At 38.7% G+C, this 72,089-nt stretch overlaps 1 protein-coding gene across 1 annotated transcript; it reads right to left on the bottom strand.

Moving 5' to 3' along the window:
* Nucleotides 1–30: 30 nt before the first annotated feature.
* On the bottom strand, nucleotides 31–2,088 carry LOC145590753 (uncharacterized). The gene is made up of 3 exons (XM_081647155.1): nucleotides 1,164–2,088; nucleotides 888–1,073; nucleotides 31–767 (listed from the first exon to the last, which is right to left on the bottom strand). Exons 1-3 carry the CDS (start codon nucleotides 1,674–1,676, stop codon nucleotides 480–482), a joined length of 987 nt encoding a protein of 328 aa, XP_081503281.1. The 5' UTR covers nucleotides 1,677–2,088; the 3' UTR covers nucleotides 31–479.
* Between the last annotated feature and the right edge of the window lie 70,001 nt (nucleotides 2,089–72,089).

Raw genomic sequence — 72,089 nt, forward strand, 5'->3', positions numbered from 1 at the left:
AACTAAAATACCAGCTAAGCTAGAACATGGTTCACAACACTATGAATTATTGCCTTTCAGCATTAAATAAATCAATAGTGCAAATTATATTATACATATATAATGAATACACTAGCATTTCCATACATGTGTTACAATACTCCTTTTGAGTAACAGCTAATATTAAAAAAAAATAAAAAATGTTCTCACAGATCCAAAAAAATAAATAAAGATGTGCATTTTCCACTCCCCACCGACACGACTCTTGCCAGTAATTTCCCACTACTTAGCCACCGACCTTAGTTTCATCCCTTTGTAAACCAACTTAACCCATACAGGTAAAATCTAGACACACCCAAGAGTAATTTCTACTCATTTACCCCCATTTTTATTTTTTATCGTACAAATGGATCATTCCAAGTGAGCGAAAACCGGGTGTACCTTGCAAGATACGAGAACCACAGTAGTAACGGAAAAAGAATAAAATTTTAACTGGATGCTTATTGATAGGTGCAAGCTTTCTTGAGGGAAATAGCAAAATTGGGTTTCTTAGGATTATATGCAACTACACAATCAATGGTTTTGTAGAATTTGGGTTTCACCAATCTTCCCAACACATAAGCTCTAGATCGAACAGTGAAGCTTAGCGTCATGTTCACTGTCGCCGTCGGCACGCCTGTCGATGTACCAACCAAGCTTTGCCCGCTTCCATAAAGTGGGATTTTATCCCCTAATATTTGCACATTCACTGTTTTCTGACTCTTTCTTGACTGATAGAATTTCTTGAGCTGCATCAAATAAAATTCAAATTATTCCTTGAATTAATGGTTATTAACTTATTAATAATTATAAATCGAAATTGAAATTATTTGATTGTATAATTCGTATGGATCTAGTTAGATTCTTACATTTCCGGTGCCAACGGTGATTTGTGAGAATGATAGATCTAGTGGAGTAGATGTTACATGAACCCCGAAGAATGTTGCAGTGTTTCGATAAAGAAATTTGAGGGTCGAGTTCACTGATGCCATTTCGGTGGCTACTCCGGTTGCATCTGATCCAGCCGATACTAGAAATCGATCAAACTTTATACTCTGTTGAATCCAACAACAAACAAATTAGTAATCGAGTTAATTTATTTACACACGGCATCATTACAATTTCCGCTTTTCAAAAACAATTACCTTGACAGTGATCTTGGGTTTCTGAGGGCGAGCAGCGCCCCAAAGAATGAGGGAGAAAAAAGAGAAGAGAACGAAGAACCCTAAAATAAAAGCGAGAACATAGCAGCGGCGAGGTAGTGGTTTCTGATTCTCTTCATCTTCAATAAGATTTTCTTCTTCAATAACATCACACTCTTTCCAAGGAGCTTGATTCTTCTTATGCCCACCTTTTCTACCACCACCAGATCCACCGTCATTAGGGGATATCTTGCGAGACCCACTTCCGGGTTTAAGCGAGCCGGAGAATCGAGTCGATGATGATTCACGAGAGTGGCGGCCAACAGAGGAATGAGAGTGCGGGGGAGAGCCAGCAGGGCTCAGCACTGGTGTTGATTGGAATGATGTTGTTGTTTTTTCGCCATCGTGCGAGTCTCGGGATGGACTCTGCACGTAATACACCGGCCGCCGAGGCGGCGATCGGTTTGGGGATGAGGCGGATAGACTAGTGACCTCGGAATCCGTCTTTGCGTGCATCTTGTGGAAAAATGATACAATTGAATACAAAGTGAGCTATTTAGTGGTGAAATTGGGAATTTGAGGAAATTGGTTTTGAGGGTCTTGTACTGTACTAGTGAGATTGTGAGAATGTGAGTTGGGTGTCTTTTTATTTAAGTGGGTTTGGTTGTTGTAAATGGGGTGTTTGATTGTTTTGGTGTTTTTTTTTTAAGTTGGGTTGTGAAAAGAGGAGGAGAATATTTACGCTTGTGGAGGTTTCGGTGGAGTCTGATTTATTATTTAGCTGTATAATTGAAAATACTTTGTGTAGTAATTGTGATTTTAGTTTTTAAATGTAATAAAGAACGACAAAAATAAAGTTGGGAATGTGGTAAAAACGAAGGACTTGAAGTATATTGCTTGGAAGGATCTGAGTACTGACATGTGACAGCTTCGTAAGAGTTGGCATTTTGGCAGGATCTTTCTTGTGTTATGTTACCTAACATTTTACTGTAAAGAGTATTTCCTTTGTTCAAATCAAGGCTTTGTTTGGTTGCATCAATTTTATGTAGGTAATAGAAATTCCTAGAAAATACATTATTAGTGTATTGTTTGATTAACCAAAAAGTGCAAAATGGAGGAAATAGAAATTTCTAAGAATTTCAATTTCTCACATAATGTGGGAATTCACTTACCCACCTTCCCAAGATCATTCAAATTTTCTAGGAATTGTAATTTTCCTAATGCCAACCAAACAAACTAAGCAACTTCCTAGGAATTTGAAGAAGGAAATAATTTCCCATGAATTATAAATTATCATGGGAAGTTAATTCTCATTGCAACCAAACGAGTCCTAATACTCCCTAATGTATGTAAATATAATTCCCATTTTTATTTTTAGTGGTTCTAACTTCTAAAGGCCTATTGTGATTTATTGAACTGAATTTAACTGAATTATTTATGAGAGAAGGAAATTAGAAACTGAACTGAATAGAATGAAATTAAGCTGAACTGAACAAGCCCTAAATATAGTTTCTATTTTCTTTTTTATTATTTAATGTGTGTAGGGTAGTACTAATACCGGTGTCGATATGATAACGGCAGATCCATGTCAAGTTACGTCCCATGGAGTGCTTCCTATAACAAAACCTAAGCCATATCGACATATTACGCATGCACAGATGCCCACGTGGTTGGCTAATCTCCACCACGTGGACACCCGCCATTTACTTGACATGCTAGCAACGTGGTATGATTATCTTCCTATAAATACCTATGATCTACTCATTTACAAAGTAGAATCTCTCTCTCTATCTCTCTCTCTCCCTCTTTTTCTTTCCCTTAAATTCTCTTATCTCCTTTCTTACTCTCATAAACATGAAACTGACTTTATCATCGAAGCGGTTTTTCCCGGAGAAATCCCAGGGTTAGCTGACCCATATTGATTGTGTAGGTCTCTAGCTGGACGATAGGTCTTTACCGATCCTAAACACAAGTTATCGGAGTTTATCCATAACATAATATTCCTTGGAAATCACCCATTTACCCACAATTTTATTTATTTATTTATTTTTTATTTTTGTCTTTATTAGAAGTGCCAACAATACCCTCTAATTTTTCTTATTCTTTGTGCATCATTGCTCCACTTGTTTAATTTAATATTTTTTTCTCATTAAAAAAGTTTTTAAAAAAAGCACCATGTTATCTTTCTTCTTTTTTAGAGCGATTTCCATAGATAATGTTAGAAGAAATAAAATTCCATAAATACACTACATTTCAATAAAATTTCCGGCATATTGTCCACGTCATCTTTTGTAAAGCTGGTTTTTTTTTTTTTTTTTTTTTTTTTTTTAAAAATATAAAGCTTGAAACAACTAATTGCATAGAAACTTCCATGAAATCTCAATGCCAATGAAATTATTATTTCTAGAAATTTTCAAAAATTGTTTGATTGGATGTAGGAATTTCTACTTAATTCCTATAGATAGATCCACTTACTATAGGGGGGATTAGGTAAGTTAATTCCTCTATTTTGTGGGAACTTAACACTAGTAGAAAAACACATTTTGGCACCGAGTTATTGGCACTAGTTCTTAAAAACCGTTGGGAAAAAAATTAAGCGGGATTTAGTATAATAGAAATGACAACGGTTAAAACTAAACCAGTGCCAAATTAGTAAATTGCCACCGGTATGAACCGGTGGGAATTCCCAAAAAAAAGACCCTTTAATTTATCATTTCATATATAAACCAAACCCTAGCCTCTTCCTCTTCTCTCTCCTCTCGTTCTCCTTCTTTGTCCTGATCTCTCACGCAGTCCGTATTTTATATCCTAATCGGGCCTCACTAGTTGCCATTTATAAAACATGTGAGAAAATATACATTCCATTCATCCATTCACTATTTATGAATGACCCATGCATTTTACAACGATAAACAAGTAACAATGCACAAACACGCGTAAACTAGTAACTAACTTAGGTGGTTAATCCAATTAATGCGCCTAATTAAAACTATTCAAAGTTGTTTAACCGATTATGTAATTAAGCGCAATTAAAATTGAAGCTCCCACTAACTTCCGCATCTATCTTAATTAATCCAATTAATTAAGCCGGTAAACCCAAAATTTTGCCAAAATAAATTTTCGCAAGTGTCTCTCAAAACCGAGGCCTGGCCTCTAAAATTTTAATTAAAATTAAGAAACATAAATAAAATAATTAAAATAAATAAAACGGCTAAAAACGCAAAACATAGCCCAACGCTTTCGTGTGCCTAGCACCATGCAACAAGGCTTGGTTTGCTAGGCACCAAGCGTCAGCATGGGCGGGTGCGAGGCTGCTAGTGCTGGCACTAGCCTTGTTGCTGTGCTGGGCTTGTGCTGCCTAGCAGCCACGCCCGCACAGCCCTCGCGCAATGGCCTCCCTGATGCACCAAGCAGTGCACACACACCAAGTAGCATCGCATGCACAGCTGTAGCGTACTGCTGCTGCTGCCTTACTACACACAGCCACGCACTTGAGTGCGGCACGCACCAGGCGCACCCATCCCTTGGCCGAGGGAGATCTAGCCTTGGTTTTCGTGCCATACTCTCGGGATTAATTCTGAATTTTTTTGCATGACTTAATTAATTAATTCCAAATTAATTTTAGAAATAATTTAATGAGCAAAATGAAAAAATAACACGTCCAACTTAATAAATTTATTCAAGTGCACAAAACCAAAATTATTTCCAAGAACTATTCTTTAATAAAATAGGTTCAACTTGATGCAATAAATTGAGTAGGGCTATTCTCAACATTAATTTAACCAACATAAATTAATTATGAGATTTGACAAAATTAAAGAGAGAGTTGGAATTATGAACACAAAATTTAAATAATGATTTCAACTTTAACTTGTGAATCCTTGAAAATTATATCTTCCAATATGAAGATAAATTAAAATTCTATCACAAGATTGAAACTTTATTGATTCCAATCAACTTAATAAATGATTACATCAAAAAATTCAACAAAATTCATGAAATTTAATAACTCAAAGTTCCAACCACTTAAAACAATTAAAGATTGGATATTTAGAACTTAGAAGCCTCAAATAATAAAATTTTCACACTTAATGCAATGGATTTGCAATTATGTGAAAATTTAACCAATCTTTCAAGCACTAATTATTACAAAGTAACCATGCTTAAAGAGGTCCAAAATGCAGAAACATTAAGGAATGAATCAAATACATAAACACCATAAATATGCCATTAAGATTCAAGGTTAAAATATTTAAAAATTTTCGTCAAAAATGAAAAACCCTCGAAAAAAGGCATTTCTATTCGGATTTTGACGTTTTTACAACCCTTAAAGGGTTGAAAACTTTCCGGCCAGAACGCTGTTTCCACCCAAAATTCAATATTTTTGGGCGAAAATCTGGGTTTGGGGCCAAAAATTCTCGTAAAACGGGATTAAAATTAATAAAACCGAGTTACTAATTTAATTAGTAACATAAAACCAGAAAAATAAAGCCATAAAAACACCTTGAAATTTTTTAGTTATAAAAATAAATGAGCAAGGCTCCGATACCGCTGTTGGATTTCGATGAGTCTAACTCACCGCGAAAATAAAACTCGAGCCCAAGGAAAAACTCACCATTGATATAACCAAAAGACATAAATAACAAGATTAGAGAAAACACTAGATTACCCTTGAAACGTGCTTCGCTCGACCAACGGAGCTCTTACTTGAGAAAGCTAAGCCTCACAAGCGCAACGGCCTCCGACGATATCCACCCACAACACGACCCCGACCGGTCTCTTACTTCGAGGTTAGCCACCTTACTCAAGTGAGTTTTCCCAATTCCCAAGTGGGATATTTATAGAGAAACTCAAGTGAGAAATCCATTCTCCTGTCAATGTGGGAGAGTTGGTAAAATCAATTTTCCCTTTTTATTTTTAGATCAAAAATAAAAGAAAATAGCAAACAACTAATTAATCAACAAGTGGCATTCTAAGAGGAGAGCTTAGGTAAAGACCACAAGGGGAAGGGGGGGACCAATACTTGATCCCTAAGGCTCCCAAAAAACTGGCCCTCATCACTCTTAGCTCCAATGAGCGGCTGCCACATGGCAGGCCAAGCCTTGGCACCCAAGCAGCCTTGCTGGCGCTTAGTGCGCGTGGTTAGGCTTGTTGCTGGGCGCATGCTTTGTGCGCCAGTGCTGCTGCCTCGGCCCAGCACGCCACGCATTGCTTGCGGGCTGCTGGCCGAGAGCACTACGCGCCACACTACTAACAGTGTTAGCACGCTAGCACGCTGCTAGCTAGCTAGCACTGCTACTGCCCCGCACATGCTAGCAGTGGTGCGCTAGTGTGCCGCAGCACCAACTAGCCAACCTAGGCTTGGTTTGGTGCGCATGATAGCCACCTTGCTATACCAAGTGCCGCTAGCACTCGGTGTGCTCGGGGCATTTTGATGCTAGGGATATTTTGGTAACTTGATTAATTATTGATTTTACCGTCTCGTCTTTTATTAATTCGACTCGACTTGCGATGCTCGGTGTCGACGCTCCTAGCTTGATTTCCAACGTCTAAATTTATTTTAGTCGAGCGACTCATTACTTTCTTCCGAATTAATTCGTCGTGTCAGATCATTAGTTGCTTGGGTGTGACCCGCAGGGTTCAGTCAAGATTAAGTTGTAATATTAATTATTTATTAATATTACTTATCGGATGCGGCCTCCACCTAAGCATTCCGATCACTTGATCTTACTGAATAATTAGCTTTCTAATAGCTCCGAACCCTCTATCGGAATAATACACTTGTTCGAAGGACACCATTCCTTTCAGAAGTTACCCCCTTGCCCCTAAATCGCTAACCTAGAAAGGAAAAGCTACCCTTTCCACAACGATTTGTGAGAGTTAAGCTTGATGCTCAATTTGGGAAGTTTTTCGATGTCATTAAGAATTTGCATGTTTCCCTTCCTTTTGTTGATGCTATGAAACAAATGCCCCACTACTCTAAATTCTTGAAAGATCTTTTGAGTGGGAGAAGGGAGTGTGAAACTGTTAACCTAACCGCCAATTGTAGTGCCATCCTTTCCAACAAACTTCCTACCATGTTGAAAGATCCGGGTAGTTTCTCCATTCCTTGTTCCAGTAATGGTGTCGAGTTCGACAAAGCATTGTGTGATTTAGGAGAAAGTGTAAGTCTTATGCCCTATTCTGTCTACCAAAAGCTTAGTGTAGGAACCCTCTCACCACAAATGTTACTCTCCAACTAGCGGACCGTTCTACTAAGTTTCCTATGGGTAAAGTTGAGGACATTTCCCTTAAGGTTGGAAAGTTCACATTTCCCGTAGGCTTCTATGTGCTAGAGATGGATGAGGATGAGAGGATTCCTATAATTCTGGGTAGAACATTCCTAGCTACTTCTAGAGCAATCATTGATGTGAAGGAAGGTAAGGTGACCCTAAAAACTGACAAAGACTGAATTGAATTTGATTTGAATAGTGTCATGCAACAACCTTCCTCAAGTGGTGTATATTTTAGAGTTGATGTTCTTGATAATGTGTTCAATGAATTTTCTCACTCCCCTTTGCATTTTGCTAATGATCCCCTTGAAAATGTGTTATTGAATTAATCCAAGATAGGTGCTCACTAGGAAGACATGCAATTCTATAAGGATTTGCTTAAAAAAAGCAAAATAGAGTGCAATGATGTAAGCATGGAGGAAGAGGCTCCTTTCACTCATGACCTCTTTCAAATTGAGAAAAAAGAAGAGAGCTTCAATGGTAAGGGAGCACCAAAGGTAGACTTGAAACCTTAACCTTTAGGATTAAGGTATGCATATCTAGATGCTAATGAGTCTTTTCCCATAATCATCAATTTTAATATAACAGAGGAGCAAAACTCCCTCTTGATCAATGTTTTAAGAAAACAAAAGAAGGATTTGGGTTATACCATTAACGACCTCAAAGGTATAAGTCCATCCTTATGCATGCACAAAATTGATTTAGAGGGAGATGCTAAACCCGTTAGACAAAGGCAAAGGAAGCTCAATCCTCCCATGCAAGAGGTTGTGACGAAGGAAGTTTCTAAGCTTCTTAACGTGGGAATTATCTACCCAATTGTTCATAGCGATTGGGTATCTCCCGTATAAGTTGTGCCAAAGAAGGGTGGCATGACGGTGGTGAAAAATGATCATGATCAACTAGTTCCTACTATGCTTGTTACCGGTTGGCTCATGTGCATTGACTACCGCCAACTCAATACAACTACATGCAAAGATCATTTTCCATTATCGTTCATTGACCAAATGTTGGAAAGGGTTACAAAGCACTCCTTCTATTGTTTCCTTGACGGTTATTCAGGATTCTTTCAAATCCCGATTGACCCCGAGGATCAAGAGAAGACGACTTTTACATGTCCCTATGGTACCTTTGCGTACCGTAGGATGTCTTTTGGGCTTTGTAATGCCCCCGCCACCTTTCAAAGGTGCATGATGTCGATTTTCAGTGATATGATTGAAGATGAAATATAAATTTTTATGGATGATTTCTCTGTTAGAGGAACATCCTATGAACATTTTCTATCCAATCTATCTCGTTGTTTAGAAAGGTGTGAGAGGGCCAATCTCGTGCTAAATTAGGAAAAGTGCCATTTTATGGTAGAGAGTGGGATTTTCCTTGGGCACAAAATCTCCCATAAAGGCATCGAGGTGGATAAGGAAAAGGTAGAGGTCATTGAAAAACTTCCTCCACCCACCAATGTGAGGGAAGTGAGATCCTTTCTTGGCCTGCCGGGTTTTATTGGCGTTTCATATAAGATTTTTCATTGATTGTTAAAACTCTCACATTCCTCTTAAAACAATATAAAGAATTTCTGTTTGATGATGCTTGTCAAGAATCGTTTTGTAGGTTGAAAAAAGCACATTGCAACGCTCCCATAGTCCAAGGACCGGATTGGTCTCTACCATTCGAACTCATGTGTGATGCAAGCGATGAGGCCATTGGCACGGTCCTTGGACAACGAAAGGAAGGAAGAATTCATGTTATACATTACTTGTCCAAGACTCTTAACGATGCGCATCAGAATTATACAACTACTGAGAAGGAATTCTTGGCCGTTATCCACTCATTTGAGAAATTTTGAACCTACCTCATTGGTTCTAGAACAATAGTGTACATCGATCACTCGGCTCTCAAATATTTGATAAGCAAGAATGAGGCTAAACTGAGGTTGTTGAGATGGGTTTTGGTCCTTTAAGATTTTTATTATGAAATGAGAGATAAAAAGGGGGCCGAGAATGTGGTGGCGGATCACCTTTCTAGGATAGGCAGTGCGAGGTTTCATGAAGACGGTATTCTAATAGAAGATGCTTTAAAGGATGATTTCTATACGCTCTTAAGGAGAAGACGGAGCCATATACGGATATAGTGAATTATTTGGCTTGTAGTGTTATACCTCCGGACTTCACCTCCCAACAACGTCGAAGGCTCAAGCATGAAGCCAAGCGATATATATGGGATGACCCCATTTTTTTGAAAGAGGTGTTTATGGGTTATTAAGAAGATACGTCCCCAATGATGAGATTTAAAGTGTCCTCCATATGTGCCACTCTTCTCCTTGTGGTGGGCATATGAGTGGTCAAAAGACCGCCTCTAAAGATGCTTGGCAATTTGTCAAGACTTGTGATAGGTGTCAAAGGACGGGGAACATCTCTAGGAAGGATGAAATGCCTTAAAACCGTATCCTTGAGTTCGAGGTCTTTGATGTATGGGCTATAGATTTTATAAGTCCTTTCATTTCTTCTCAAGGAAACAAGTACATCTTGGTAGCCGTTGGTTATGTCTCTAAATGGGCCGAAGCCGTGGCTTCTCCTACGAATGATTCGAAGGTGGTTGTCAATCTATTCAAGAAGGTGATCTTTCCAAGGTTTGGTGTTCCTAGGGCCATTATCAGTGATGGGGGGTCGCATTTCAAGCATCACATCTTTACTAGACTTCTCGATAAGTATAATGTATCTCACAAGAGAGGGCTTGCTTACCACCCTCAAACGAGTGGTCAAGCGGAGATCACCAATAGGAAGCTCAAGGTCATATTGGAGAAGACGGTGGCTAGAACAAGGAAAGATTGATCTTCTAAGCTCATTAACTCTTTATGGGCATATAGGATCGCTTTGAAGACTCCAATAGGGACTACTCCTTATAAGATTGTTTATGGGAAAAATTGTCATTTACCCGTAGAGATTGAACACCGGACTCATTGGGCTATCAAGCAAATCAACTTTAATCTCCATAGTGTGGGTGAGCAAAGACTCCTAGAGCTTCATGAGTTGGAAGAGTTGCGAATGAACGCCTACGACAGTGCAAGCATGTACAAGTTAAGAACCAAGGCTTGGCATGATGCCCAAATTATCAAGAAAGAGTTCTCCATGGGCCAAAAGGTTCTCTTATTCATCTCCCGCTTGAAGCTTTTCCTGGGGAACCTTAGATCGAGATGGAGTGAGCCATTCATCATCACAAAGGTGTTCCTCTATGGCTCTTACGAGATCTCTAAGGACGAGCATCCCCTGTTCAAGGTTAATGGTTACCGACTCAAGCCCTCTTATGAAGGATATCTCATTGATAAGCCGACGTCTACAACTCTTCTTGATGCGCATCATCCGTTTGAGCCTCCTTGATTTAGCTCAAGGAGTGTCGAGCTAACGACATAAACCAAAAGCGCTTCTGGGAGGCAACCCGTGTTTTTATCTCTTTTTCTACTTCTTTCTACCCTCTTCTATTATTTTAGTCTCATTTTTTTTTTATTTTGATTGATAAGTGATTGGATTATTTGGTTGAGGATTTTTCATGTTCATTTATGAGAGAAAGAATGATTGAAATTCAAGGCATGTTGAAGACCCTGTGCGGGCGTGCAGGACTGTGAGAACCCATGCACAGGGCTTATTTAAGAGAAGAAATTCGAGGCAGGAAGATTTGCGCGCCCCGTGTGCGGGCGCGCATGGTTGTGAGATGACGCGTAGCAATGGATGTCCAAATTCCAGATTGGGGTAGAAACTTTTGCGCGACCAGTGTGTGCCCTTTACGCGGGCACTCATTGCTTGGTTACACGGGACTTAATACCCTCTTTTCCCCCGATTTCCCCTCATTTCTCAATCACAAAATTTATTTCTCCTTCTCTCTCCTTACAAACTCAAACCCTAACTTCTCAAACTCTACAAATCTCATCCATAACTCACAATTTAGCTTGATTGTTCACCAAATCCACCACATTTATTCACTCTTTTCACAAAATTTCTCACTTTCTCTCTCCAAAATACCCATTTCCCTATTTTTGTGGTCAAGAAACTTGGGTGCTCGTGGGTATTCGTGGTTGAGTTAAAGCTTCATCGTTGTGGTATAACTCTTAAATTTGTTACTTTGTTGTTCAATTCTACTTGATTATGCAAAGTTTTTGAGCTATTAAGCATGTTTTAGCTTAACTATGGAATTTGTGTGATTATGTGTAATTTTTGAACATCATTGCTAAGAATTGTTGGGTTTTGGTGTATAATTGTGTTATTTTGGAACATTGTTGTTGGAATTGATTGAATTTGATACAATGTTTATGTGAATTGAGCAATGTTATTGGAATTGTTTGAGTTGAATTCAATTTTCATGTAAATTGGTATTGTTGTTGGTATGACTTGATATAGTGATTAAATTTTGTGATTTTGTCATTGTTGTTGATCTTGCTTGTACTAGGTTCTATAATTGTGAGGTTTGTTGTTGCTACTAACCTCATTTGCAGATTGCTAAGTTGAAGCCAAGTTTTGTTGTTGTTGAGATTCAAATTTGGTTAGTTTAGAAGCTTGTGCTTCCTTCTTGGGTCTTGGTTATTTGTGGTGTTATTTGGGATATTTGTGTGTGCTCAAAATGAGTAAAAGGAAGAGTACAAAGGAGCCCTGGTTGGCAGTTGAAGAGCCTCAAGCTCAAACTCAAAACCAAACACAACCACCTGTTTCTCGTCTCGCCTTAAAATTCGTCAACAAAAACCATTCACCCTTCCACAAAGACCTAAAAAAGTGCAAGCTAAACCCCACACGGCATTATTGTCGGTGGGCTATGGAAAAGTTGGGAATAAATGAGGACCTTAGGTCGCTCCTACGCAACCTAGGGATGAGTGAATTCATCAATCACCACCACTGAACTTATAAAGAGCCCACCTATGAATTCCTCGCCTTCTCCGAAAAAGAACCTTGTGGGAACAATGATTTTCGAATTTCCTTCCAATTCTTTAATGCTCGCCACACCATGAGGCTTTGAGACTTCAATGCCTTGTTAGACTTCCACCCCGATGCAGATCTTCTTGCTCCACTAACAAGTCTCTTCTCTGAGTACCACGTATTCAATTGGTGGCACATAATTTCAAATATTCAGGAGTTTAGTACTCGGTATTTGGTAGCAAATCAGATCATTCAGCTAGTGCTCCGCATTCTCCACCGCCTTTTGGGGTATTCGGTATTCAGTAAGCAAGATTTGAGCAAGCTCTCAAGGGAAGAGTTATTCACCCTTTAGATCGCAACTAAGGAGGAGTTGAGAGGGAGGCTCAACATGGGTTCTTGGTTTGCGCTATGTTGCGAGGCGATCAAAACCGGTAAAAAAAACGAGTGAGATAGCTCTTGGTGGAATGATAACAAGGATTGCCAAGAACCTTGGTATGAGCGCTTCTTTTCCGCTTGCACTCAAGTTGGGAGCGACAATGATCTCTTCCTCGACATCGTCCAAATGAGGAGGTTGGGTTTCATTCGACCAACTGACGATGTCGTTAACTTTCATGATTGGCATGTTGAGAGGAACCGCCATTGCATCTTATCATATCCCAGTCGAACTTCTTTGGGGCGGGATGCTGGAATGTATGGAAGATCCCCAAAGATAATGGTGTGTTGCCTACTGCCTTGGGAGGAGCAAGAAACATGATAGTTGGCGAGGAAGCAAAAGAAGAAGAAGAAGAAGAAGAAGAAGAGCAACAACAACAACAACATCAACAAAAACAACAACACCAACGATGACAACAACAACAACATCATCATCATCAACAACATCAACATCACCAAGGCATGAGTAGCCTTGAACAACAAATGATGAGCATGCAACTTGGCATGCAAAGAATGCTTGAGAACCAATAAGGTATGTTCATGCAAACTCAAGCTCTTTATGGTGCGGCCGTGGGTAGAGGTGAGGTCACCCCCTTGGTCAATTATCCTTATTGGCCATCCCAACAAAGCCCGATCCCTCAATAGAGTGGATCAAACCCTACTTGGCCTTATTGGCAAGGGCCTTCCTCCCTTGATGTTCCTCGGGTACACTACCCAACGGAGACCGGGTATGATTACACTACCCCGGGTGGGAGTGATTTTAGGGATAACCCCAACTACCCATATATTGATCCTTCTCACCTTGACCCTCTTTAGCAGCCCCCGCCCTTTGACCCGTGCCTCAATGGCGACAAGACCACTTTCGAGGACACTACCGTTGGCCCCCCGGTTTCACCGGTGGTTGGGACCCTCATGGTGTCGCCCCAAACAGGTTTTTATATGATTCAATGGGGGGTGGGGATGATGATGGAGCGGACCCTAGTGGCCACTAGCTCCCCCCTCTTGATTGCTTTATTTTCCCTTTTGCCCCCCCTTTTCCATGGTTTTTGTGTGTCACACCGAGTACGGTGCTTTATTTTAGTGTGGGGGGATGTCAGTGGCAAAGGGATGTTCTTGTGTGGTGTGGGGGTGACGTGGGAAAATTAGGTCATTGGACTAATCCTCCTAAGCCAAACAAAATTTATAAACACTCAACAAACCTAAATACAAGTATAGAGGTAAGTCAAGGGTCGAACCCAAAGGAACGGTAATGTCTAAGTGCTTCCAATTATGTGCCTAAGCTAGGTTGAAGACAAAGGGGTAAAAGAGGACACTAACAACTACTAAGACAAAGAAACCAAACAAATAAAATGCTAGGGATTAGGATTCACTTATAATAGCAATGAACAATGCAAATTGGTTTAGGAAGTTGACTAAGTCAAGCAATGTGAGGGAAGATCAATTATGTAACCAAAAGAGCATATCAAGCTATTCTCCTAGAGGTCTAACTAGCGTCAACTACGATAAACTCTAGCTAGGAAACATCACAAGACACCTCAATCGTGTAAATGCAAGACACAAATCAATGGTCCGTATCAATGTGAACTTACAATGCAATCTAGTGTGAATAACTAGGGTGATCAAGCCTAAATCAAACACACACATGCACATAATCAATTAACCAATTTAATCACATCATCAACTCCATCAAAATCCCCAATATACATCAATCCATTACATAATATAAGCTTCACCAAATCCCTAACCAAACAACTACTCTAGCAACATTATCAATTCAACCAACAACTAAAGAAATCAACAATCAACAATCAAGAATCAACAATCAAAGAAGAACAATTACTCTAATCAAACATCAATCATCAAATCATCAAAATCCAATCAAAATCAACAATCTAAACATGAGTACTAAACAAAACAATAAATGAGATAGAGTTTAGAAATGCTCATTGATAATAGAGTAGATCTCCAATACAATTGTCACCATTGGATCTTCAATCTCTCAATCACCATTGAAATTCTTCACTTTCTCTCTCTAAAATCTACTCCTAAAACTAACCCCTAAATCAAGAGAGAGAAGCTCTCAACTAAGCTAAGAATATGATCTAATTCTATTATGAAACTTCTTACCACAAAAATAGAAGGAAATAACTATATATACAAAGGAGAAGGTCGGTTTTGACGCCCAAGAATAGACCCACGCAGGTGCGGGCGCTCGGAGGAGAGAGAGAAGTGCGCACGGGACACACCCAGAAAGGTGCGCCCGCACACACTCCATGTGCGGCCGCACACGACATATGTGCGGCCGCACACTCCCCGTGTGCGCCCGCACAAAACTGCAGCCTCATTTCTTCTTCTTCGTCCTAGCTCATGAGGTGCACATATCCTAGATGATGGTGATGGAGGACAAGGTAGGCAGTAACTTTCTTGAAATTCTTGAAGGATATAGGCCATAGAAAGAGCATATGCAAGGCCTTGAAGCATGCTCCTTGGATCCCCCTTTGACTTGAAACTCTTTGCACAAGCATTAGGCATGAAAAACAATGAAAGATCACCATGGAGAGGAAGCTCGGGATTTCTTGGACAATCAATCACAACCTACAAACAAAGGAGAAAAAGCAAATAAAAGGGAAAAAATAACAAGTAAACTAGAAAATGCACAAAATAGAGAAACTAACCATGAAAAGCATAAAATGAAGAAATTAAGAATAAAACTAAGGAAAACTAAAGAGAAGAGTAATAAAATTAAATGAAATTCATCCAAAAAGAGATCAAATGAGTGCCATAAATGTCACTCATCAAATTCCCCCAAGCTAAACTTTTGCTCGTCCTCGAGCAAAACAAAGCAAGGAAGATCAAGGATGAAAAATTTATTGAAAATGAAAAAGAAAGACTTAAGATAAGAATATACACTAAGACTCACTGTCGTAGGAATCACGGTTGTTTTTAGCTACAACAAGCCCTTTAAACCCCAAAGTCGCCTATGAGGACGAGTGAGGTCTCGTAAGGGTATCCTAAGAGTTTTACCCATAACTCTCATAATAATACAAACAAGGCAAAGCATGAAAAAGAAAACAAAATACAAGAAAAGCAAACAAATGTTCATGAAAGGACTTTTGCAAATGTACAAGCACAAGTGGATGTAAATCTTTCTAAACAAGTAAGGGAGTGCACGTTCCAAGATACCCAAGGTTGATTGAAACATAAATATGCTAAGCATAGGAACTAGCTTTCACAATCCACTTTCATCCCAAACGATCTTACCGCGTTCTTCCTAATAGCTTCAAATCGACCTCAAATGAGCATCCCAATGATTCCACGAAGGAACCGGAAAAAGAGAATTTTTAGTCTACTCGACATCTTGACTTTTGCATCCCCTCTCCCTATTCCTAAAACTCACATTCCTCTCCACCGATGAGTGACTCAACCATTTAGGTTAAAAGGTCTTTCCCCAAGGTTGTAACGTAAGGCAATAAGGGTGAAGGCAGGCTAAAAATTTGAAATTTGGTGGTTTTCCTAAAAGTGAAGCAAAGAGGGCGCCTTTCTTTAGAAACACAATCAAGTAATCACCAATCCAAACAAAAATACTCACACCCCCAAGCTTATTCAAAGCTATAAACCACAAACATATACACAAAAAGCGTGAGAACGCTTCCCCCCAAGCTTAAATGGAGCATTGTCCTCAATGCTCAAAAAGGGAGAAAACTCACATCAAAATATTTTTGAATTTTTTCATTTTTCACTTTTTTTCTCTTTTTTTTTATTTAATAGTGCTTTGTCCTCGCCTCTTTTAACTTTGGACGGCTTTTTCAACTTTTGCACTTATTTGTCCATGCCTTTTATAATGTAGGACGACTTTTACTCATACTCATTTTCCATTATTCACAAAGAATTCATAACACAATCTTGCTTTCATAAGAACCAAACATTTCAACTTCTCCACCACAAACTCCATCAAGAATGATCAATTGCTTCACAAAAACCAAGAAAAGAGAGAAAAATGAAATAAAAGGCCAAAGATCTAAAGATGTGGCTTGAAAAGAAGGTATAAGGCTCAAATGGTTGCAAGAAGGCAAATGTAAACCCAAAAATAAAGATGAAACGAACTATCCTAAAAATGAAAAATACCACCCCGAAAAAGGTGCCTTTTTCCTCCCTAAATGGTTCGGTCTCGGATTCAAGATCTATGAGTCAAGTTTCAAGATTAGGTTTGCAAGAAGTCAAGGATCCATGCCGCTCATGCAAATATAGGTAGAAGGCTTGAAAAACGAAGAACTCACACGAATGTAGCAAAAACTCACTATTGGCGTCAAATCGACTATAGGAAGCAACTACCAAACATGCCACAAACAAGTAGAATCCGGCTTCATGTTCCCACTAGTTCTAACCAACTACCTTAGCATGCTTTATCCTAGAATCAACCAAGCGTACTCTCAAACCGTGCACACCATTACCATTTAGGAAGAAAAGCATTCAAATATACAAGTCCAAATGTTATTATGTCCAAAACAAGAACAAAACAAAACACATTGCAAATTTGCCTTGATAGAAACAAAATTCTTTTTGGAGTTTTCAAAATATAAGAAACATGGAAAAGCATATACAAAGGTACAAAACATATATGAATCAAAATCCCACCAAACATGATAAAATACCCTCCCCCAAGCTTGAATGAGTCAATACACTCAAACATAAATCATATAATCCATGGGAGGGGAAAACAAGGAGATTAATCCAACAAACCAACATATGTCCAACATGGCATCATCCACTAGAGAAAGAGCAAGGAAGGATATTACCGGATATTAGGTGAGTGTAAATACCCGCAAATGACCCAATTAAACCTTCCATAGCTAATTTCTCAAGAATTGAACCTTGTTTCCATGTGCTAGCAAAAATAGGAGTCAACCTTCCTTGATTCTTGATCCAAATCGTAGCACCAAAGTATATCAAGTCATGTACCTAGCAAAAGGCACACAAAAATTTCCATGAGAGAAAAATCTATTCTAAAAAGAAAGGAAAATCTAATCTAAAACACGGGTTACTTCCCGAGAAAGGCTTGCTTAAGGTCCAAGCTTGACCGCTCTAGTAAAATAATATTGCAACGATCGCAAGAGCTTGTCAAATGCACTACTACACATTTCATATGAGAGCAAGTATGCACATGACAAAAATAAGGCATGCAACAAGCATAGTGCACACCTATGGAGTTGAGAAGAAGTATGCCAAGAAGAAGAAGGAGAGAAAGGAAAAACAAGGATATAAGAAAAAGGAAGAGAAATTAAAGAAAAAGAAGAAGGCATACTCTTCCCAACAAAATATTTTTGGTTGAAAATCCCACCATCATCCTCAAAAGTCATCAAATGAGGCACTTGAGGGACTAAAGGATTTTCAAGAGGAAGGTATATGAGAAAAGAAGGTAATGACATGGGATAAGAGGGAACAAGATCAAGCTTTCTTGAAAATGAGGTGTAAGGTGAAGGAATAGGAATTGGTTGCTCACGTACACCACTATCCATTGAAACACAAGCTCTCTCTTCCAATGAACTTACATCCAAAGGGCTCTCCTCCAACTCATCATCATTCAAATCAAGCTCATTCTCGATCACATCCTCCTCACAAACTTCACACCCTAAGAGAGCTCTCAAAAGCTTTAAATCATGATCAAGGTTCAAAGGAAACTCATCAAAGGGTTGAGGGTCAAACTTGGGAGGTAGCTCAAAATAATCATGAGAAGTACAATCTCCCTCTAAAAAGGCCTGATCCATCTCAATGGTGGAAAATGTAGAAGAGAAAGGGTCATCAAAGGTGAAAGAGGAGGGCAATGGTTGAAAATTTGAGATAGGACTTGGAGATTCAACCTCACCAAACACTTCACTCTCATCTTCATAATCATCTAAAGTAGGTGCTACCTCCTCAAGCTTATCACATGGAACCTCTTCTTCATCAAAATCATCTAAGCTCAAGGCCTTACCCTCAAAGAAACCATGGTCATCATACAAAGGAGATGGGGTGGAAGAAGTTTGGTCTTCAAAATTGAGGAATGGGGGAATGAAATTGCAATCAAGGGAGGTGGGTGGGGAAATGGACTCTTCAATTGGTTTTTCAACACTCAAAACCTCTTGGTTCTCATCACCCTCAAACATCCAATCTCCCATGGAGACTACTTCATCCTTCTCATCCTCACTCTCTCTCCTAACAACTTCTCCACGCTTTAAAAATTGCAATGTCCCATCCTTCTTAACTTGAATTAATGTTTCCTCAAAATTAAGAGAAGTCAACCATTTTAGTTTCTCTTCAACTCCATGTAAAGGGTCAATGGAACAAAATTCAAATTGGGAAGGAGGTTCAAAATGCAAACTCTCTTTTGGAACGTCCATCTCTACACCCTTTTCCTCACTCATAGGCTCTCTAATGTCCTCCTCACGCACCTTAGGCCTCTCAAAACAATCATCATCATCTTCTTCCACATCTACCAAAGTAGTAGAAACTTCATTTACATTCAATATTGATGACAATTGACTCTCTATCTCCTCATTCTTTCTAAAAACAACCTCATTGCTCTCTTCCAACTTTTTCAACAATTCCATTTGGCTTCTTACAATCTCCAAATATCTCATCTCATTTGGTTCCAAATTAGAATTTATCTACAATTTTCTCAAAGAACCACCAATTTGATTATAAGAAGACTCAATGTTAGGCTCCAAGGTTTTCAAAGGTGAAGAGAGTTGAGGAGCATAATGAGGAAAAGAATTATGAGCAAGCATGTGATGAGGATCAACACTAGAGATATGAGTGGCATCATTAACATGGGGGATGGGGGCACAAGAAGGCATGCAAGATTCATTATTCATGGAACATGGACCATAACAATCATCAATAGAAGCATTTGAACAACCATGACCACGATTATAACTGTCTCTAGCAAACCATACATAAAATTCCCAAGCATCATCAATTGACAATGCCCGAAATCTACCATTAAACATGCTTTCAACAATGTCTCTAGTTTGCTTAGTCAAATTATGATAACAAATCCTACAAGCCTCCCAAAGATCATAACCATGGTAACTAATGAAGTCCTCTAGTCTATTAAAGTACACCCAAAATGGCTCATTCTCAAATTGAGGAAACGAGGTATTTCCCATTTTTATACAAAACAAGCAAAAATCAAATAAAAGAAAAGTATACACAAAGACCTAGACTCAAGCAATCAAAAACACTCAAACATAGACACCGTTCCCCGGCAACGGCGCCATTTTGACGTGGGAAAATTAGGTCGTTGGACTAATCCTCCTAAGCCAAACAAAATTTATAAACACTCAACAAACCTAAATACAAGTATAGAGGTAAGTCAAGGGTCGAACCCAAAGGAACGGTAATGTCTAAGTGCTTCCAATTATGTGCCTAAGCTAGGTCGAAGACAAAGGGGTAAAAGAGGACACTAACAACTACTAAGACAAAGAAACCAAACAAATAAAATGCTAGGGATTAGGATTCACTTATAATAGCAATGAACAACGCAAATTGGTTTAGGAAGTTGACTAAGTCAAGCAATGTGAGGGAAGATCAATTATGTAACCAAAAGAGCATATCAAGCTATTCTCCTAGAGGTCTAACTAGCGTCAACTACGATAAACTCTAGCTAGGAAAAATCACAAGACACCTCAATCGTGTAAATGCAAGCCACAAATCAATGGTCCGTATCAATGTGAACTTACAATGCAATCTAGTATGAATAACTAGGGTGATTAAGCCTAAATCAAACACACACATGCACATAATCAATTAACCAATTTAATCACATCATCAACTCCATCAAAATCCCCAATATACATCAATCCATTACATAATATAAGCTTCACCAAATCCCTAACCAAACAACTACTCTAGCAACATTCTCAATTCAACCAACAACTAAAGAAATCAACAATCAACAATCAAGAATCAACAATCAAAGAAGAACAATTACTCTAATCAAACATCAATCATCAAATCATCAAAATCCAATCAAAATCAACAATCTAAACATGAATACTAAACAAAACAATAAATGAGATAGAGTTTAGAAATGCTCATTGATAACAGAGTAGATCTCCAATACAATTGTCACCATTGGATCTTCAATCTCTCAATCACCATTGAAATTCTTCACTTTCTCTCTCTAAAATCTACTCCTAAAACTAACCCCTAAATCTAGAGAGAGAAGCTCTCAACTAAGCTAAGAATATGATCTAATTCTATTATGAAACTTCTTACCACAAAAATAGAAGGAAATAACTATATATACAAAGGAGAAGGTCGGTTTTGACGCCCAAGAATAGACCCACGCAGGTGCGGGCGCTCGGAGGAGAGAGAGAAGTACGCACGGGACACACCCAGAAAGGTGCGCCTGCACACACTCCATGTGCGGCCGCACACGACATATGTGCGGCCGCACACTCCCCGTGTGCGCTCGCACAAAACTGCAGCCTCCTTTCTTCTTCTTCGTCCTAGCTCATGAGGTGCACACATCCTAGATGATGGTGATGGAGGACAAGGTAGGCAGTAACTTTCTTGAAATTCTTGAAGGATATAGGCCATGGAAAGAGTATATGCAAGGCCTTGAAGCATGCTCCTTGGATCCCCCTTTGACTTGAAACTCTTTGCACAAGCATTAGGCATGAAAAACAATGAAAGACCATGGAGAGGAAGCTCGGGATTTCTTGGACAATCAATCACAACCTACAAACAAAGGAGAAAAAGCAAATAAAAGGGAAAAAATAACAAGTAAACTAGAAAATGCACAAAATAGAGAAACTAACCATGAAAAGCATAAAATGAAGAAATTAAGAATAAAACTAAGGAAAACTAAAGAGAAGAGTAATAAAATTAAATGAAATTCATCCAAAAAGAGATCAAATGAGTGCCATAAATGTCACTCATCAGGGGGAAGGTATAATGGCATGCTAGTGTTGAGGAATTCTATTTTGGGTGGTAGAGTTTGCATGATTGGTTGGTTCTAGCCTTATTAATGTTGGTTGTTGTTATATTTCTTGATTTTTATGATGATTTCACTGATGATTTTGATGATGATTTTGCATGATGGTTTCGAGATTTTGATGATGAGTTTTTAACGATAATTTGACGAGTTTTGAGCGTTTGTGTAGACGAAGGTGCTCCAACAGAGAAAAATCCAAACTCCTAATAACCCAAATTCCCTTGATCCAAACTTTGTATATTGTTTTTTGATTCTTCATTTTCTTTTTGTTTATAACTTTGATCTTTTTCTTTGTTTACTAACTTTTTCTAGTTTAGTTGTAGTTTCTTTCATTTTGGCTCACTCTTATTGTAGCTTGAAGTAAGAAGACACAAGATAAGGGCTAGGAGCGACTCAAGCTCCGGAGACCCCGGTGAGATTGCATAATTGTCTAGTCTTCTAATTCAAGCGGCATTTGGTGAGACCTTTCCATACCTTCTTTTATTTCCTTTTGTGTGCATAGTTAGTTAGACTAGATGGAGTTGATTGTTAGAGGTTGTATGCATTTGATTCTACGGAATCTGGTGCCCGTTGGTATGATGCCGAACGATCTTTGTTTAATTTGGGAATTATGTGCTTACTTGCCTCTTATTAATTTTATACTCCTTCCTTTTTGAAAAAAAAATTCTTTTTTTTATTCAAGATAAACCATACAAACTCTAGTTGTTTCATTATCATTTAAGCATAATAAAAGTTGACTCGTGTGTTTAAATGTCTTGCTTCCTAAATGCTATAAATTCGCATGCTTCGGGATTGCCATTGGTTGACTCTAAGACAAGTTCATGCTAAGGTAGTCGGTTTAGAACTTGTAAGGCCCATCGAATCCAAATTCACTTGTTTGTGGTAAGAAGGTGTTGTTCTCATTAGGGGATTTGAAGCCCTAGAGGTAGTTTTTGTTACCCGATGTGAGTTTCATTGTTCAAGCCTCCAACTGTTTTTGTAAGAGCGGAAAAGGATCCTTACCAAGGCATGCTTAGATCTAGAACTTGACGTCTAGCTTCCCGAGATCGCGACCGAACTAATTTAGGGATGACAAAGAGCATTCTTCATTCGGTGACTATTTTGTTTTCTAGGATTAGCTTTTATTTCATTGTCTCTTGTATTTTTAGTTGCATTTGCCCCTTTTTCTTGCCATGTTAAGCCTTCCCCTCCTTGATTATAGCACATTAGAAGCCCACGACCGTTTGTTTTACTTTCACCCTTAGGATCGTGAAGCTCAAGCCGCGAAAACTTATTGAAGTTTTGATTTGAAAGGTGGAAGGTAATGGTTCTAAATGAAAAGTGAAATAGTGATGTTGCGAATGTTTGTTCAATAAAAGCAAGTGCAAATCCTAGAAAAAGCCGTCCATATTTATAAAAGGCAAGGACATTGAAAAAAAAAGAGAGAGAATTTGCAAAGTGAAAAAAAAGGAAGAATAAAGTGTTGTTGTATGATGATGAAAGAGGAAAAATGGAAGTTAAAAATGTTTGGCAATGTAATTCAAGTTTGTGGAAATGTAGTTTGATTTTGGAAAGGAGGCTTGATCACCCTTCACTTCACGATTAGGCTAAGCACCAATTTCCAAATTTTTCCCACACCTTCACCCCTAGCAAACGTTACAACCCTCTTAATGCTCTTTTGACTTAGGGTAGTTGAGTCACTAGTCGGTGGAGGGAGCTAGATTTCAAGCATATGGAGAGAGAATGACTTGGTAAGATGTCGGGTTTCCCTATTCTGTATTATTTTATCTTTGTTTCGGCTCCTTCGTGGAGTTATGGATTTAAATCTAGATAAGGGAACGCAGTAAGATTGTATGGAATGCGGGAGGAGTGGTGCATGTTAAAGTTCTCTAAGCTTAGCATGATTTATCCTTCAATCAACCATTGGCATCCCCTTGCGTGCTTACTTTTACCACTTAGAAAGCTTGCCATCCACTTATGCTTGTTATCTGTACAAGCTTAATTTGATTATGATTTGTGTGTACTTATTGATTCATCTTCTTGTTTTCGCCTTTTTATTTGTCTTGAACACAATTTTGTGAGATTTATGGGGTAAACTCTTTGAAAACCCTCACGAGATCACAACTCGTCCTCATCGGCGACCTTGAGGTTTAAATGGCTTGTTGCTTGAGCTAAAAGCAAATCCGAATTTTCTTTGTTAGCTTTAGCCTTTTCTAGCTTTCTTTGATTGAGGACAAGCAAGAGGCAAGTGTGGCCGAAGTTGATGAGTGGCATTTATGCCAAGATTAAGGGATCATTTTAACGGTTTTTCACATGCTTGTAGCTTTTTGTACCCTCTTTCTTTCCCTTAGCTCCCCTTTCTTTTGTTTGCCTTATTCTCTAGTTTTTACCTCCTTTTTCTATTTTCTACCATGGTTTCATTGCTTTTGTTTTGTAGGACCGTGGTGTTGAAGAGAAGAAGACTTTGGGCTAAAGAGAGAGCGTTGCATACCCCCCGAGAGAGCGTATAAGAGGCCTACGCGAGCGCGAAACACTGTGAGAAGGCGTGTAAATCGAGAACTCAAAGGGGCAAGGAAGACTGTTGTGCGCGACCACAGCGCGACCATTAAGAAGGCGTGAACCCATGTTGCGAGGGCGCGCAACACTGTGAGAAGGCGCGCAGATAAACGAAGAAAATCAGAACAAGTCAGGAAGTTTTGTGTGCCTGCTACGCGACCCTTGTGCGGGCGCGCAGTCCTATTTGCAGGCGCGTCTATCTGGGTCTCCTTTCTCCGTACCCACGAAGTTGCGGGCGCGCTTATGCTGGAGAGGCCACGCATAAGCTCTGCGCGGGCGCGTTAATTGCGTACGCAGTAGCGCATCGTTGGGTTTAGTCATCTATTTCTTCTTTTCTCGAACACCTATATATAGTCCGTACTCTCCTTTGAATGTAATTAGTCTAGCTTAGCTTAATCTTCTGATTTTTAGCTTAATCTAGAAAGAGAAACACCCTTAGTTTTGGCATTTTAGAGAAAGAAAGTGTGGATTCCTCCATTGTTGAGCTTAGATTTTGATGAAGAAGCTTAATCAACCTCTTTGTAGAAATTCAACTTCAATGAATGAGCATTTCCTTATTCTTTTCTCTTTACTTTGCTATTTGATTTTGTTTTAGATTGCTTTTGCCTTGTTAATTACTCATTAATCATGCCTTTGCTTGTAAAATTCATGATTGATTTGTTAATTGCTATGGATAGTGAGTAGTTATTTAGCCAAGGGTGTGAGGATGATGTAGTTGGAATTTGTTCATGCTTTAGGTTTGGGATTCAAGTTGATTGTGATTAAATTCTTTACTTGCTTGATGTTCTTCGATCTTCTTGCAAAGTACATGTTGTTAGTTGGTTGAGGGTGAATTTATGCTAAATGAAACGATAGTTGACTTAGATAAGTTCATTTGTATCGATTGTTACTTGATTACACCTCCCAATATATGGTTCTAATGTGAGAACATAGAGGCTATGATAGGAGAAGCCAATTGACCCTGAAAGGTAGCTATATTGGACCCCTTATATCAATATTCAAGCATGTTTAGTTCATAATCGGTTTGTTTCCAAGTTATTGCATGTTCAAGTAAAAACTACATCTACCCATTCCCCTTGGTGTTCTCTTTATATTGTCTCTAGTTCATTTCACTCTTAGCTTTAATCTATTAGATAATTCCGTTCTTTGTCCCGAGATAGCTTAATTATTTAGTAGTGATAGCGGTGTTTGACTCCTCCCTGTGGTTCGACCCCTTGCTTGCCTTATACTCGTATTTGGTTTGTTTAGGTTGTCTAAATTTTATTTGATTTAGGGATAGGAAACTTGATGACGTGTTTATTCCCTTGTCACTACATCATCCCCACACCCTTTGCTAAAGAACTACTCACTATCCATAGCAAATAACAAGTCAATCATGAAATTAACAAGCAAAGACATGATTAATGAGTAATTAACAAGGCAAAAGCAATCTAAAACAAAATCAAATAGCAAAATAAAGAGAAAAGAGTAAAGAAAATCTCATTCATTGATGTTGAAGATCTACAAAGAGCTTGATTAAGCTTCATCTTCGAAATCCAAACTCAACAATGGAGGAATCCACACTCTCTCTCTCTAAAATGCCAAAACTAAGGATGTTTCTCTCTCTAGATTAAGCTAAAAATCAGAAAAATTAAGCTAAGCTAATTTAACCCTCCAAAACGTTCTAAAGAGGGACCTAAATAGTCCGTACAAAGTTGGCTGTAATAGGGAAATGGTCCTTTCCCCTACGGTACTCTTCTCACTTCCTTTTTCTTGATTTCTTCTCACCCTGATTCTTGGACCCTAGCTCTAAACAAAACTGCTAGCTAGCCCTGGCTGGTTGCTTTAAGGCTGTGATATAGCATTGTTGCGCTATCTTTTGGCTTCCTCTAAGCTTTGCGGATCTTCCATCATTAGCTGTGTACTCCATGGAAAGGTAGTAAGTTGAGACCACCCCACCTATTTTATGGATGAGTGGCCTTCCCAGAACTACATTATACAGTGATAGAGAGTCTATTACCTGGTGACTTCATAGCTCACCCTGTCAATTCTCTCTTATCCAGCTTCAGCTCTTTGAACGCGTTGATGTATATGATGTTGGTTGAACTGCCACCGTCAATTAATACTCTATCCACCTCCCAGTTCACAATTCTCATTGTAAGTACCAGTGGGTCGTCATGCGGGTAAATTATGCCTTTCTGGTCATACTCGTCAAATGTGTCTCGTGACTGCGGGGGAAGTGGTAGCCTATCTGATAGATCATTTCTTGCAAGGTAGCCCTTGCTTTGTTCATGGTTCCTCCATGTACCGGTCCACCATTGATTACATACACCCTGCCTTTTGGCTTACTATCCCAATCTTTTCCCTTAGCTGGGGCTCTATGACCTCCTCTACGGTTGTGACCAAACCTGTCTTCTTCCCTCTGCAAGGATGAGTTAGGATGCTGTCTGAACTAGTTAAAGTACCCTCTCCGACCTAAGTCCTCTATGTTGTCTTTCAAATGTGTACACTCATCTGTGGTATGTCTGTAGTCCTTGTGAAAGTCACACCACTTGCTAGGGTCACGGTTTCTATTCACCATCCTTGGTGGCCTATGCCATTTGTCATAAGCTTTGTTCACACTGAAAATATGGACCTTGAATAAGTGAGCGGAGTATTGATCGAACCTTCCAACCCTGGTTCCGCATTTCTGTTCTGGTCTTCTTACTCCTGCTGCGTTGTCTGCATCCCTGCGACCTTGTTCAGCCTTCCTAGGCTGATCCACCTGGCTATATTCTCTACCCGAGTGACTTCAGCCTGCTTGACTGGGTCACTTGGTGCTTTTCTGTTAAGCATGGCTCTATTAGTTTCGTCTGCTTTTGTGAACTCATGCACTTTACCCAGCGCTTTAACCAATGTTTTGAGGCTCTCTTGCCCCATGTACGCTCTGAAAGGTGAGCCTGGCAGTAGGCCGCTCTACATTGCTAGCGGTGCTACTTCCCGACTCATATTTGGGATGGTGGTTGCTTCTTTGTTGAACTTGGTAAGGAACTCCCGCAGGGGCTCATCCTTTCCTTGAACTAATGACATCAGCTCAGTGGTCATTTTTGTATGATCCACCAGTGTGATGAAGTGTTCCATGAACATTCTCTTTAGCTGATTATAGGAATAAATAGATGCCTTCGGGATGGCCACATACCATTCGACAACCAGCCCCTCTAACGTCGGTGGAAATGCTTTGCACCAGATTGAATCTGTCATAGTGTATAATACCATATGGTTCTTAAATACATAGACATGATTCTTAGGTGTTGTAGTACCATTGTACTTGCAGCTTGGCAACTTGATTTTCTCCGTTGGCTCTTCCAGAATCTCCCTACAAAATGGGGAATCACCTAGATTCGTGCTCGTTTCACCCTATCCAGACTTAGTCCTCGCTCAGAGGTCGGTGACCTGCTACGAGCGACTCGGGTCTCCGGGCTACCCTTATCCTAGTCTACCTCCTCAACACTCCATTTTCGATTCATATTTCGAGCTTTTAGTTGCAACACCTTCTTCCTCAGCTGAACCAACTCTTTCTACTCCAGGGTGAGAGTCACAGGTGTTGCCATTTTCGCGGCTAAATCTGTGGCAACAGCTACTGATGGGGACTTCGTTCCTTTACCGAAATTGGTAAGGACTGTTGTCATAGCTGTCAGCTACTCCTTACTGCACTTAGAGAGGTTTTGCAGAATGGATGGCATGTTGACAGGCTGCGGTTTCTTGATTATTGGTGTATGGATAATTGGTTCATTGTTCAAGCCTGTCACTAGCATTCCGAACTTAAAAGAAGAGCAAGACCCTACCGGATCTACTGGTTTCGCCTTTGCTTTGATCGCAGCCAACGTCGACATAGCGAGGTTAGTTTTCTAAGAGACACCGGACTTGGGTTTTTTGGTTCATCGTTTAGGATCATTGGTTACTAACGCTGTTTTTTGTGGTGTTTGTTTGGTGTCGATAGCCTTGGAGAGTGGTGTTTGTATAACTTCCTCTCCGGCCATGGCGGTATACCAACTAGTCCCTTGCTCAGCTGGCGAACCTTAGGTCAGATGATCCTCCCCCTCCTTTTAGCGCCAATTGTTCTGGGTATGGATCCAAGGGTTCTTGCTGGCACGAGTAGGGTCCGGTTGGTGACCTGCGCAAGACAACACATGTAAACTGCCCTCGGGGGTGGCTCGAGGAACCCCTCTCCGATGCCTAAGTTAGAATGTGTTTAGAGAGAGAAAGTGTACTTAGAGAGATGGATGATGTAATAAAATGTGTGTCTAACCTCTTTTCTATTGTACTTTCTCCCTTATTTATAGGTGTACGATCTCCTTTGTGGAGATTCCTACTTGGTCAGCCTGCTGGTTGACTCTGTCGGGCTTGTGAGCCTTCTGATTGTTCTTCTAGCGGTGAGTGCGCACCCCGAGAGTGGAGCCAGGAGCCTGGTGATGGCTCAGCGAGAGCTATCCCGTACAAATAGATTTTTCTGAAATAGCGAAACCCCTGACTAAATTGTTGCTTAAGGATGCTACATTTGAGTTTACTGATGCTTGTATGGAATCTTTCAACAGGATCAAAGAAGCATTGATAATTTCTCCAATCATATAACCTCCGGATTGGAATTTACCATTCAAGATCATGTGTGATGCGAGTGACTATGTTGTGGGAGCCGTGCTTGGACAACGAAAGAACAAGGTTTTACATGCCATCTACTATGCTAGTAAAACCTTGGATTAGGCTCAGAGGAATTATGCCACCACTGAGAAAGAGCTCCTAGCTATTGTGTATGCTCTTGACAAGTTTCGAACTTACCTCATTGGTTCGAAAATGATTGTTCACACTGACCATGCTGCTCTAAAGTGTCTCCTAGCAAAGAATGAGGCTAAACCGAGGCTCATTCAATGGATTTTGCTCCTCCAAGAGTTTGATTTAGTGATTCGAGATAAAAAGGGTTCCGAGAACGTTGTTGCAGATCACCTATCTCAATTGAAATTTCAATTTACTTCGGGCAGCCTTATAGATGACTCTTTCCTATATGATCATTTATTCTCTATTTCTTCTGTGTCTCCATGGTATGCTGACTATGCTAGTTTTTTTGTAGGTGGTTCACATCCTTCGGGTTTGACTTGCCAACAACGTAAGAAGTTCTACCATGACGGTAAGCAGTACTTTTGGGATGACCCTCATTTGTATCGTAAGTGTGCTGATGGAACGTTTAGGAGATGTGTAGCGGATTAGGATACTCATGGTGTCCTTTATCATTTCCATAATCTACCTTCTAGCGAACGTCTTAGTTCTACTGTAATTGCCTACCGAGTGCTTCAATGTGGCTTCTATTGACCCTCATTATTCAAGGATATTCGTGCCTTTTTCAATGCATGTGATGAGTGTCAAAGAACAAGGAATATATCGAAGAGGCAAGAGATGCCACAAAATAGGATTCTTGAGGTCAAGCCTTTTTATGTATGGGGCATTGATTATATGGGACCATTCCCTTCTTCTAGTGGGAATAGATACATTTTGGTTGCCGTCGACTATGTACCTAAGTGGGTCGAAGCTATTGCGTCGCCAACTAACGATTCAAAGGTTGTTATGAAGTTATTCAAGAAGATCATCTTTCCGCGCTTCGGAGTCCCAAGAATTGTTATTAGTGATGGTGGTTCTCATTTTCATCAACAAACTTTTAAGGCTTTTCTCAAGAAACATGGAGTTACCCATAAGCTTAGCATGGCCTATCATCCTCAAAAGAGCGTCCAAGTTGAGGTATCTAATCGACAAATTAAGAGAATCCTTGAAAAGGTGGTCAACAAGTCCCGGAAAGATTGGTCATTGAAGTTGGATGATACATTGTGGGCATTACATGACTCCGTTAGGGACAACTCCGTATCGGTTGGTGTATGGAAAATCTTGTCATTTACCGGTCGAAATGGAATATCTTTCACAATGGGCCGTCAAGAAGATTGATTTAGATTTAGAGAAGGCTAATGAAGCAAGACTTCTTCAATTGAATGAGCTAGACGAGATTCAGCTTGACGCTTATGAGAACCATAGGCTATACAAAGAGCAAACGAATAAGTTTCATGATAAGATGATCCGAAGATGAGAGTTCAAGATTGGTGACAAGGTGTTGCTTTATAACTCAAGACTTCGGCTCTTTCCTTGCAACCTTAAGTCTAGATGGTCTGGGCCTTTCATAGTCACTGATGTCAAAGCACATGGAGCCATTGAGGTTGCTAGTGAAAATGGCATGAAATTCAAGGTAAATGGACAACGTTTGAAGCTATATACCGAGGGTGCTTTTATTGGAAAATTGTAGACGATTTATCTCTCCGATATACCAATTGATGCTTGAAATAGAGGTAAGAAGTCAAGCTCACGACTTGAAATGAGCACTTATCGGGAGGTAACCCGATTTCCTAATTCTTTTTCCTTTATTTTTTTATTTATTTTTAGTTTTCTTATAGTTTTAGTTTATTTTTGCCTTTCTTCACTAACATTTAACATTTATTTGTTTTTTTTAGTGAAGGCTTATTTTTCTTTAAAAAAAAACTACAGCAGCAGCAAAACCCGCAGCCCACCCCGCGGTTCTGTTCTGCAACCCTCAACCCCCCTTTGCAGCAACTAGCAGCCCGCAGGCCTGAATTGCGGCCGCGGGTTTTGGCGAGTAGCCCAGCAAAAAAAAAAACAAACAAAAAACCGAACAAAAAAAGAAAAGATAGAGAGAAAGAGAAATAGAAGAACGTAAGTTTCTCCTCCACCTCTCCTCTCTCTCTCTTCTCTCCCTCGCCTCCTTCACCACAACCGCACCACCACCGTCGCCCCCACCCCATCGGAGACCACCACACACCGCACCTTCTCTCTCCTATCACCATCTATCACTATAATCCTTCTCTCCCTTTTAAATTTCCAAGGTGTGTGACATCATATTGGGATGTTTTGAAGTATCATTGGACTATTATAAGAGGTCTGACATATTTGATGCATAATTCTTATTGTAGAGGTATAAATTTCAAATTTTTCATCTCCACGTGAGATCACCGAGCGAATAGAGGTACACGGTGAAGTGCAACGTACTTTCCCTTGTTCACATTGTCAATCGGCGGCCGCTAGAGCATCTAGCCCGGTGGTTAAAGATACCTCTCTTTCTCGCCCTCCATCATCTTTTAGAAACCCAACCTCTAATACTACGACAGCTCCACTAACTCTCGATGAGCAACTGAAAATTTTTATAGATTCTTGTCTTTCATTTCAGGGTTCACTTCTTACACGACTGACCACCATTGAAGGACAAGTGCAGGATCTATATGCTGATATTTGTGATTTTCGTTACCTTGTTGGAGCTTCCAGGGCCACTATTTCCGCTGGTGTCACTGCTACCATACCTAATGGTAGTAGCGAGTCACTTTAAGTGAGCCATGCCTTTCCTTTCTCCTTTGTATGCATGTACACAATGAGGACGCTGTGCTTCATTCTAGCTTGGGGGAGGGATACTTATCTTTTATTTCTTTCATAGTGTAGTTTTAATTGCTTTCTTAGGACTGTTGTTGTAGGCGTCGTTCGAAGCGTGCCTACTTTCAGCATGTGTGAATATGCTTGGCACTCATAGGAACTGGGAAATGGCATAATACGATTAGGGACAAGGAAACTAGGGAGCTGCCAACACGTTTTTAAGGAACTTGTAAACCGTTCACGGATCATTTAAGGCAATCACGATAAAGGGACAACGAAAGGCAACAATGATTGATCCGTGAAGGTTACACCCTATTCATAATCCATGAGATTACTAACTCAATATGGTTTGGAACCACGAAAGGAGGATTGGGGATGATGGTACAAAGTGAGTCATGGAGTTACATTCGCCCGTATTAGCCTCTACTCGATTCTTATAATGAAAAGTGATATCTGCGATCTCGTAGGCATAAAAAAAACATTCAATTCGCTCCAAACTATAATTATGCCAAATTGGTTGAATATTAATGCAACATATAATTCTAAAATATTGTTATCACTTTGTAGACACCTGATTGTGTCTCCTTAAAAACCAAACTTGGTGATGAATATCTTTCACATCATTTGATTATCGAACAAGGTGAAATGTGAAAAGTCTTGTGATGCAGTCGTTTTAATAAAAATACTTCTTTCTGTTTTCGAAAATATTTCTTTTCGTACTCTAATTATGGAAAATGTACAGTCTAGTTTAGTTTGGCCCATGATAAGGGTCCAATAATGGTGTAGTTGGATGGGGCTCAAAAAAGCTTTCCAACAATATATTATAAGCCCAATCCTGATGAATAATGAGGACGCTATGGCCAAAATACTAAATTGGGCTTGAAATGAGTTTTATATACAGCCTAATGATCAAGTGGAGGGCCCATTAATTATTATTCCTAAAGTCATTAGGATTGATTTTAATCTTCTAGAATAATCTAGAAGGTTATTTTAATTTCTAGTGGGATTAGGATTAATAATTATATCCTTTAGAAAATAGAGAATTTTATTTGGAATAAAACAAGTGTTTTAAAAAGATTAAATCTAATTTTAAAAGATAAGTACGGACTTTAATTAATCTAATTTAATTAGATTAAGGATTATGTACGAATTTTAGATAACGCGTTCTCCATCGCGAAACGAGAGGACCCATCGCGTCGCGATAGAGCCTGTCGTGCCGCGATGAAACCATCGCGCGGCGATGGACCCTGTCGCGTCGCGATGGAAATAGTTTTACTCCAAATCGAATTCAATCTTTTTCTGATCGTTTCGGAATTATTTTCACTATAAATAGGATCTTTTTCCCCGTTTTCAGTCACTAACAATCATCATCTCGTCTCTCTCTAAAAGCAATAGCTTATTCTTTCCTTCCCCCTCTTTCTAAGCCTAGCCTTTTCAAAATACAATATTCCGCATTCACGAGGCCTAGGCTCACGTAGCCAAGTTCGAAGTTGCCTTCGCCCTAGACGTGAAAGGTTGATAATTTCTTAGGGTTTGGTTCCAAATCCCTATTTCAATTATTTAATTTAATTGTTTGATTTAATATTTTCATTGAAGTTACTAACATGTGTATTTTTTTGATAGAAAGAGTACGAGGCAACAAAGTAAAATGTTTTATTTCTATATTTTTATAGAAAGCATGCTTAAATTATTAGTTCCTAGTACCATGTTAGGATGTTATTTATTGCTTTCTAGTATCATGATTAGGTTGCTTCCTATTTTCTTCTATCATGCTAGTATTATGTTAGGGCTAAAGCTTTAATTTTTAATATTTAGTGACATGCTAGGATTTGTTATTAATCATGTTAGTATCATGCCTAGGATCTTGCTAATATTATTATGCTTTGATGGGATTGAGATTATTATGATGATGATGATTTGTTGTGTCAATATTATTATGTTGCTTGACATATATTATTGTTATTGCTTGATCATGCCTTCTTTTGTAGGTTTAAAGGGAATTTGTACTTGTAATCACGCTTAATAAGATAATTAATAATTTGATTTTAGGCTAATATGATTTTAATTCAAGTGACCGCCAATAATAGATTTATTTGTGCATTAATATTCAACCAACATAGTTTAAACAGGTTTAGGGTTAATATATTGATTGTATGTTAGTCAGAAAGTGCACATGAATATGAGAAGAATAAATTAGAGGCCTATTTTTAGGGCAGGTTCAATCTCTTTTAGGTTGGATTTGTACCTTCTTCCCCGAATATCCATTCATGGTTTCGGACCACTATGGAGTTAGCGATCTCATGGATCGTGAAGGGGTGTAACCTTCCCTAGTGAACGGTTTACAAGTTCCTAAAACTTGTTGGCGACTCTTTTACTCTAGCTTCCTTCCCTTTGGACACCACCATGCTTAAGTGTATGATCACAGTGGGGCTCAAGTGTGGGATTCTTGAAATATTCCCTATAGTTTTTAAGCGATTCCACTAGGGAGGATTTCTATTTTAATACCTAAAATTTATTTTGTCAATAATTTAGAATGAGTGGATGAAACTCAAAAACATTCTAAGTATTCATGTGCGTAATTTTGATTGACATTATTGGCGTAAGCATAAAAATGGTCCGCATTGGACAGGCCATCCGTAATGCGTCAAAAACATAGGATTTTTACACGTAGGAAATTTGGGAAATATCATTCACAACTAGAATAAAAAAAACGCTGCGAAAACTGGAAAATTCTAAGAACAAAGAGAGCTGCTGAGGCATGTAGGAACTGTCACTGAGAAAATAGTGCCCATCGCAGCGCAATGGCTCTGTCGTGGCGCGATAGCAATATCACGGCGCGACAAAGCTATCGTCTTGCGATGGTCCCTATTGTCTCGCGCCGAGTTCTTCCAATACCTAGCCAGAAATCTGGGTTCTTGCTTTGACTGGTTCTAGTACATTTTGATCGGTTTTACTTCCTGATTGAGTTTTTCTCACTTTTCTGAACCCATATGTGTTCTACGTATCGCCATAACCCTCTGGGAATTCACGCTCCATCTACCCAATCGAACGCTCATTGCAATAAAGGGTACATCCGAGTTTGTGAATTCACCAAACCGTGGAAGCGAGTTTAACTTGCGAGGTCCCATCCACACGAGCCAACCCTTCCAAAGGTAAGGCTTCCACGCGTTGCATCCGGACTCATAACCATGGACCCTGTTTGACTAACCCTTATCCTTGAACTTTAGAGAACTAGAGCCATGGTTAGGTTGTAAACTCATTGCCCCATATTGTGCTTACTTGACTACTTGTGCATCTTTCCTTGTGCATATTTACACTAACCGTTTGTTTGACTTGTTTAAAATTTTAAATAAACTAATTAACGACTACATTGGACTTTGCTTAATTAATTAATTAATTAATAATTAAAGTCTAATAAATTGACTAAACTGATTTAATACGACTTTAGGCTTGTCCTTTTAAAGAAGAACATTGGAAACAGGCCTAGACCGACGTATCAGTAATGACGTAAAGGTTGGACCTGTGGCGCGACGCGATACCATCATCGCTCCGCGATGGCCCCTAGGGTTTCGCAACAATTCCGTTGCTTCGGTGACGGTCCAGTTCTCTACTTGAGTCTTCATGCTAATTCTAATTAACCAATTTATTAACGGTAGAAGCTTTATTACTTACACTCACAAGTATTCACACACTTTGTACATACTATGTTCTCACCATGACCATGTCTTAAGTTCATGCATGAGTCTCTCTTTCCGTCATTTAAGTTGGGGGGTCCACTTTATCCTAATTTTTCCATATCTCTCCATCTACATCTGTTGGGTTTCGATGTGTCCGACTCACTGCGGAAATAAACCCGAGCCCAAGAACAAAATCACAATTAATATAATAAAATGCATAAATAACAAGAATAGAGAAAAGACTAAATTACCCTTGTAGCGTGCTTCGCTCAACCGGAAAGAGCTGTTACTTGAGAAAAGCCGAGCCTCACAAATGGAAAGGACCTCCAACTCGACCCGACCGGTCTACTACTTGGGGGTTATCCAAGTCCAAGTAATTAATGAGCTTCTAGGTTTTCTCTCAAGTGGAGATGCCTAATTGAGCTCTTGCTCAAGTGAGTTTTCCCATATCCGAAGTAGAGTATTTATAGGGAAACTCAAGTGAGAAATCCACTCCCCCATCAATGTGGTAGAGTTGGTAAAATTAATTTTCTCCTTTTATTTTTAAATCAAAAACAAAAGAAAATAGCCAACAACTAATTAATTAACATGTAATACCCCTCATGATTGCTTTAAAGGAGTTTGATATACTACTCATATCAACAAGATGCATCTTCCTTTTAGGGAGCTCATATGCTAAGAATACTCCATAGTTAAGCGTGCTTGGCTGGGAGTAGTCTTGGGATGGGTGACCTCTTGGGAAGTTTTCTCGGGGTGCGCATGAGTGAGGACAAAATGCGCCGGAAGGACTCGTGTTGGTCTATGGGGACAGTTGTTGGCCCTCGATGCGCATTTGGTGACAATAGGCCCCTCCCTAATCCGTTTGGGGTCGGGGTGTTACAAATGGTATCAAAGCAACCCTACGACCGCGTGCTGACCGTGGATAATTAATCCTATGTCAGTCGCTTAGCGGGGGAGAATTCTGGGGCCATATGGCCATAGCCAGACTGGATGTAACACTTTGGCTACCTAGTTGCCATTAGGCGTAATACTGGAGTCCCTAGCTTTCCAGGCGCAACGAGGGCGTTGCTGTTCTCAAGTGGGGGTGTATGTAATACCCCTCATGATTGCTTTAAAGGAGTTTGATATACTACTCATATCAACAAGATGCATCTTCCTTTTAGGGAGCTCATATGCTAAGAATACTCCATAGTTAAGCGTGCTTGGCTGGGAGTAGTATTGGGATGGGTGACCTCCTGGGAAGGTTTCTCGGGGTGCGCATGAGTGAGGACAAAATGCGCCGGAAGGACTCGTGTTGTTCTGCGGGGACAGTTGTTGGCCCTCGATGCGCATTTCGTGACAATAGGCCCCTCCCTAATCTGTTCGGGGTCGGGGTGTTACATAACAAGTGGGGCATACTAAGAGGAGGGGTTAGGTAGGACCACAAGGGAAAGGGGGGGGCCAAACTTGATCCCCAAGGCTTTCAAGAAAACCGGCTAAAAGCTCCCACTTGCCCTATACCACGCTGCCACGTGGAAGGCCAAGCTAAGGCAACAAGCAGGCCAGTTGGCTCTTGGTGTGCGGATGGCCTACTGTTAGCGTGGCTGGGCGCAGCACCATGTGCGCCATGCTGCTGCGGGTTGGCGCGCCATGCGTGCATTGCGACTAGCTGGCTATGGCTGCCATGCACATGCTAGTATGGCTTGCTAGCCATGGTGCGCTAGCACGCAACAACCAGCCTTTGCTCGGCTTTGTGCGCTTGCTAGCCACCTTGGCTAAACCAAATGCCCTAGCACTAGGTTTTCTCGGGGCATTTCGATGCTAGGGGTATTTCGGTCAATTGTTGATTATTCTATAGGGTTTTAGGTACTTTAATGCGGAATTTCGTGAATCATATTCGTTCACACCTAAAAGGATCTACAAGCATAACACATAAACAATCACATAATACATACCTTTGACATGTGATTTCCACAAGCGATAATAGAGCCCCAAGCATTGCTCCTCTACTTAGTCCACGGGATAGGTAGTTGGGCACGAACACTTCAAACCACCTTCTACGGAGAGGGGAGGAGAAAACCAACCATGAACTCCACCACACCACCACCGTGCACCACCTTGCACAAGGAGGCCGTACGGCTGTATGGATGGGAGGAAGGGAGTAAGGAGAGAGATGGCGTAAGTCTAGGGTTTGGTTGGTTACTAGTCAATTCTCAATTGACTACTCAAGTGTGTTATCTCAAACCCTAGGCAAGGCCTCTATTTATACATCATATGTATAATTAGAGTCTAAACCAAGCCCACAATATTCTCTCTTCAATCCTATATGGTTGGCCACTCCATGAGGCCAAATAATGGGCTTCTTTCTTTTGTTCAATCTAGCACCCTTTTGTGTGACCTTATAGGATCCATTCTATTGGGCTTTAGACTATTTGACTAGCCCAAAGATCATTGGTCACGTCTAGCAACAGATAATGACGACCCAAAAGATCGAACTTAATTATCTCCATAATTTGATCCATTATATATCTAGTAATTGCACTTGACGAAGACATAAATCCTTCAATCTGCCACTTGTCTGAGACAAGTGTGCAATATTCAAATTCCTTAAATCAATATGTGTCGATTTGATAATATGATTGCATCACATGTCGAGATCATATTAATCTACAAATATTTTCTTGAAATCTAAGTTAGAATTACAAAACAAATTATTACCAAGTAATACATTTGAGCGCGGCCACGCATTTACTGAATTCTCCCTCTTCAAGTCATAATGACACATTCCTAATTAAATAGGTAGACTCAATCCAATCTTGTGGCAAGCAAAGCTCCCACTCAACTATTGAAATAACCAGGAAACACCCTTTACAATCTCCAGTTACGGGTAGACGTTTGAGTGCACCACAGTCAAACAAATCATTGAATGAAATCAATGTTCCACTCATGGAAAAGGAATCCATTAATATATCCGGAAGCTCTATACTTGAACTTCAAAGTAGGTCAATAGTTCGATCATGAATCATTCATGCATATCCATGTGATTGACCGAGCATCACTATGCCCCTATAGCCCATGAAACTGCGCTATCCAATCAATCTTACATGCTAGTCCTTTTATTGAAATAATTTATGTCCACTTCAATGATTTCGAACTAGGAACTTAAATAACATATGAATTTTGTTCACCTGTAGTGTTTCAGTCACCAGGTCATTAACCTGATGAACCTATCAATTCATAATTATTTTGGACATTTTATTTAATTTCAAAAACCATAATTAAATAAGATTGAAACTTTATTTCAATTGATAAACATAATTCTGCAAGTTAACGTATTACTTATGTAATATGCTTTCTCAAAACATACACAACTTAAATTACATAACTTGCTTCAATCCAAGAACCTTAATATAACTCTCATACCTCGGTTATCGAAGGGGTTTAGTAAGTATAATTCATGAGACATTCTCATAAATATGAATTTTGCAACTTCTAAATTTTAATAATAATATTCATCTTCATACACTAAGAACTTTCCTTTACCCTTTTACTAGGAATCAGAAATTTCTAATTGCATTCCAATGTTACATTGGATTTCGATTGAAATCTATCATCACTTGTTCTTAAAAAATGTGAATCAAATAGACAAGTACAGTCCATGACATGCATGATGCTTCCTTTGCAAATTGCATAAGGAGAATGACTCAAAACCTTAATTTCATCAACCTTTCTCAAAGCATTGAATCTTTAAGCAATGTGCCATGTTATATGGGATTGAAACTCTTTTCAATGTAATGTTGAATCTCATAAGAATCTTATCAATATAAGCTTCTTAACCAAACTCAAAAACCCTTCGAGACCTATCTCAATAGATCTTGAATCCCAACTGCACTCATCTTTCACTTCAAGGGTTTTCATACAAAATGCATTAGCCATTACTTGACCCTTCAAGCAATGAATAATTGTTCTTTGTACTAGACGAAGAACACTTCATAGCTCCCACTAAACATCTTGTATACATAACATCTTCTTTTTATGAGAACATCAAACAATTTTGATTAACTCAATAAACTGAAGACTCTAACTCCATGATTCTTACTTTGATCCATAAATGGACTTCTTATGCATCCTTTAGGATTATTGGATTTTCAAAACTATTCTGATTGTATCGTATACAAATCTTTTTTCATGAACAATTTTAAGAAAGTGTTTTGAAATCCATTTACCAAATCTCATAGGGTAGAAATCACTAAAATATCTTTAATAGATCTTGGCAACATGAATAATGTAAAGGTTTCATCGTAGTCATAGTCACACTATGAACTTGTTGAATCCTTTAACAAGTATTTGCTTTGGTTAGAAATTTTTTTTTCTTTCTTGTCTATATTTCTTATAATTAGTTATACCCAAATAGGCAAATTAATCAAGTGTCATACATTTGCTTATAGACTTAGAGTCTATTTAAGATTTCATGGTTTTTGAACCACTTGGAGTTATAACTTGTCAAATCATGTTTATTACTTGCATAATCATCATGTTCCAAAATAAATATTTTAGAACTCTTAGTCAATATGAAATCATATTATTTGGCTAAGTTTTACACATGCTAGTCATCAGAGTGGGTTTTTATGCAACAATTGAAACTTATACAACAACTTTGTTTAGTTTTCAATGAGAAACCACAATAGAGGATGTGCACTTGGAATGTACTACCTTCGACACATGGTTCTTATTCCCATTTCACTTAATGAGACCATACGTTGTCATTTGTAACATGAGGTGAATCATGCTCATATTGTTGCTTTCATTCGATTACTTCTCGAAATTTCTTTAAGATTTTCGAATTAGCTTTTCTTGAACTCTTTCAAGGCTTTCAAACTTTTCGAGTTGGCTTATACTCCCACTTGCCTTTTGGAGAGGCACATTTAGCATAGGGTGAACCAACCATGGTCTGAACCATGCTTGTTTTTTTCTTTTCTCGAACTGTTTCGAGATTTATACTACTCCCACTTGACCTTTTGGAAATGACATGTTTTCCACAAGGGCATCTACTTAAGCAATAAACATTTTGTGCTAAGTATGACTTGTGTAGTAGTACCCCATGCTCTATATAGGACTTGAACGTGCATTAAACGATATAATACAACTTTCATTCCTTGCTTTGTAGAAAGACCTTATAAGAACTTTTCTTATCCATATCATATATGAATTCTTTGCTACATTTTGATTTGACATATGTACTTTTGTTTAGTTTCGTAGCCTATCTTAAAAGTATATCCCTTGAATAATGGTTGGAAGATAGATAATTTTCATCCATTATCAAAATATATCTTATATAGATTAATAGCTCCTTTATAAACACTTCATAAGGTTTTCTATTGGAGTTTGTTATAAAACGATTTCACAACTCTTGGATGTTTATCAAGGTCCTGGCTCAAATTCTCATTATTATGATCATATCGCAATATTTTGAATATATATTGCCAAGTAAATCTTGACTCAAACTTTCACAATTACAATCATATTGTAATGTAATCATTATCTTGTCTAGTTGATACTGAACTTCATACTGAAACTTTTGAATTTTTCAAAATTTTCATGCTTTAGCTTCAACTAAACACAAGTGATCATATCACAAATGAAGTTTCATTGTCTGTCTCTAGTTACTGAACCTTAGGTTTTCTTACATCGATATGTATTAGACTTTGAGTTCGCATCATCATTTCTTTAAATGGTGACTTTGTCAAAATTTTCAAATTAGAATGAAGTTCACATATATCAATAGATTCATAATCCAATGATATTGAAAGTCCATCCCTTTGGATCTTTCGCATGCAATGTTCATTTGTCATTCGAATTAATTGACATTTTAGAGACAATTTATATACTTATAGAAATGGTTTAATTATTTCTATCATATAGAACTTTAAACCTATTTAGTTTTTCAAAACCCATTGTGACTCAATAAAGCATAGAATAAAATTTACTCTATGTTTGAATCTTCAATGCTTAGTCATTACTAACCTTGATTGGTGTTTTGATAATGGAAAGAATAAATAACATTTATTTAATTCTAGCCAATAACTAGGTAAGGTGAAAATAAGCTTCTACTTGTAAAGTTGCAACTTTTGCTTCTAGACTTTTAGATTTTACTTGTGAAGTAGCAACATTTTCTTCTAAACTTGTAGATTCATTTCTCCCTTAGCCATACTTCTTCATTTACTTCAACCACATTCTCAATGAGAGTGAATTAAACATGACATCGCATGTCCAAGAAGAAATAATATGCTAGAACAATTTCTATAATATACTTCTTTAATTGGAACATTTCCACTCTTTTACCTTCCAACTGTATGAGGTAGTTTCTAACCAATTGAATTTGGTCCATTTAATTTGAAACATTTGTTGTTCATAACAACTTTTAGCATGTAAGTAGTTATAGGTTTGAGAAGTAGCAACTTGTTTGCATTTCTTGGCCTATAATTACTTAATGCAATCCTCACATATTCTTAAACCTTTTCCATTTGAGCCACTTAGAACATTTCTCTTAGGTTCAAAATGATGCTTTGCTTAACTTTTAAGCACTTTTCATGATTTTGCTAAGTTTATTCATTCATTATTTATATTTGAGTTTAATCAACTATTTAACTCTATATGAAATGGATGAAGAATAATGTCATTTGATCAACTTTTGAGGATTTGCACATTAAATTTAATCACTTTCTTAAATTTAATCACATTAAAGATAAGAGATTTTATTGGACTTCTATACTTTTCGTTTTAGAGGATTTGCACCTCCCATCTCATTCTAACCTTTGAAACACTTTTCAAAATGATGATGGTGTTGGCATTTTACTCAAATATTTTGAATAAAAACCAACCTTAGACATGTGACATGGGTTTCTAAAATATGCCTTTTAGAACCATCTTAGCAAAATTGGAATATGAGCTTACAGATTATCTTTTAACCATTTGAGAACATTTCTTCAACTTTATTTTTCAATCGAGGAGATTATATAAATAATAAAATTAGAACGACATGTTACTTATAAGTAAACGCAAAATTCAATTATGTTTACCTTTGAAGTACCTAAATTAAAGTTATAGGTTACTTCAACACTTTATTCATAATATGCGTCCTAATTGAATTAAGTGATTCCAAGATCCGTTATTCGTGTAATATTTGACCGGACTGAGGCCCTACCATCAAGAATTACATTTTCAAGGTGAGTAAACACTTTACTGATTGCGACTCTGCAACTCTTGGTTGAATAATTAACCATCTCATGTTTAATTATTACCTTTTGCTTTAAGGTTCTAAACGCTTTAGGTAACCTTGTTGAGCATAGCCAATTAAATGCGTAGAACGTGATCTACCCCAAAATACCCAACATAACAAGTGCCACTCTGCTGAGGCCGACCCATCACTCACGATCGAAGGATTGTTGGGTATCTAATTGGAAAAGCAATCTCAATATTGCTGGGATTTAGATTTATTATGTTATGATTAACTTAGTGAACTCTAGCGCATTATCATTAACATCAATAAAATCTAACATGCATAAAATACTGAATGCATAAATAAGGCATAGCATGGCCCTAATCCTAAGAAAACTAATAAAGTAAATGCTCCCACTTGAGCCTTCATGGATCTCATCCACCTCGCTCCTTTGGGCCTTCACTTCATGGGCTTCTTGGATTAACTGCAACCTGTAATTCTACTCTATTCTATTTACTACTTAAATAAAATAACTAAAATTACAAAAATACTTTATCGGTACGTAGACCGTACTTTAGATTACAAAAATACATCATGATGCGCAGATCGTATTCAGAAATCTACTAGGCCATACTAGTCATCATATAGCAACATAATATCATATATTATAAAATTGCCACATAATAAATCACTCATCATGCTTTCCTAAACTACAACATCGAATGTTCATAATCAAGGAAACACGACACCTAAAAATCTCATATTTTAACTACTACAATTAGATAATATCATATATTATTCATGACTATCAATAAAATATCATATATTTTAAATTAGCCATGAGATAGAATCAAATCTTATTTTAATCTTACAAGATAAATCATATTTATCCTTGTAGACACCCAAATGTGTCTCCCCAAAACCAAACCCAGTGATGAAAACCTTCACGTCATTTGATTATCGAACGAGGTGAAAGTGTGAAAAGTCTTGTGATGCAGATGTTTTTATTAAAATATCTCTCTTTCCGTTTTTGAAAACATTTCTTTTCATACTCTATTTATGAAAATAGCTAGTCCAATTTAGTTTGGTCCATGATGAGGGTCCAATAATAGTATAGTTAGATTGGGCTCGAAAAGAGCTTTCCAACGATATATTATAAGCCCAATTCTGATGAATAATGAGGAAGTTGTGATTAAATTAAATTGGGCTTAAAATGATTTTTATATGCGGTCCAATGATCTAGAGGAGGGCCTATTAATTATTATTCCTAAGGTTATTAGGATTGATTTTAATCTTCTAGAATATTTAGATGGTTCTCTTTTTTAATTCTAATGGAATTAGGATTGATAATTATATTTTAAAGAATTTTATTTGGAATAAAATAAGTGTTTTATGATAAACCTGATTTTTATCTGATAAACACGGAATTTGCTGCTTAATCATATTAAGAAGAGGATTCCGCGTGCAAGCGTGTTTTATCTTTTAATTAGCGCCAAACGATAATGTCTGTCACCTGGCACTAATCCTATCGCCTGGCGCTGATGTCTGTCGCCTAGCGACAGATGCCAGTTTTATTCCGAATAGGACTTGATTTGTTTCTGGACTATTTTTCTATAAATAGGGGTCGTAGCTCCCCATTTTCCATTATCAATCAACAATCAACCATCAATCTCTCTCTATTCTCTCTCTAAAGCTAGAATCTTTCTCTCTCTTCTTTTTCTAAACCTTCCCTCTTACAAAATTCCACATTCATTAGTTCTAGACACATCTATCCAAGTTCGAAGTTTCCTTCGCCCTAGACGTGAAAGGTTGATAATTTCTGAGGGTTTGGTCCCAAATCTCTATTTCAATTATTTAATTTAATTGTTTGTTTTATTATTTTCTTGAAGTTACTAACGCGTGTATTTTGTTATTAGAAAGAGATACGAGGCTTCGAAGTAAGTAACTGCTTTAATTGTTATTTTGATATAGAAATCATGCTTTGATTATTTTGATTCCTAGTATCATGTTAGGATGCTTTTATTGATTTCTAATATCATTTATGATGCTCCCTGTTTCTTCCTTATATCATGTTAGTATCTTGTTTGGAATAAAGATTTAATCTTTAATGTTTAGTGACATGCTAGGGTTTGTTATTAATCTTGTTAGTATCATGCCTAGGATCTTGCTATTATTTATTAAGCTTTATTGAGATTGAGAATATTATTATGGTTGATGATTGTTGTTATTATGTCGCTTGATATATTATTGTTGTTGTTGCTTGATCACGCCCTCTGTTGCAAGTTTAAAGGGAATTTGTACTTGTAATCACGCTTAATAAGATAATTAATAATCTTGTTTAGGCTAATATGATTATAATTCAAGTGATCGCCAATAATAGATTTGTTTGTGCATTAATATTCAACCAACATAGATAACAGGTTTAGGGTTAATTTATTGGTTGTATGTTAGTCAGAAAGCGCACGTGAATACGAGAAGAATAAAGTAGAGCCCTATTTAGGGCAGGTTCAATCTCTTTTAGGTTAGATTTGTACCTTCATCCCCGAATATCCAGTCATGGTTCTAGACCTATGGAGTTAGCGATCTCATGGATCGTGAAGGGGTGTAACCTTCACCCTGTGAACAGTTTACAGGTTCCTAAAACTTGTTGGCGACTCTTTTACTGTAGCTTCCTTCCCTTTGGACGCCACCATGCTTAAGTGTATGATCACAGTGGGGCTCAAGTGTGGGATGCTTGAATTTAATTATTAAAGTCTAAATAAATTGATCAAACTTGACTTAGTACGACTTTTGGCTTGTCCCTTTAGAGTAAAAATACCGGAAACAGTCCTAGACCAATGTTCTAGCAATGGCGCAAAGGTTTAGACTGTAGCACCACGCGCTAGTGATTAGCGCCAGGTGACAATTTTGTCGTCTGGCGCTGATCCTTAGCATTTGGCGATAGTCCGGTTGCTCCTGCGACGGTCCATGTTTTTGCTCAAGTCCTCACGACGAGTCTAATTAATCAGTTTGCTTAATCGGTTTAATCAGTTTATTAACGACAGTAGTCATGTTTTTAATTGAGTCTAGGCACATAGTCCCATGGTCTCATACAAGTGTCAAAGCATGTCACTCGCAATCACTATTAAAGCACGCACCTAATATATATGTCACACCTTGACCATGTCTAGAGAGTCTTGTAGGCGCGTGTTTTCCGTCATTTTTTTAGGGGGATAAGTCGGATATTAATCCTCCAATTAAACCATACTTGTTCAAACCCTCATTTGATTCCCATAATATACAACTTATTTTTGCTTTTTTTCTTTTAAAAAAAAAATAAAACCAATAAAGTCAAAGTCAATTTAGGTCAAGTCATTAAAACAAATAAATGGTTTAATTTACAGCACTTGGTCAAGCAAGGAAGGGCGGTTAATCAAGGACAAAACCTTTGTTCAAATACTACTTTTTGACAAACCTGTTAGTCGGAAAAGAAAAGCTAAGAAGATAATGGCATCTCAAGAAGAAGTTAACGAACTTAGGAAGGACGTGGCCTACTTAACTGAAATGATGAACACCATGGCTCTTCAAATCAATGACCCTGTGAAGCAATAACAAATGGAGCTCATGCAAGAAAGCTTGGGCAAACTCTCCAATTACTATAGATTCTAGGGCATTAGCTCACAAGGGGTTCCAATGGACAAGGAGCTTCTTTCGCAGAAGTAAAATGCCAATGACATCCCTAGGTTCAAGGAAACAGACAATCCTTATTTCTACCTAAGGGCTTTCGAGACCATAATGAGTATCAAGGGGATTGATAGGAAAGTCTTTCATTCATTGTTTTCTCTATCTCTTGAAACCGTTTGTCAACAATGGTTCTTTTCCCTTGACAAAGAGAAAACCTCTACTTGGGATGCTATTGTAAACGCTTTTATTGATAGACATAAATGTAATATTCAAGTTGTAACTGATCATAGGGAACTTGAGATACTTAAGCAAAAAGAGAATGAAGGTTTTACTTCTTTCTTTAATAAGAGGAAGGAAACCTCTGCTAAGATGATTGAGGTGCCTACTGAAAAAGAGTCTGTGAGGTTATTCAGAAAGAATCTCCAGGAAAAATATTCCAAACATCTCAAGTACCAAAGCAACTTGAATACTTTCAAGTCCGTTTATGACATTGGAATTAATATTGAACATGACCTTGTAAAGCAAAAAGCTGTTAACACTAACTCCAACAGTGGCTGGAAAGGAAAGAAGAACGACAATCCTTCTTCTTCCAAAACCACCCACTAACGTTAGCACCTTTAATCTGAATGAAGTCTTCATCATGAACAATCAAGGACAAAAGAAACCATTTAGGAAAAACTTTACTCCTATTGGTATGAGTTATGACACCGCATTTGACCGTTTTCATGCAAAAGGTCTTATAAATCCTATTGGACCATTTGGGGATCCGCCACTCGAAAGGAGAACGGCTAATTGGAATCCCAATGCATAATGCAAATACCATCAAGGAAGGGGCCATCTTACTGAGAATTGCTGGAAGCTAAAGGAAGCTATCCAAGACTTGATTGATAGCAATAAATTCCCAGTGCCTCTTGCAAGCAAGAAGCCAAGAATCAATAGTGCACCACTTTCTGACTCCTTGGCTATTTCTGATGAGGAAAATTGTGTTGACCCATCATCTTTAATCAAACCAGTCAAATAAACTCATGACCTTGAAGAAGAAGAGGAAATCGTTTTCGATGCCATGAGTGATTGGGCCCCAATTCAACAACTGGCCACTAAAGAAGACGTTTTGCTCTTCATATATATAATGGGGAAAACAATAGATCTGTGTACAAAAGTTCTTGAACGCACAAAATTAGAGCAAAGTAAACATGTCAATGAAGTGGTGATACCTATAAAGACTACTAAGAGGAAGCCATTTTCTCTCAAAGTAGTCGAAACACCCAAAAGGAGCAATAAGTCTTACACTCCAATTGGGACCACATATGCAAATATGTTAAAATTCTCTCCGAGAGTGGCAAGATCAAACCTCTCAAACCGAGACCATTTGAATCACTAAAGAGGACAGACAGATTCTACTGTCCATATCATCAATCAGGAGGACACACTATAGAACATTGTTTTAAATTCAAAGATTTAATTCAAAAATTGATTGACAATAAAAAGTTAGTCCAAATTCCTCAAGAGAAAGATGCTACAATTAATGATGTTTGGGACAGTGATGATGAGGACGTCTACCTCAAGGATATGGAGGAAACCCCACTCTCCACGATATATCCAGTGGACGATATTTGGGATGAAGAAGATTCACCCATAGACGTTCTCACAAGATCTAGGAGAATACAAGCTCTCATCACTGCACAACAACCTATTCTTATTACTCAGCAAGTTCCTATGCCCATCATAGAAGACAACGATGTTGTCAAGCAATTAAAGAAGACTAAGGTCGAAATGAATGTATGGAAACTTTTAGCCACATCCCATCAACATAGGGTGGCAGTGATGAACGCTTTAGATAAAATAGGAATAGATTCTGAAACAACTCCTGAGGGGTTGGCTAACTGTCTCACGAGTGATCTTCCCAGTCCCATCAATTTGATCACCTTTTCTGACAAGGATCTACCCCCAGAAGGTGACAAACACAACAAAGCCTTAAATCTCACAGTAATCTGCAAGAGGATGAATGTCCCAATGACTCTTGTAGATAATGGATCGGCAATTAATGTTTGTCCACTTCAAATTGCGAGAATGTTGGGAATAAGGGATGAAGACTTGTCTCCATCTACACATGGAATAAGTGCCTATGACAACACTCGCCGCTAAGCTCTTGGAACCATCACCATGAATGTAACGGCATGATTCATTGAACGTGCTACTACTTTTCAAGTGGTAGACATTAAAGCATCCTTCAACTTATTGTTGGGACGCCCTTAGCTTCATGACCTAAAGGTCGTCCCTTCATCCCTTCATCAACAAGTGAAGGCTATAGTGGAAGGAATCCCTATTACGATTGATGCTTCACCAATGAGAATCAAGGCCATCGAGAATCCAATCATAAATGTGGAGCATGATGAAGATGACGAAGATTTGTGGGGCTTTAACGAAGAGGTCTCCTTAATCGAGGAAGATGAAGGGACCCCTCTTCACTATGACCTCCACTCCAATATGACAGTAAATGCTATCCTCAGAAAACAAGGACACTTTCCTAGAATGAATCTTGGAAAGAAGAAAGAGATAGCGAAGAAAATAAGACTACCTGGCTTCCCTAAATTGGACACTTTTGGACTTGGTTTCGAACTGACTCTAGAAGACCTTAAGAGAGCCCGGAAAAAAAGCAAATACACGTAGGAACGCTCGTGCCCAAAAGAAAGCAATCCTAATGGATCATTATCCTCTCACCTTAAATGGACAATTCATGAGAGAAGGAGAGGATTATCCATGTCATGAATTCCCCGAACCCTTTGTCAAAAATAGGATAAGACAACCTGGGTTCGAAATCTTTTTGGATTGCAACTTTCTGGATGATATCCCAACTCCTATCCATAAGGAGAAACCACCTCCATGCTTTAACTTTAATGTCATGGGACTTCTCTTTGGGCACGAGAAGAATGAGCCAACATACATTGAAGATAACTCCTTGCTCATTCAAACGGTACTACAAAGTGATAACTTTGATCCTTCTAAGCTTATCACTCCAACAGAAGGGCAAGTTCAAGGATGGCGAAGGACCTTGAAGGTGACTACTCCAAGTGGAAGAAACATCTCCATAACAACAGGACAAGGACCAATGTTCGAAGAATCATCTGAGTCAGAGTCCGAGTCAGAGTCTTCCCCTGTCAAGTCTTCTAAGTCTCTAGATATAGCACCTTCCCCCAATTCTTATGTTTTAGTACCCTCTCCTAGAATAGTCAGTAGTCAATTCCCATCAGACATATATTTATTTGATGTAATGGTTTCTGAGTTTAATAATATGTCTTCGTTTGCTTACTCCTTGTGTCACTCTTTAACCCAAGATGACGAGCATTGCTTAACTAACAATGAAAATGACAAAGAAATAATTAAAGCAATGGAAACACTTGAAAATAGAACACCGGTAATTGAAGATACTGAAACGGTTGACATCTCAAAAGATCCAACCATTAAAAGAGAAGTTAAAATCTGACTAACACTTAGTAAAGATGAAAGAACCGATTTAATTAATCTACTAAAAGAGTTTATCGATGTATTCGCTTGGTCATATGAAGATATGCCAGGAATAAATAGAGAAATAGCTCAACACACAATACCATTAAATCCGGGAATGAAACCTGTAAAACAAAAGTTACGTCGAATGAAACCCGACATAGCTCTTAAAATAAAGGAAGAAGTACAAAAACAGATAAATGCAGGTGTTATCAGGGTATCCAAATATCCCGAATGGGTCGCAAATGCAGTCCCAGTTCCAAAAAAGGATGGAAGGGTAAGAATGTGTGTCGACTATCGAGATCTAAATAAGGCAAGTTCAAAGGACGACTTCCCTTTACCACACATTGGTATTCCAGTAGATAATACAGCGAATCACGCACTTCTCTCGTTTATGGACGGATACGCAGGGTATAACCAGATTCTCATGGCAAAAGAAGACATGGAGAAGATGACATTCATAACACCTTGGGGCACTTACTATTACACGGTGATTCCATTCGGGTTGAAAAATGCGGGTGCCACTTACCAACGAGCAGCGACTGCCTTATTCCATGACATGATGCACAAGGAAGTTGAAGTCTATGTAGATGACATGATTGTAAAATCAAAGGATCGCCCAGGACATTTGGTAGCCTTAAGGAAATTTTTTGAAAGGCTAAGAAAATACAACATGAGGCTGAACCCATCTAAGTGTTCTTTTGGAAGTCTATGGCGATGATACTTGAACTCTATACTTCGACGGAGCCTCAAACCAAAAGGGATGTGGCGTAGGGGTATTATTAGTATCACCTAAAGAAGAACATATTCCAATCTCCATAAAGCTAGATTTTGACGTTACCAACAACGCTACAAAATATGAAGCATGCGTGGTAGGCCTCGAAACAAAGTTCGCATTAGGAGTAAAGAAACTTCGAATATTCGGAGATTCTTCATTGATCATCAACCAAATTTCCAAAAGATGGAAGGTAAGGAGTGAAAGCTTGGCCCCTTACCAAACATACTTGGAAACTCTCACGAACCAACTAGAAAAGGTAGAGTACACATATCTACCTAGAGAAGAAAATCAATTTGCCGACGCCTTGGCAAGACTAGCCTCAATGGTTAGGATTCCTATGGAAATCGAGCAAATGCCTTTAACGATAGAAAAAAGGCATAAACTGGCTTATATTCAAGCTATAGAGGATGATGAAGTGATCCAAGAAGAAAAAGAAGAAGAAGAGCCTTGGTATACAGACATCCTTAACTACGTCACAAAAGGAGAATATCCCCTCCATGTTGACAAAAGAGCAAAACGAGCCTTAAGACTTTTGGCTTCCCAATATGTGCTCATAAACGACAAGTTACACAAAAGGGTACCTAAGGGTCAAGCTCTGCTATGTGTAGGAAAAAAGGAAGCCCAAAGGGCTATGAGAATAGTCCATGAAGGAGTATGTGGAACACACGTAAATGGCAAAATGCTACTCCAAAAGATAATGCATGAAGGGTATTATTGGACTACCATGAATAGGGACTGTCATCAATATGTCAAAATATGCCCTAAGTGCCAAATATACGCTAATTTACAACATGTTCCTCCATCTCTTCTTTAAACCTATACATCGACATGGCCATTCTCAACATAGGGAATAGATATCATTGGAAAAATTACTTCTCCGGGAACAGGAGTTCATGAATACATCTTAGTAGCAATTGATTACTTCACTAAATGGGTCAAAGCAGCATCATACATAAAGCTCAATGCAAACACATGTAGCACTCTTTATTGAAAGAAACATTATTTGTCGATATGGAGTCCTACATGAAATGATAAGTGACAATGGAACTCACTTTCAAGCAGAATGTGAAGAATTGCTACTAAAGTATGGCATTCAACACCATCATTCCTCCCCATATAGACCTCAAGCAAATGGTGCAATTGAGGCAGCTAATAAAAATTTAAAGACTATCATTGAGAAAATGACAGAAAATTACAAGGATTGGCCTAACAAACTCCACTTTTCTCTTTGGGGTTATCGCACGTCAATTCGCTCGTCAACAGGAAATACGCCATTTTCTTTAGTTTATGGAATGGATGTCGTACAACCTAAAGAGCTAGAAATAACTTCCTTACGCATTGCGTTGGAAAGTAAACTCGATGAAGTTGAATGGACTAGATCAAGATATGAGGAGCTAATTCTACTCGATGAAAAAAGACTAGAAGCTCTACATCATACGCAATGCTATCAAACTTGTATGGCTAGACACTTCAACAAGAAAGTCAAGACAAGAAACATCAAAGTAGGAGACTTAGTGTTAAAAGCATTAAGGAAAAATGTTTTGGATCCAAGAGGCAAATTTAGGCCCAATTGGTCTGGATCATATATTGTCAAAACCATCCTATCAGGAGGTGCTGCAAAACTAACTGATATGGATGATAATGAATTCTCAAACATGACAAATCTTGACCAACTTAAGAAGTACTACCCATAATTACTTGAGTTGGATAACTCAAGAGAGCTACGTTGGGCTTGATTCCTTAGGAAAGGATACGTAGGCAACCCTTATAGGGTGCGGCCAATTTAATTTTTTACAAATTTCGCATCCCAGCATTGACAAGTCAACTCAGTACAATCGGCGCGAAAAATGCAAGACCAACGCATCCCAGAATATCTGTCGCTTGACGAAAGACATCAGCGTCGGCCGACAACTGTAGCGTTTGGTGACAAGATGTAGCGCCAGGCGACAAGCAGTAGCGTCTGGCGACAGACTTAAAACTACGACGCCAATTTTTCTGCGATAATCTTGGCAAAGTTCGATGTATCTCGGAAACTTTTTACTTCCGTACTCGAATAATTTTCAGAAGGTTATTAAAGTGTTTTCATTGCTTTAATAAAAATTAAATGTAAATGTTGAATTAATTTAAAAAGCTAAAAATTTCATCAATAAAATAAAGTAAAAAAATTACATTATTGATGGAATTTAAATAAAGCATAAAAATAATTTTACTTGAAAATTAAAAATGAAAGTAAAGCAATGCTCTAATCTCTCTTTTCTTTCCTAGCCCTCTTCCAATTCTTGTCAGCATTTTCTTCATCATCCATCACTTTTGCTAGCAAGCATCCCTTAGAGGATCTGCATTTAATCTTGGTGTCGATAGTTTCCCCTTTAGTCATCACTCCATGTTTCTTTTCTACCCACACTTTCTTTTCTGCAGAGTCCGCTTTTTCTTTTCTCCTTGCTCTTAGTAGTATTTTTCTTCTTAGGCATAACAGGAGTCTTGAATTCAACCTTTTCACCTAAGCGTTCCTTAACAGGAGCTTTCTTGTCTCCAAGACGATTCTTCACATTGGTCTTATTTTGAACTTTGTTCTTGTCCTTTTTAGATCTACCACGTATCCATTGCTTCACATATTTACACAAAGAAGGAGGAACCTTTTGGGTAACAACTTCCCATAAAGGCCTAGCACTCCAATTATTATCAAACCTCTCCATGTCTTGTGAAACAGGAAATTCATAAGGGCGACGAAGATCACCAGAAGGAATGGTTTGAGCATGGCCATACTGTCTTTTTACTCTACAGGGATAATAAAAGGTCAACTTTGATAAGCTAGGAAGACGGCAAAAGGGTTGTTTGTTGACACCAACCATCTTCTCAATTTTCTACCAAGGAATGACCCACTTGATTGTAAAAATCACAAGAGGCAAATATTTTGCTCCACTCCTGGCGGCCTATATTTATGGAAAAGCTTTTCTTTCGCCTTACAAAGCAATTTAGCGTATATTTGTCAATATTATCCGGAGGACTAACTAATTCTAGCTTCTCCATTAGCCACATCTGCAAAAACTTAATGCAAATAATTAGTATTACTATACAAAAATATGTGTTTTTGATTTTTGTAATTAAAAATATTATTTTTCTACCTATAATAAAATTGGAGAACCTCAAAGAGGTGCTTTTGGATTTTTCTTTAATTCATCTAAACTAAGCATAGTTTCTCCATCAATTAAAGGAATTGGATTCCTCCCTGACTCAATTTGTTCAATGACAGATACTAAAATTGCTTGACCCTCACGAATATTACCACTAGTGAGGAGATATTGACTAAACATGCAAAAGAGGAAAGCTCTCCTCCTATAAACATGAAAAGATTCGGAAGGCGGTCTATCAAAATAATGACGTGCAAATTCTTTCAGATTGACTACATTCCCATCTACGATATTTGTTAGATCCTTGTCCTTAAGATTAAAGAAATGCTCAAAGTCTTCATAATAATATTCACTCACACTAGGAATTACCGCAAGAGCTAAAGAAGAGAAGCGTAGAATGGCACCAAATTCTTCCGGTAAAGGACTAATTTAATCATAGCCTAGTCTAAAGCAATGGGTGTCTGGATCCTAATATTCTAAGGCAGTAAGAATAAAATCTATATCTATGTCTACCCCCTTAATATCATAAATACCTCCCAAGTGAAAAAAGTTAAGCTCTTTTCTCTCCTTAGCAGTCAAAGATCGGCACCACTCACGAGTAAATTCACTAAAACTCTTAGACATGATTGCTTGATGAGAGTTAAAACTATAACTATTTTTAATCTGTTCGAAATATACAAAATCGATAGATTTGGGGGCTATTTATGCACGAAACTGTTACAATTCGAATCCCGAAAGGATTCGGAGAAAAAGGAATTAGTGCCGGGCGACAGGTGCAGCGCCTAGAGACAAGGCCTGTCACCTGGCAACAAAGTTAGCGTCTGGCGACAGAAAGCCGACACGACGCCAGCTTGACGCGCTATGCAAACCGTGTTTTTTCCGACTATGACTCGATTTTGTACATTGACTTTACGGTTTTTTGACCCCTTATCTCAAAGCCTTATCCAACATTATCTCAAACACTTTCTTTGATTAATTTGAGCTTAATTAATTTTAGGCTTACTTTAGTCAAAGTTTATTTTTTATTTTTTACTTTTTCTCTTTTTTTTTGGGGGAGAAAGTCGGATACCCTCCATCGATAATAAAAATGACGGAATTTTTGTGCAAAATTGTCAAAGTTAGTCACAATTTTTCACACACTCACACGCAAAGATAAAAAATGCAGAGATAAAATAAGCATAAACAGATAAAAATTCGTATAGAGTCATATGATACAAACTAGCAAAGTCCTACGAAGTCAAATAAAAATAAATACAGGTACAACTACGGTGCCGGAGGACGTAAATGGGGAGGAACTCCCAAAGTGTCAAAGAACAATGTAGATCGTGGGGTATGCTCCTCACTAGCTCTAGGCTCACCCTGACGCTGAATCGCTAATGGCTGAGGCTGCTGCGACGACGAGCCAACCTCGTACGTCCCACCATCCCCTATAGGAGACGATGTCACGCCTCCTTGGCCTGTCGGCCTAACATGCGCACCCTTAGACGAAGAGCCCGAACCCTCCGATCTCTCAGTAGGAGCCGCTTCGACCGGCCACCCTCGCCCCTGGAAGAGGTACGACGACGTCTCGAGCCAGACCCGGATCTCTCTCTGCTAGCCTCGGGTCTCGTTCGATTATGTGGAGGAGGAATAGGCTGCCCCTGCAAAAATAAATCAAGTCAGATGCAAAAATAAACAAATAAAACATGTGATAAGGATAAGAGAAATACCTCTGTAGCAGTGTCGTCACGACGACAAGAGGCTCGGTCCCTCAATCTCACCAGCTGGTAGCGAAAGGCGTCCATACCCCTCGCCATCCTCGTTACTACCTCGTGAGTAAACTATCGAGAGACAAATTTAGTAACAATCAAAGATATATAAGTAAACAATGAACAAATGACTCACCCAAGTCTGATGCCGAGGTATCGACTGCTCGATGAAACGATTTTTTGGAGGAGCCAGTGGAATCATCTCCTCAACCGGGCCATACATCCCCTGATAGGTGACAGATACGGGGGGAGGAAAGAACTCTGCACGCGTATCCTGGCAAAACAAATCCAAATCATTAGTATCTACCTAGAGCTATTTAAAGGACAAACACAAGAAACGAGGAATACCTCTCCTCCCTCTAGCAAAATAGGTGGTGGAGCCAGAAGTAGCAACAGCGTCTCCCCATAACACTTCTTCGCTCGGGCGTGAGTCCTCCATGGTGTACTCGCTGGTGACCTACTCGCCAAAAGTCCTCAATCTAGTCTGGACAAACATATGCTGAGGAGGACGAGCAGGAACAACAAAAGCCTCCGAGGAGTGTTGAATAGCCACTCCCTCACTTAAGTACACTACCGCATCATACGTCCCCGGAAAGTACCGATGTTGAGTAGTCTACTGCGCAGCAAGTGCAGGAATGACCAGTCAGCCCACGGCCGAAACTCTACGGCAGGCTCCTACAAAACGTATATTCATGAGATAAAATCCTACAAAAGATATTAAGAGACAAGTATTCAAAGAACATACTGAGAGGATCAATTCTCGAACACGAGGATTAGTAGCCTGGTCATTGAGACGACCTCCCCAACAGGTATCAACGGGGAGCTCGCGAGGCGAAGGTCCCGCCGGCGCAAGAGACGGAAAATACTTGTAGAACCAGATCTACGAGGATAAAGAAGTGTCAATAAACGCTAATGCAAATCTAGAGCTAACCTTAGTAAGGAAATAAAGTATACCTCTACGAGCCTCCAAAAGCTAGAGAGCGCGATATCTCTCTAGAAGGAACCAAGACGAATGGAAAGTCGCAGTCCGACTAAGAAGTCCGCATAGGCCAGGCTGGCCCAATCATATGACTCGACCTTGTGAAGGTCGTCAAGAGCAGGCAAGTAGTAGAGTAAGACTCGACTACCTATGTGAGGAGAAAAGGTCCCTGACAGCAAGATAAGAGAAAAGATGCGCACCTGCTGCTCTGGGGTGGTCGCACCATCCTGAAAAGTCGCCACGAGCGTGAACCGGCGGATACATCGAGAGCTGAGATGCGTCGGCTCAGCCTTGCTACAAGCCCGAATAGTGATAGGGCCCAACAGCTCCAGTACCACTGGAGCAAAGACTGTGATCTCGCTATCAAATGAAAGCGCGACCGAAGGAAACTCCAACCCTGTGATGAGACTGAAGTTGGTAGGGGTAACAGTCAACTTACCCCAGGGGAAATGGAAGGTGTTGGTGGTGTCCCAAAATAACTCCACTAAAGCTTGAACCACGTAACGGCTCAACCTGAAAGAATATAGAGCTCGAGTAGCTCAGAGCAGAGGAGTCAAGCCACAAGACTCCCACAATCTACGCAAACCGTCATGGTTGCGAAAGTAAGTATCGTACAAGGAACCGATAGCGTCGTTGCCAGAACCATGGCTACGAACTCTCCCACTATCAATCCCACGACGAACGCGCTCCGAGATATGGAACTCGGGCGCAATGTACAGAGTGTGCTCGTCCCACTCTGGGAACTCCCCTAGATAAGAAGAGGTCCCTACGCCGGCATCAACGGGATCGTCCTCCCGATGAGCCTCCCTGGAATGAGAGCCAGAGCCGCGTCATCTAGTCATGCTATATTATGCAAAGCAAAAGTAAATAAAAAGGTTCTATAGTATCTAAGGTTCGCCTAGTCGCATGATACTATGTTCGCAAAAAACATAGTACGTAGTACTAAAACAGAGAACAATTTCAATACATGCAGAAATAACATTTCTTCAGCGATCAAACAATTTCTTGCAATACTATGACAAATATTGTGACAAGTTGGACAAGAATAGCTAGCAAAAATGCGAAGAACAAGCCACATTGCTCTCACGAACTCAAGAGGCTCAACGATGGCAATTTGCTCGTTTCTTCACCAAATTGAGTCAAACAAGTCTCAAAATGATCCCAAGGCAATATATAAACATAATCAAGCAATTTCATGGCTTAAGATTCGACAAACAAAGCAAATTAAGCAATATAAGTTTCAAATTTCTAAAAAATTCGTGAACAAAGCATGCAAAATTCAGCAAAACCGAAGTGAGTTTGAAGAGAACTTACATGGATCGAGAAACTAGATGAAATAAGCTTCAATTTGCAAAACGTTTGAGCGAATTTGGTTGACAAATGAGCAAGAACGACTAAGTTGAAGGATTTCGCGAAATCGAGCAAACAACAACAACAACTGCAAAATGAAGAAGAAAGGGGTTTTATTCGAAAAACCTAACATCAGTGCCAGACGATAAGCTTGTCGCCAGGCGCTTATGCCTATCGCCTGGCGACAGAGTTGAATCCTGGCAACAGCACGTATCAGCATTGCGTTGGTGCGGCGACAGGATGTGTGGCCCCCATAAATGATTATGCGGACTTTATACGTCAATTTCGAGTTCCTTGGTAGGCAAGTTAGCTCCTATAAGCAATTTGACATGATAAATAAATCGGCTCGATTACAATCACAACACCGAAGTAATGGTTCACAAATAAGACAAAGCATCGAGGTACCGACTCATTCACAAAATGCGCCGAGGTACTTGCACAGCAGCAAAATCAGCATCTATAAAGCAAGCACTTAGGATCAACAAGCGGTGCTCTTCGATAACTTTCCTGGGGAAGGTTATCATCATGAAAACAGAAGATGGCTACAAGCAGAGGTCTTTGACGTGTTCCCAAGGTAGAGAGGAGATTGTCTACAGCGGTGAGGCACAGCCGTTGCGAGGTATATCAACAACTGAAGATAGCTACAAGCAGCGGACTTCGACGATGTCCCGAAGCAGAGAGGAGATTATCTATAGCGGCGAGGCACAGCCGTGGCGAGGTACGGCCACAACCCTGAAGATGGCGAGGCACAGTCACATTCGACGATGTTCCCGTGGCACTGTGGAGGATTTTCACAAACAAATGAAGATAGTGAGGCACTGTTACCTTCAGATGGCGTTCACGAGGCACTATGGAGGTCGTCACTAACAAAAGCAACAAAATCGGTTACTTCAGAGACGTGTGCTCGACGGTGTAGGATACGCGTTTCTTAACTCTTTTATTTGTTTAACTAACGCTAGGTTGCCGGTATTGGCGTTACAAGAATGATTTAGGATTGCAGAACGTTCAGAATCATTCTCCGTCCCTATCGCTACCTTAACTTTCGTTTTCGAAACTTGCGTTTCTCCAAACTCAGTCAAAGTGGGGGCTTTTGTAGATACCCAAATGTGACTCTCCAAAACCAAACCCAGTAATGAAAACCTTTCACGTCATTTGATTATCGAATGAGGTGAAAGTGTGAAAAGTCTTGTGATGCAGATGTTTTTATTAAAATATCTCTCTTTCCGTTTTTGAAAACATTTCTTTTCATACACTATTTATGAAAATAGCCAGTCCAATTTAGTTTAGTCCATGATGAGGGTCCAACAATAGTGTAGTAGGATTGGGCTCGAAAAGAGCTTTCCAACAATATATTATAAGCCCAATTTCGATGAATAATGAGGAAGTTATGGATTAAATTAAATTGGGCTCGAAATGATTTTTATATGCGGTCCAATGATCTAGAGGAGGGCCTATTAATTATTATTCCTAAGGTTATTAGGATTGATTTTAATCTTCTAGAATATTTAGAAGGTTCTCTTTTTTAATTCTAATGGAATTAGGATTGATAATTATATTTTAAAGAATTTTATTTGGAATAAAATAAGTGTTTTATGACAAAACCTGATTTTAATCTGATAAACACGGAATTTGCTGCTTAATCATATTAAGAAGAGGATTCCGCATGCAAGCGCGTTTTATCTATTAATTAGCGCCAAACGATAATGTCTGTTGCCTGGCGCTAACATCTGTCGCCTGGCGCTAATCCTGTCGCCTGGCGCTGATGTCTGTCGCCTGGCGACAGATGCCAGTTTTATTCCAAGTAGGACTTGATTTGTTTCCGGACTATTTTCTATAAATAGGGGTTGTATCTCCCCGTTTTCCATTAACAATCAACAATCAACCATCAATCTCTGTCTATTCTCTCTCTAAAGCTAGAAGCTTTCTCTCTCTTCTTTTTCTAAACCTTCCCTATTACAAAATTCCACATTCATTAGTTCTAGACACACCTAGCCAAGTTCAAAGTTGCCTTCGCCCTAGACTTGAAAGGTTGATAATTTCTGAGGGTTTGGTCCCAAATCTCTATTTCAATTATTTAATTTAATTGTTTGTTTTATTATTTTCCTTGAAGTTACTAACGCGTGTATTTTGTTATTAGAAAGAGATACGAGGCGTCGAAGTAAGTAATTGCTTTAATTGTTATTTTGATATAGAAATCATGCTTTGATTATTTTGATTCCTAGTATCATGTAAGGATGCTTTTATTGATTTCTAATATCATGTATGATGCTTCCTGTTTCTTTCTTATATCATGTTAGTGTCTTGTTAGGAATAAAGCTTTAATCTTTAATGTTTAGTGACATGCTAGGGTTTGTTATTAATCTTGTTAGTATCATGCCTAGGATCTTGCTATTATTATTAAGCTTTATTGAGATTGAGAATATTATTATGGTTGATGATTTTTGTTATTATGTTGCTTGATATATTATTATTATTATTGTTGTTGTTGCTTGATCACACCCTCTCTTGCAGGTTTAAAGGGATTTTTTACTTGTAATCACGCTTAATAAGATAATTAATAATCTTGTTTAGGCTAATATGATTATAATTCAAGTGATCACAAATAATAGATTTGTTTGTGCATTAATATTCAACCAACATAGATAAACAGGTTTAGGGTTATTTTATTGGTTGTATGTTAGTTAGAAAGCGCGCGTGAATACGAGAAGAATAAAGTAGAGCCCTATTTAGGGCAGGTTCAATCTCTTTTAGGTTGGATTTGTACCTTCATCCCCGAATATCCAGTCATGGTTCTAGACCTATGGAGTTAGCGATATCATGGATCGTGAAGGGGTGTAACCTTCACCCTGTGAACGGTTTACAGGTTCCTAAAACTTGTTGGCGACTCTTTTACTCTAGCTTCCTTCCCTTTGGACGCCACCTTGCTTAAGTGTATGATCACAGTGGGGCTCAAGTGTGGGATGCTTGAAATATTCCCTACAATCCTCAAAGATTATCCTAAAAAAAATAGGAGATTATATCCTAATTACTAGCCAATCACAAAATTTAAATCAATTATATCCTAAAATAATTATGGGATAATCATATTATTTAAATCAATATTTATCTTTTTGGAATATGCTCAAAATATCCTAAAAAATCCTATCCAAAATTAACAACTTTAATTATGGATAGTCATCAAAATTAACAAATTTAAATATGGATAATATCAAATTTAACAACTTTTGAAAGATTTGATTTTATCCCAAATAAAAGATTTTATTTCAAAACAATTCTATTTTATCCCAAAATACATCATATTTATCTGAAATATTTTAAAATAAAAATAATAATAAATTTTTCTTTTTTTTGAAAAACTGTGCACCAGCCACTATGGTGTGGCCAGCTTAAGCCGGCCACGATGGCCGTACACCTAATGGTGTATCTGCCAAAGCAGCGGTGCAGTAGCAGCGGCAGCAGTGCCGCGCAACACTTTGCACGGTGCTACTACTACTCTTTTACTCTCTTAAAATAAATATACTTATGACGATTTTTAAATCTCTTAAAATATTCTCATAGGTCGATCCATTATGAATCTAAACCAATACCTGTGCAAATGATTTATGACAATCGTGTCCTTGTTGCACAAGAAACGGTGCTATAAATCAAAGTACACACTAATCTCATGTGGTCATTAATCTTCCATCGTTTAAATGACCTCGATTAGGGATAATTCTCAATTATAATATTCAATGTTCACTTAATAGGTGTTTCTTTATCCAAGACTGGTCTTGATACCCTATTTTGAATATTCTCATAATTAAATGGACTCAATATTTAATCCTAAACCACAATTAAATAGAAAACGGAGTGATACAATTTCATGAAATTAAATTACTCCAAAGCCTGAATGGTTCATTTTAGTCTCTTACATTAAAATGTTCAAAATTGATTAAAACACTAAACAGGGAAATCAAAGCCAATCTCTAACGTGCCTGATTCCTATTGCCTCAACGTGCTTGTTATGCTTCACTTGAGGCAGAGATTTAGTAAGTGGATCAGCTACATTGTCATTCGTTCCAACTTTACAAATTATGATTTCACCCTCTAATTTCCATTCTCTTATCATGTGAAATCGCCACTTGACATGTTTGACCTTCTGATGTTCCCTTGGCTCTCTGGTCTGAGCAATAGCTCCATTGTTGTCACAATAGAGGGCTATTGGACCCTTGATAAAGGGTACAACATCAAGTTCACCAATGAACTTACGAATCCAAACTACCTCCTTGGCCGCTTCAACAGCTGCCAAGTATTCGGTTTCAGTTGTAGAATCTGCAGTTGTGCTCAGCTTGGCACTCTTCCAACTAAACGCTCCTCCATTTAGACAGAACACATATCCAGACTGTGATTTGAAATCGTCTATGTCTATTTGGAAGCTTGCGTCGGTATAACATTCAACAACTAATTCTTTTGAGCCACCATATACATCTGGCCTAGTACATATCATGGCATACATGATCGATCCAATTAGCGAAGCATATGGAATCTCATTCATCCTTTCTGCTCATTAGGTGACTTAGGACACTGCTTCTTGCTCAAGGTTATGCCATGTGACATGGGAAAGTGCTCTCTCTTGGCCTCTTCCATCCTGAATCGTGCCAGTACCTTATCAATATAAGTACTCTGGCTCAATCCAATCATCCTTTTCGATCTATCCCTATAGGTCTTGTTGCCCAATATGTACCGAGCCACTCCCAAGTCTTTTATTAAAAAACATTTTCCAAGACAGGCCTTTACAGACTCTAACATCGGAATGATGTTTCCAATGAGCAATATGTCATCGACATATAAGACTAGGAAGGCAATGTCACTCCCACTGACCTTCTTGTAAACACAAGATTAATCTAGATTCTTGATAAAACCAAACTTGTTGATGGCTTCATCGAATTGTAGATTCCAACTTCTGCAAGCTTGCATTAGCCCGTAGATGGACTTTTTAAGATTACACACTTTCTCAGCATTGTTTTGGTCGACAAAACCTTCAGGCTATGTCATGTACATAGTTTCTTCCGAAATTCCATTGAGGAAGGTGGTTTTGACGTCCATCTGCCATATTTCATAGTTGTAATATGCAGCAATCGCTAGGAGGATCCGAATGGATTTAAGCATTGCGACCGAAGAAAAGGATTCATCGTAATCAATACCATGAATTTGCCCGTAACCTTTTGGTACCAGTCTAACTTTTTAAATGAATACATTTCCATCTTTGTCGATTTTCAATTTGAAAATCCACTTACATCCGATAGGTGTGTAACCCTCGGGTAAGTAAACCAAGTCCTAGACTTTATTTTCAAACATGGAATCCATTTCAGATCTCGTGGCCTCTTGCCATTTAGTATAGTCGGTGCTCGCCATCGCTTGCTTGTAGGTTGTCGGTTCGTCTCCATCCATTACCAGGATGTCCTGATTCTCGGTTAATACAATACCAAGATACCTATCAGGTTGAGACCTTGGCCTCTGCGACCTACGCAGGGTAACAGACTGAGCATTTGCATTGTCGGTTTGACTTTGCACATTTTGACGAGCGTCAACAGATGCTTTTTGAGCACTTTGACTATCAATCTGATTTTGTTGCTCGTCCTCTCGAACTTCATCGAGTTCGATTTTCCTCCCACTTGTCATTTTAGAAAGGTTTTCCTTCTCCAAAAAGACACCATCACGAGCAATAAACACTTTGTTCTCGGATTTATTATAGAAGTAATACCCTATGGTTTCCTTTGGGTAGCCCACAAAGTAAACCTTGTCAGATTTCGGGTGAAGTTTGTCAGAAATTAATTTCTTGACTTATGCTTCGCATCCCCATATCTTTAGAAAAGACAACCTAGGAGGTTTCTTCGTCCATAGCTCGTATGGAGTCTTTTCTATAGCTTTTGATGGAGCACGGTTCAGTGTTAGAGCCGCAGTTAGAAGTGCGTGTCCTCAAAAAGAGATATGAAGATCACTAAGACCCATTGTTTATCGTACCATGTCCAACAAGGTTCGATTTCTCCTTTTGGATACTCCGTTCCATTGTGGAGTTCTTGGAGGACTCAATTATGAAAGTATACCCTTTTCTTTCAGATGGTCATCGAATTCTTGGCTCAAGTATTCACCACCTCGATCCGATCGAAGGGCTTTGATTTTCTTGTGAAGCTGATTTTCAACTTCACTCTGAAATTCTTTGAACTTTTCAAACGATTCAGATTTATGTGACATGAGGTAGACATAGCCGTATCTACTATAGTCTTCTGTGAAGGAAATAAAATATCGATGGCCATTTCTTGTGGTGGAGCTCATTGGTCCACATACATCGGTGTGCATTAGGCACAACAAGTTACTTGCCCTTTCTCCCAATTTGGAGAATGGCTACTTAATCATCTTGCCTAATAAACATCCTTCGCAATTTTCAAACGATTGTAAATCAAATCAGTCAAGAACACATTCCTGTACTAGTTTCTTGATGCGTTTGATGTTAATGTGGCCAAGACGACAATGCCACAAGTACGTTTGATTTGACTCCATGGTCTTAGCTTTCTTGGCGGTATTATTAACAATATAAACTTGTTTGTCTAATGAAAGCACATAAAGACCATTTTCAGAATGTGCAATACCATATAAAACATTATCGAGATAAAACGAATATTATTCATTGTCCTTTAATTGAAACTCTAAACCTTTGGCGTCCAACACCGAAATTGAAATAATGCTTTTGTTAATGTTGGGAACATAAAAACAGTTTTCAAGTTCCAAAACTAGCCCCTAGGGCAAAGACAAACTGAGAGTTCCTACGGATACGACTGCAATTCTGGCTCCATTGCCGACCCGGAGTTCAACCTCTCCCTTCGCTAGCTTCCTAGTGTTCCTTAGTCCCTGAGAATTGGAACAAAGGTATGAGCCACATCCGATATCTAATACCCATCATGTTAAGCTAGTGAAGTTTAAGTCTATAACGAATATACCTGATCTAGAAGCAACGGTTCCGTTCTTCTTATCTTCCTTGAATTTGAGGAAATCTCTCTTCCAATATCCCTTCTTCTTGCAATAGAAGCATTCGGAATCAGATTTCGAAGATGCTACCTTCTTCTCCTTTGGTAGCCTTTGACTTTGGCGGAAAGGTCTTCTTCTTACCCTTCCCCTTAAAGCCTTTCTTCTTCTTGCCTGAGAGTTTGAACGGCTTGCCCTTTTTTTTATCATGATCATATCATGCTTCCGCTCATCCTTGAGCGTTTTCTCGGCTTGGTTCAACATACCATGAAGCTCGGAGAGGGTTTTCTCCATGTTGTGCATGTTATAGTTCATCTTGAACTGATCATAGCCTTTGTGCAGCGAATGGAGAATATAATGATGTCAATTGCCATCTCGGTTGAATATCCTGCGTCAAGCCTTCCCATGTTCTCAAATAATCCTATCATTTTGAGTACATGTGGGCTGACTAACTCTCCTTTCTTGAGCATGCTCTCAAGGATCTACCTGTGGGTTTCAAACCTTTTAGTTCGGGCCTGCTCTTGGAACATGTTCTGCACCTCAGAAATGATCTCAAAAGCTGTCTCGTTCTCAAAGAAAGTCTTCTGAAGGTCAGGAGACATTGTGGCCAACATGATGCATTTGACATTCCGATTGGCAATTTGTCATCGATTTAGGGTAGCCTGAGTCACCTCCTCATTGTGAGTCTCGGGAATTTCCTCATCAAGGACATATATCTTTTGTTCTTGCATGAGAACTATACACAAGTTCCTTTGCCAATCATGAAAATTTAAACCACTCAACTTCTCCTTATCGAGAATTGAGCGCAACGAGAATTGGTTGTTTGAGTTATTTACAGACATTGTTCTACAATTGAAAGAACTTGAAATGAAAAACCATTCATAATACTTAAATAAGATTGAAATCATGCATATTAATGAAACTTATTTAAATGTCTTATTTACACATTAAATTGTCCCCATTTGGTGAAAATAAGTCGATTCGAAGATCCTAAAAAACAATGAGTGGTTAAGCATGCTTTGGCTTGTTTTAACACTTAATATTCTAAGGTAAGCAACTCTTTGCTAATGGCTCCAAGCCACTCTCGGTTAGATAAATTGTCGCATCTAATGCTCTCTCAACAACTTATTCGCTTTGCCACAACATGTTAGGACTCCTTCACTCATATCGTTGAGTGTATCCAAAACCAACTTGCATACCCGGTATGGCTTACGTATCTTAGGGAGTAACAGTGATGCCTCGCTTTAGCGTAGCTCATCACTACTCTCAATAGGTCGGTAAGTGTTATTTTGGAATGGCACATTTTACTCAATATTTTAGGGTTTTAGGGTTTCTATGTTGATTGATTTAAGTGAACTTAATTAATCATCACAACATTTAAAATCCTAAATATTAAGGTACAAAAATATTCAACGGTTCGCAGACCGTATCTTGATCTACAAAAATACGAGACGGAATGCAGTCTGTATTTTCTATCCTAATTGGGTCCCACTAGTTGCCATTTTTATGAAACCTGCCGGAGAATATACATTCCACTCATCCATTCCCTATTTGTGAATGGCCCATGCATTTTACAACGATAAACAACAATGCACAAACACGCGTAAACTAGTAACTAATTTAGGTTGTTAATCCGATTAACGCGCTTAATTAAAATTAGTCAAAAGTTGTTTAACCAATTATGTAATTTAGCGCAATTAAAATTGAAGCTCCCACTAAATTCCAAATCCATCTTAATTAATCCAATTAATTAAGCCGGTAAACCTAAAATTTTGCCAATGCCACTCAAAATTGAGGCCTAGCCTCCAAAATTTTAATTAAAATTAATAATCATATTTAAAGTAATTCAAATAAATAAAACGGCCTTAACCGCAAAATTAGCATTGCCTTAAAACCCGGGGCTAAAGTGCCAAGTGTGGGGTTGTGTGCATCGTGTCGCAACCATGTAGCATACCCCACATGCACTCCCTGCAACAGCACCAAGCACGCACACATACTCCCTGCCCATAGCAGCACGCACCTCAAGCCATGGGAGCACAGCAGCTGCTATGCTTGGCTGCGGCTTGCTGGCTAGCCATGGTGCGCCATGCTGCTGGTCAGCAAGCAGCAGCCACGCCACTTGGTGTATGGCATGCACCAAGCGCACCAACCCCTTGGCAGCCACATGTGGGCTGCTTAGCAGCCCGGCTGGCAAAGGGTGATGTGCCTTGGTTTGCGTGCCGCACTCTCGGGATTAAACCTAAATTTTTTGCGTGACTTTAATTAATTAATTCCAAATTAATTTTAGAATTAATTTAATGAGCAAAATGAAAAATTATAACAAGTCCAACTTAAATAAAATTTATCAAAGTGCACAAAATCAAAATTATTCCCAAGAACTATTCTTTAATAAAATTAGTTCAACTTGGTGCAACAAAATAAATAAAGGCAATACTCACTATTAATTTAATTGATTTAAATTAATCATGAGATTTTTACAAAATAAAGGGGAGTTGGAATTATGAACATAAAATTCAAATAAAGATTCTAACTTTAACTTGTGAATCCTTGAAAAATTATATCTTCCAATATGAAGATATATGAAATTTCTATCACAAGATTCAAACTTTATGATTCCAATCAACTTAATACATGATTAAATCAAAAGTTCAACAAAAAATTCATGGAATTTAGTAACTCAAAGTTCCAACCACATAAAACAACTAAAAATTGGATCTTTAGTACTTACAAGCCTCAAAGAACAAAATTTTCACACTTAATGCAATGGAGTTGCAATTATGTGAAAAAATAACCAATCTTTCAAGCACTAATTACTACAATGTAACCATTCTTAAAGAGGTAAAAAAATGTAGAAACATTAAGGAAAGAACCATATACATAATCGCCATAAATATGCCATTAAGATTCAAGGTTAAAATATTAAAAAAATTTCGTCAAAACGAAAAACCCTCGAATAAAGGCATTTATGGTCAAATTTTGGTCTTTTTTACAGTCCTAAAAAGGTAAAAACATTTCCAGAACGCTGTTTCCACCAAAAATTCACTTTTTTTGGGCGAAAATCTGGGTTCGGGGCCAATAATCAGCTTTAAAAGGGTTTAAAATTTATAAACCCGAGCTACTAATTTAATTAGCAACAACCAAAAAAATAAATCATTAAAACACCATGAAAATGGTTTGTTATAAAAATAAATGAGCAAGGCTCCGATACCGTTGTTGGGTTTCAATGAGTCCAACTCACTGCGTAAATAAAACCCGAGCCCAATAACAAACTCACAATTAATATAACAAAATGCATAAATAACAAGAATAGAGAAAAGACTAAATTACCCTTGTAGCGAGCTTTGCTCAACCAGAAACAGCTCTTACTTGAGAAAAGCCGAGCCTCACAAATGGCAAGGACCTCCAACGAAGTCCACCCATAACTCGACCCGACCGGTCTTCTACTCAGGGGTTAGCCAAGTCTGACCAAAAAGACTACTCGAGTAATTAATGAGCTTATAGGTTTTCTATCAAGGAGAGATGCCTAATTGAGCTCTTACTCAAGTGAGTTTTCTTATATCCTAAGTTGGGTATTTATAGGGAAACTCAAGTGAGAAATCCACTCTCCCATCAATGTGGGATAGTTGGTAAAATCAATTTTCTCCTTTAATTTTTAAATCAAAAACAAAAAAAAAATAGCCAACAACTAATTAATCGACAAGTGGCATACTAAGAGGAGGGGTTAGGTAAGGACCATAAGGGAAAGGGGGGGACCAAACTCGATCCCTAAGGCTTTCAAGAAAACCGGCCAAAAGCTCCCACTTGCCCCAATAGCACACTGCCACGTGGCAGGCCAAGCCAAGGCACCCAAGCAGCCCAGCTGGCGCTTGATGTACGGCTGGTCCTGCTGCTAGCATGGCTGGGCGTAGCACCATGCGCGCCATATGTGCTGGCCTGCTACTAGCATGCTGCGGTATGGTTGCTGGCTAGCGCGCCATGCGCGCTTTGCTGCTAGCTGGCCACAGCTGCCACGCATAGGCTAGCATGGCTTTCTAGCCATGTGCTGGCAGCCTTGCTAGCCATGGTGCGCTAGCACGCACCAGCCAGCCTTGGCTCGGCTTGGTGCGCTTGCTAGCCACCTTGGCTACACCAAATTCCCCTAACACTCCGTTTTCTCTGGCATTCCGATGCTAGGGGTATTTCGGTAAATTGTTAATTAATTAGTGATTTTACCGTCTCTTCTTTAATTAATTCGACTCGACTTGCAACGCTCGGTTTCGACACTCTTAGCTCGATTTCCATCGTTTAAATATTAATTACTCGAGCGACTCATTAATTCCTTCCAAATTAAATCATCATGTCAGATCGTTAGTTGCTTGGGTGTGACCCGAAGGGTTCTGTTAAGATTAAGCTGTAATATTAATTATGCATTAATATTACTGATCGGAAGCGGCCTCCACCTAGGCATTCCGATCACTTAAACTTACTGAATAAATAGCATTTCAATAGCTTCGAACCCTCTATCGGAATAATACACTTGTTTGAAGGACACCATTCCTATCAACATCGTCTTTCCACTCTCTACATGCTTTCTCCATGCATACCACTCCCACATTCTTATATGATCTCTTCCTATCTATTGCATGTTGAATTGAGTTTGAGTAAAATAATTAACAATAAGTATCCATGACTTCCCTTTCCACAGCACTTGGTCAAGGAGAAAAGGGCGTTAAATTAAGGACAACACTTTCATTCAAATATCACTATTTGATAAACCGATTCGACAAAAGAGAAAAGCTAAGAAGAAAATGGCAACTAAGGAAGAAGTCAATGAACTTAGGCAAAACCTTGCTAGTTTAACTGAGATGATGAAGACTATTGCTCTTCAAGTCAATGACCCTGCGGCGAAACAACAACAGATGTAGCGAATGGAAGAAATTTTGAGCAAGCTCTCCAATGACTATAAGTTCTAGGGGATTAGCTCCCAAGGGGTCTCAGTGGACAAGGAATTTCTTCCATAAAAGTTCAATGCCAATGACATCCATAAGTTTAAGCCAACCGATAACCCTTACTTCCATTTGAGAGCTTGCGAAACTATAATGAATATTAAGGGAATTGATAGAAAAGCTTTCCACTCATTGTTTTCACTATCTTTAGAAACCATTTGTCAACAATGGTTCTTTTCCCTAGACAAAGAGAAGATCTCTTCTTGGAACTCTATAACAAACACTTTCATTGATAAAAATAAGTGCAACATCCAAGTTGAAACTGACCATAGCGAGCTTGAGATGTTAAAACAAAAAGCGAACGAAGGATTCACTTCCTTCTTTAACAAGTAGAGGGAATCTTTTGCTAGGATGGTAGAAGTTCCTATTGAAAAGGAATCTATGAGGATGCTCATCATGAACCTCCAGGACAAGTACCAAAGGTACCTGAAATATCACTGCAATTTAAACACTTTCAAAGCTTTCTATGATATAGGTATTGATATTGAAGATGATCTTGCAAAACAGAAAGTTGCTAACCATAGTAACAACAGTGTCTAGAAAGGAAAGAAGAACGATAATCCTTCTTCTTCCGAAAACACCTACTCTAGTAACAATGTTATTACCTTTGACCTTAACGAAGTGTTAGCTATGGATAACCAAAGACCTAAGAAGCAACTAAGGAAAGAGCTCAGCCTATTGGGATGAACTACAATACCGCTTTCGATCGACTCCATGCCAACGGACTCATCACTCCTATTGGACCCCTTCAAGATCCAGCACCCAAAAACAGGTCACCGAACTGGGATTCTAACGCTCATTGCAAGTACCATTAGGTAGAGGGCATACTTTCGAGAGTCGTTGGAAACTAAAAGAGGTCATCCAATATTTTATCGATAATAACAAGCTTCCCATACCTCCAGCTGGCAAGAAGGCCGAATGATGATAGAGCACAAGACACGAGGCGAGCTTCAAGGACAAGATTTCGTGACCTCTTTTTCTATTTTCTATTTTACTCCTCCTTTCTCCAATAAGTCTAGCATAGGCATTCTTCATCTCCCTCATTAGATTTATTAAGAGTTTGTTGTTTATCATCTTCCATTTTAATAAAATGAGCATTTATTTGTTTGCATATGATCATTGCATTGTATTAAAAAAAAAAAGTAAATAAAAATCGTTGGATTAAGCACAAGGTATACTAATGATTTGAGGCACCCCTTGTAGCCATATCATATCAACTTTACCCCTTTCGAAAAATACAATTCTTTTTTGATAAAACACTTTGAGTCTCGTCTAATGATTGGCTATTCTTTTTTAACCCACATCTACCTAACCTTGGGATGGGATAGTGTGCAACCTATGCAATTTTCAAATACAAAAGCTTGAGTGATTTTACCTAGATCTCAAACTTTCAAAAATTCAAAAAAGAAAAAAAATAATAAAAGTGTGCTCGGTACCGTTCCTGAGAAGCATGAATGTCAAGTGAGTGATAGACCGCATGATCAAGGTTGCCCATACTTATCAAAATAAAAAAAATGCAAAAGCAAAAAAGAAAGAGCAAAAATATAAACAAAAGAGAGACTTTAAAAGTGAGAAACCTCAAGCATACAAATATAAAGATTCAAAAGCAAGGTTGCACACCTTAGGGGCTTATCTAGGGTCTTAAGCCTTTATCCTTTTTTTTATTCGACCTTTAGCCTAACCAAGTTATAACCCTTAAAAGACCTCTTTGAGGTATACACACACTTGCGCGAGGTTCGGCTAGAGCTACTTTCGGCCTGATTCCTAAAGGATACGTAGGCAACCTCACATTGGGGGTGCGGCCATAATAAAATGCATTTACATACATATTTACATGCATACATGATCATATCAAGGGATCTCCAATGTTCATCCCTATTCATTTAGAGCTAGACTTGGGGGCTTGATCCCTACATCATTAGCTTACCTAGCCTAAGAGTCACCATTATTTGACTCTTCTCAAAATATTTTTTCCACAAACTTAGCCCTTGCGGTTAAACTGTAATGTCACTTTCACACAAATCACAGATACATGACCAAATAAACCTTCCCATAGGAACCCTTTGTCATGAAGTCTTAACACAACGTCAAAGCATGCATGCCTCGTCATATCAAAATTACTCATCACTTGTAATCATCATTGCATCAGAAAGTATGAACTGCTTAGCCTCCATGCCTAAGTTACCTAAATACTTTCATCATCGAGTCAACAATTGAGATAGTCTACGATGCTACAATCCTTGCACCATGAGATACAACATCGACGCATACATTGACTAAGCTCATTCAACATGCAGCATCAAACATTTAAACACTTCACTTCTTTCTTTTCACATCTTTCTTTTTCGGGAGGAAGTCGGTACCCTCCACAA

Source organism: Chenopodium album, chromosome 18, assembly GCF_948465745.1.
Source record: "Chenopodium album chromosome 18, dcCheAlbu1.1, whole genome shotgun sequence".
Lineage (NCBI taxonomy): Eukaryota > Viridiplantae > Streptophyta > Magnoliopsida > Caryophyllales > Amaranthaceae > Chenopodium > Chenopodium album.

Excerpts from the sequence above, each read along its gene's own strand:
- LOC145590753 (XM_081647155.1), bottom strand. The coding sequence starts at position 1,676 with ATGCACGCAAAGACGGATTCCGAGGTCACTAGTCTATCCGCCTCATCC. Across the intron at positions 1,074-1,163 it reads AACCCAAGATCACTGTCAAG|AGTATAAAGTTTGATCGATT; the intron begins GTAATTGTTTTT and ends TGGATTCAACAG. Across the intron at positions 768-887 it reads TCACCGTTGGCACCGGAAAT|CTCAAGAAATTCTATCAGTC; the intron begins GTAAGAATCTAA and ends TATTTGATGCAG.